The 72,089-nt window shown below is 39.8% G+C and overlaps 1 long non-coding RNA gene across 1 annotated transcript; it reads right to left on the reverse strand.

Moving 5' to 3' along the window:
• Nucleotides 1-4,539: 4,539 nt before the first annotated feature.
• Nucleotides 4,540-38,342, reverse strand: LOC121946459. Its single transcript, XR_006106022.1, has 3 exons — nt 38,193-38,342; nt 37,289-37,371; nt 4,540-4,642 (listed from the first exon to the last, which is right to left on the reverse strand). It is a non-coding gene; the product is annotated as an uncharacterized LOC121946459 (long non-coding RNA).
• Nucleotides 38,343-72,089: the final 33,747 nt, after the last annotated feature.

The following is a 72,089-nucleotide window of genomic DNA, read 5'->3' on the forward strand; positions in this document are numbered from 1 at the left end:
TAAATAAAAAATCAATAAAAACAAGGAATCAAAAATCAGAAAAAAATGAAGATAAGACTAAAAACTGAATTACCTTAAATTAAAGCCGAGCTAAAACAATTGCTGTTTTTGTTTGTGGTTGTTGTTTTTATCTTTATTCTAAGATTTTCAATTTAAGACAACTGGAACAACTCGACCCGAATATCCTGATAAATAGAACGTAGAGGGTTTACTGTTACACTGTTAATTCATTAAAACCCACCACTCTATGGTGCGGAACAAATTCTGTCCAAATGCTGACATATATGTAATTTTATTTTTAATAGACAACCTGAATCTTTCTATGTACAAGACATTCATCATCTCTTTAATCGACATAATCTACTTATGACTTCCACATAAGTAGATTATGTTTACTCGCCATAATTGTACCAAATGAAATAGACTGAGTTTCAGACTTGTCTTGTAACACACTCAAGGCATCTAGGACGGTGACGAGAGGGTTCAAGACCTGGTTCCTCTCAAAGCCTTTAAAGAAATATTAACATACACTCTTTCAATGATATTTTATAAGGTTTCCTCTTTAAAAAAAAGTCCACAGAAGTGGATGTGGAGTACACCGAATGATCAGGCAGACTTTTTCAGAGCGTAACGCAACAATTAAATCTTAATTACTTGTTAATTTTTGTATGAGGAAGGGGAAGAGAGAAAGAGGGGGCGACACGCAGCTGTGGGCCTCGTGTTGGAATCAAACCATTTACCCTGCAGTAAGAATACAGCCTTAGTACATGGGGAGTATGACCGGACTTTTTTTATTTCTTTTTTTTTTTTAATTTTAAACAACTTTTGGACACTTAAAGGTAGAAAGCTGTTTGACCTTACACATGATTTGTATACTTTTAAAAATTACCTAAGTCTCTGAAATTTGGAGCCTGTGATTTTGCAAAGTGTTGGCTCTTGAACATCTTGACATCCCTACACCAGGTAGCGACTTAAGCTAAAAGTGTTCAACCTTTGACCCCTCAGACTGCACTGCATTAAAAACCAACATGACTGTGTTGCTAAATACCGTTCATTACTGCATCTGCAAATGTAAGTTAATGCTCTGCTACGCAAAGTGAAAGTCATATATCAACAACATCCAGAAACACCATTAACATCTCTGGGCCTGAGCTCATCTGAGCTGGACTGATGCAAAGTTGAAAAGTGGGCTGTGGTCTCACTAGTCCATGTTTTATATTGTATTTGGAAATTATGGATGCTGTATCCTCTGGGCTGAAGAGGAAAAGGATCCATCAAATGGATACCAGTGCAAAGGTCAGCCAGCATCTGAGATGACATAAACATTAAATGAAAAAAAGTCTGCTGACTAGTCCATGTTTTTAAATTGTTTTTGGAAATCATGGACATCTTGTCCTCTGGGCTGAAGAGAAAAAGGATAGGATTGTTATCGGTGCAAAGTTCAAAAGTCAGCATCTGAGATGGACTGACATAAAATGGAAAAGTGTGCTGTGGTCTGACTAGTCCACAATCTGGATTGTTTTTTGGGAATCAGGGAGATTGTGTCATCTGGGTTTAAGAAGGACCATCCAGATTATTATGCGTGCAAGGCTCAAAAGCCAGCATCTGTGATGGAATGGGGTGTGTTCATACCAACAGCATCATGGGTAACTCGAACACTGAAATGCCTCCTCTCCATAGCTTTTTTATTTGTAGCAAAAGATATAGTATATGTGTAAGCCATGGTCATAAAGCTTTTTTGAGAGAGAAAGAAGTACTTCCACTGTTCAAGTTGCATCTTAACAGTCAAAAAGTTCTACTAGTTCTTAAACCATATTCCTGTTCACACAGTATCTTATTATAAATTGTGCAGGGAGAAAATAGCTTTCAAACTTCTTAGATAGGTTGTGTTCTTTGTCTCAGAAGCATTTTAGAGAAATAAGATTGCGTAACACGCCCCCGGTCCACAGGTTGAGGTATGATGCCTTGATGGATCACTTCTGCCCTTTTCTTGTTTTTCTTTCTTGTTTCTTGCTTTGAAACATCGAGAAGATGTAATGCCACTGACTTTTAATAATCCCACAGATTTAACGGGTTGTAAACACTCGGAGGTTTAATCAAAACCGCTGTCGGTTTGTTTGTTTATTTGCGAGTTTATTTGTAACGTGTATGTTCTGCTTGATTTCTCCATTTCTGCGGCGGCGCTCCCCGTCTTGACAAGCACTGTTTCATCCCAGTGTAATTGCATACACACCCCTCCCTTCCTATAATTACTCACTTGCTCATCACAACCGGGGACATGAAAAACAGAAAATGACCACATCTACCATTTCCAGCAGTGTGTGTCATCTTCATCGTGTCCCCCCCTCCTCCTTCCACCTCCTCAGCCTCTGAAATGCCTCCTCTCCCATTCGTTAGCATAGTGTCTCCTCTCCGCTCAGCCCTGGCCTCCCATCTATCACGGCGGACCAAGGCAAATGGAGCTTTCAGCTGAGTGGTGATAAGGAATCGCAGCCACATTAAAACATCTGTCACACCTCCAGAGCCACGCACAGCGGGCGATACAGCGGCTGGGGAGGAGGAGAAGGAGGAGGCGGCGGGGGATGAAGGGGTGAGGAAATGAAGGTAGCGGGATGTGAAGAGTGGAAAAAAGAAAGAAAACAACGATTGGGGAATGTTCAAACTTCTGATTCATCCTTTTATCCTTTGTAAATTCATTTGTAAATTTTATTTCTCCTTTTCTCCCACCCTCAACCATATTCCACCCTGCGCACTTCAAATCCTGTCACACTTTACACAACTATGTCTTCACTTAGTCCAGTACCCACTGCAGAGAAAACCACTGACGGGGGGGGTTGACCAAGTGGGTAACTTGGGCAATGGCTCTTGGTGTCAGATAACCTATGAAGCATCCAGTTACCCTTTAACGTCATTATGAAACGTCGTTATTGGACGCTTCAAGCAACTGGAGTTATATGAAGATCATGAGATGCCACATATGGCGGGAGAGAGGACAGGTGTTTGGGTCAAACAAACTCTGGACTTCCACTCATTAGACCTCTGTTTGTTATTAAATAATGCAATTAACTTTTGCTTTCACACAAGACAAAAAGTTATCAGAGCTTACTGATGGAGATGCAACAACTTCCACAAAACTTGTTTTAACAAATAAGTGGTACAAATGTTTAAAAAAAAACAAAAAAAAACATTTGTGAATAAAAAAAGTTATTAAAATGGCATTACATTTAGTGATCAGCGCATTACAACTTGTGAAGAACTCAAAGTTTGGGACTGTTGCGCTCGCATTAACTTGGATCTTGAATTAGGGGTTAATTACATAGACTTTAGACCAACTTGTGATTTGCAAAACATTGACCTGGTCCTGAATCTGGTGACAGATGTACTTATTTAAGCCAAACCATGATGTTTTTATCTTAACCTTACCATGTGCTTCTTTGCCTAAACCTAAGAAAGTAAATCTAAAAATGAAGTATGTATGCATTTAAAATGTACATTTTCTCTGAAATCAAAAGTTTATTTTAAAAAAAGGCACAATGTATGTGCCAACTATAAATTAATACACTGTCCTTGAACGTCTTAAACTGATAAAAGAGTACCACGTGTGTCATATTTTGATGAATATGGCCACTGACCAAGCATCGGTTTTTGACGAATTGGGAGTAAGAACCTGTTGGTTTTCTTTGCAGTTTTTATGCATTTGCAGTTTTATAACTCTATGTCAAAATAATAAGGATACTTTGGATGACTAACCCAATAGGAATAAACACACTAGAGTTGCAAGCACCTGACAGCTCAGCACCAAAGCACGCCACACTAACACTGTGACAAAAAAACCAAATGGTTCGGGGTAAAGCAACTGACCATATATTTTTAACCCTGTGATTTTCTCGCCCACTCGCCCAGTAAGACCACACCTCAAAGCAAAGACCACAGCAGCGTTTTGCATGAACTTCAGCATGATGCTTTATTGATCAGCCATGTGCATGAGGAGTCACATACATACATACACAAACACACACAAGAGCTTGTCTTACACAGCTTTGTCTTTTTACACTTGTTAACTCTTCAACTCACACACAAACACAAATGGCAATCCATGGCCCAAACACACAATTAAAAAAAAATCTACAAAGAACAATAAAAAGTCTCCAAAGGACAATGCAATTATAGCAGAACACAACAAAAATAAAATCCACCAAGATACAGTATCTATAATTACTTACCTGGCATGTTTTATTCAGATTTAGCAAATGACTTCAGTGTCTTTTGGGTAATCTCTGCGATAGAGATAAATCCACACAGTAAGTGGTGCATGCTGTGTATTTATCCATGGGTGAGCGTAAGTGTCTCTGTCCAATTGTTTCTGCGAGGAAGCTAATGTAGCTTCAGTTTTTCACATTTTCGTGCTGTTTTCCAGTGAATTAGCTTGAGTCTTTTCCCCGCTGCTCTGGCCGTTTGTTTGTCTCTCCACACGCTTGGAGTGATCAATGCACAGCTACAGCTGGTTGAAGGGGACCAAATCCATTGAACAGTTGATTTGGTTCCATTTTACCAGCTTTAGCAAAGCATTTTAGGGAGGGCGAGCCCGGTTCGAGAGGTGACAGGAGTGGAAGAAGAGGAAGTGAATAAACAAATCTGTGACCTGGAAGAGAAAGAGCAAAACGGAAGAAAAGATAAGAAAAGAGGGTTGTCCATACACAAGCAGCATCAAATAAGACCTCATTGGGCATGCGTGCACAAAACACACAAACATGCACATAGAAAGCAAACAGGCATTGATTATTGGAGGAGACATTGCCCTTGAAAGAAAAATATACAAAAAAGGAATTTAAGAAGGAAGAGAAGGGAAAGAAGAGTGTGTGAGGGAAAAGTAGAGATAACAGAGGAGAACAACCAATATGCATGATGAAAAAGAGATGAGAAAAACACGGAGCGGGGCCCTAAGAGATAAGAGAGGAGCGCATATAAACGATGGTTGCAGACAAACTTGAGAAAACAATGAATTCATCACCCAACTGCCAATACTGCTAATGAAGCCAGCGGATAGGACAGCAGCAAAATTAACTCTCATTGACCTCTAGCGCTATGTGCAACTTCTTTCTCTCTCTTTCTCATGCTCAGTCTGTCCTCTGTGTTGTCCCTCTTCTCGCTTGTATTTCAGATATTTTTTGGCCTGTGGTTGGGGCCGTTCAGCCCTGCTGCTCGCCTGAGCGCGGCGGCACAGAGATGATGTACTCAGCAGTCTTCCTGCTCACTGCTTGGCTCTGCTTGTCCTTGGTGGAACTCACTCATTTCCTGGTTCAATTAGCCTAGCTAATCATTTAATCATTAGGAAATAAACTGTTTAAGCAGAGTCCTGGCCCTGAAATCCAAGCTATTGATATTTTCTTTCTTTCTTTCTTTTTTTTTCTCACAACTGCCTTCAACAAACAGCATTTTTTTGCATATCTAACACAGTATCTTTGTCTATAGTAGACTGCAGTTTGCTCTTTAAAGTTTTACCTATTGAAACCTGAAGTGACGTCACTTGTCTCTGCTGTTTTCAGACGCTTATCAAAAGTATCTAAACCTCTGAACCCACAGCAAATTGGATTTCTGGGAGAAGAGGCAATAAGCAAACTGCAAGAAATTAGTAGATTTATATATATATATATATATATATATATATATATATATATATACACACACAATTATTATTATTATTCTTATTTTAATGATAATAATAGGATATTTTTATCTGTTAAAACACTGTTTACAATGTTCTGAAAATGTGTATTTGATTTTTTTTTTTTTTTTTTACTAATTTCCTGCTTTTTTTCTTGTCTTTTGTTACCCATTGCCTTTTTTTCATATTTTTGAAAGAAATCAAGCCAGTTTGATCAGGTCTCAAAGGGTAAAAGCTGCTTCCCACTGCAAACTGTTTAAACTGAGTCTTCACCCTGGAATCCAAGCAGTATTTTAATCTTGATTTTCTTCTTTCATAAGTGACTTCAACAAATTATCACTCAATTCTGGAGCTCTTCTCAGCTCTGCAGAGTTTTATAGCAACTGTCAGCTCATTGTTTTAGTTTTTACGGCCTGCAACTTTAGTCTTTTGATTTAGTCTCACCATTTTCATCATCAGTGTCACTTTTTGCAGCAGGCAGCTGTTTTTAGTGATAAAGTTGTGATGAAGCTGCTGTGCACTACCTGCAGCACCAAACAGCAGACAGACAGTTTGCAACTAGCTGGTGAACACAGTGCATGAAGTAAACAGCAGAAGAAGAGCTATTTATATATAGCTCTAGCTATATATATATATATATATATATATATATATATATATATATATATATATATATATATATTATATATATATATATATATATAGGAGTTGCTGAAGAACATTGACATTCTTGCTGTTGCTGATGCTGATGATGAGTAAAGCTGCAGGCCTTTCTCATTTCCTAAGCATCAAATATTGCAGCTTGGTCAGTGGCCGACAGTGTCTGATTCTGAGCACAAAGCGCTCTTTAGTATCTGTATGAGATGCACCAGGCTTTCAACTAACTCCAATGTAAAGTGTCTCCAACAATGGCATTTTATAAAAAGTGAAAAATCTGAGCTTTAGGTGGATGGGTCAAACAAAAACAGGACTTTCACACAGTAGACTGCTGTATGTTTCCCATGAGAACTAAGTTTGTTTTAATAATGTGGCATGGTTGACATAAAGTCACATATTCATTAACAAATGCATAAGTGAAGTAATGTACCAAACATACTACTTTTAACCCAAACTATAATCCTTTTTCTAAACTCTTTCAATTTAAGTACTTCTGTTGCTTAAACTTAAAGAAGTTTGATGAGTTGGGAACACAATGAAATGAAAAACTGTTATGGTTAAGATTCATCAAATCCAGCGAACAAGCAGATAATGTTACATTACAATTTCGAATTGTGTGGACATAACAGTATGATGTTCCACATACATTAAATCTTGTTCTCCATACTTTATAACTAAATGTGTCTATTCTACGTTGAGGGCATGAGACCGTTGGAAGATGTTTGGTTACTTAACCAAACAACTTAAAACCAACAAAATATTATAACTAAGTATCAATTATCTGTTGTCAGTATTCTACGTCAATGTCTGACTTCGAATTGGTCAGCTGACGAAACAACCTAAAATTAATCAAATATCAGTTGATATCCATCCCCTCTTCTCGAGAAGGGATGGATATCAACTTCAACAATGTTGGAGGTGAGCTGTTAAGTGTTTAAACGTTCAATGCAGCTTTAAAGGATTGGGCTGAGTTTATATTCAGATTTTCTGATTGAAAACAAATCTTATGAAAATAAAACGCCAGATATTCATCTTTGCTCCATTATTGTCCCAAAACTATTAAAAATACATTAATGAGTCTCACTAGTTATACTGGGAAACATACTTCTTCAACCCATTCACACTGTAGTTTATTTTGTCTCAATTCCACACACAGTCCTGCTGCTGGAAATTCTCACTAGAACACCCAATATGGATTAATCCGCTGCAGAAAATAGTCCGCAACAAATACCCTCCTGTTTGAAAAGTTATTGTTCAAAACTAAATATGATATCATCTCTAGAGCTATCATTTCTCTGTCATGACTGTGCGTACACGCTGCTTTCGCCAAAATGTAACGCTTTTGAAACTTCCTTCACGGATCTCACTTCCTAGTATTTAAAGCAGTATTAAACAGTCACAGCCGATAGCTCTGCTGGGTTTCAGCACTTAAAGAGAAGAGTGTGTGTGTGTATGAGAGAGAGATTACACTGTCAGTCCTGTATCAAAGCTGTCCACCCCTCTCTAGATAACAAATACATCAGCCTCACTGCACACAAATCACATTAAAAAAAGAAATGCTTAAATACTAGCAGTGCATGTAAGGAGCTAAGGAGCAAGACAGGGCCCATTCACTCTTTTTTCCCCTCTCTCTCTCCCTCTCTCCCTCCATCTCTCTCTCTCTCTTGTGTTTAATAAACTTGTCACCCAAGAGACCGGCAAATTGATGGAGGGGATGCTTCCTTGACTGAGAAAAAAAAGGAGGCTGAAAAAGAGAGGGGAGAATGGAGGGGTGGAAGAAAGTGGGAAGTAGCACACGGAGACGGAGAGGACGAGCTTGCATGGCCTGAATTTTCTACCTGTCCCAGAGCTGCTGTTGTTCTACCTCTGCAACATACAGCACCGCAGAGCGCGTGTGTATGTGTGTGTAGAGTTCATGTGTGTGTGTGTGTGTACGCTGCTGCACTTAAAAATATGACCAATTGATTTACTTTTATGTAATGTATGTAAATGTAAATGTAGTAAAGCGATTGCCTCGAAAATGTAAGTAAATATAACTATTAGATTGTAAATTTAGTTACATTTACTTTATTTTGTGAAGTTGTTACAACTTGAAAATGACAAGTTTAATTAAATCAATCTTTCTAAGTTTTAGCAACTTCAATGAACCAAGTATACTGTACTTAATACCTGCTGGTTGCAAACTAGACAGTCATATTTGTATTTTTGTAACCATTTTAACAAAACAGAACTTGCAGATCTCCTATTTATGTTAACATTATATCATCAGTAAAATCTTCTTTGTCATGATCAATAAAGAGAAAAAAAATACTGGTAACAAAAATTTGCTTTTTTAGTAAGAAAATGAAAACACCTTAAAAAAAAGTACTGTGACACACAAATGAATTAAATGTTCTCGACTCAAATTCAAGCAGCTGTTCTAAGTGAACTTGCACAAAAAGAATTCATTTATGTGTTATTGACCGATGTAATTGTTTTAAGTCAACAGTTAACAATTTTCTTTTTTCCAGTGAAATTAAGTTAGACTAACTTGTCTTACAAAAGTTACTAAAACCTAGAAATAACAAGCTAATTGTACTTGCCATTTTTAAGTTGCAACAACTTTATTTAAATAAATTAAGTAAATATGACAAAATTTTGAGTAAATTTATCAGATATAAAGTTAACTTGTTAATTAGACAATTAAAACAATTAAGATTAATAGTTATAATTACTTGCCTTTTTATGGTAATTGGTTTCCAAGATTATTTTATGTCAAATCAACTTGTCAGATTTTACAGTGTATATAAATTTCTATTTTTGATCTCCTAGGTGTGAATGTGACTGCCATTTCTGTGGACAGTGATCTATGAATGTCCGCGTAAAACGGACAAGCGTGCTAGTGAGTGTGTGTGCACTCTAGTGTGTGTTCAAGCACGGATATCAACTTCAGAAGGAGAAAGCGCTACACATGAAATCCTTTTCATAGCAGGATTTTCAGTAGATTAGGGAGAGAATCCCTTTGCCACGCTGTCTGCGCTTTATTCCAGCAATCTGTGGCCCACACACTCATCAAACAGGCAACCCTCCTTCACCTCGCGCACCTCCACTCAGATCCGACATCAAACAGAATCATTACACCCATAGCGTTTTATCATTAACCTCGCTTAGATGCCTGCTGAAAGCTTCACCGGTGAGTGCTCTTTCAACATTAAACTGTGAGGCAGCTCCGTCAAGATCAAAACTACAATAAGTAAAGGTGTTGTGCGTTCATATTTGAGCTCGGGGAAGTGGACTGTATGTGGGTCGGGGTGCTGCATGCGTGTGCACTCCTGCATGGCTGCTACTGTAGGTGCCCTCTATCAGGCTGACTGCATGGTTGGAGATAGGCTGGCTACTTGTCTATTCTGGGACTGTGCTGTCCGCTGCATTCCTGCCCTTATATTGGAGACAGAGGAGGAGGGGATGAGGGTTAGGGACAGCTGGACGCCAGCACAGAGGGAGAGACGTAGTGGTGAAGACAGTCAGGGAGTCATAGTGGGAAGGTCAGTGGGGGTGTGAGGCGTCCCCGGGGAGACTTCCACAAGCACAGGTGGTGTTACGGAGCAGCTGCAGGGCCCGACGCTATGTATGTACGACCCCGGCAGGAAGAGTGACACTTTGAAACCAGTCCCGCAGCGGACTCTGTCACTCTCGCTCACCGTGATATTTTCATTTCAGATGTATGGCCTGACAGCGGGGCTGCACTAACACAACCTGCTGTACGCGGCCACTCCCATCACTCACTCTCCACTCGCTGACCATGCTCTGTGTCTCCGCTCGCTCTCTCCTTATCAGGACAAGGGGCTCTCAGTGACTGACTGTCAGGCCACGGCTCTCCAGCAGGGGTGCCGTGGGTGGGCGAGGCCAGGAAGTCTCTGATGCCTCTTTTCCACCTAGTTAGCTCTAGTTCTTGAACCAGTTGTGTTCTGGATTTTTGGAACCTTGGTATTAATCTGGGCATACACTGTATGATTTTAGAGATGTTGTTATTAATTGCAGCTCAGCCAAAGCTCACAATTAATGTGCTCACACTTTACAGTCTGATCGTCAAGCCTCAACCTGAGAGCTTACACTGTAAAAATCTCATCAGCCTCGCAGATGGCCACAGCTATTGACAATTGTCAATAACGATTATTTTGAAAGCTCCGAGGCACATTTTAGCAACAGTGCTAGCAAGGCAGAAGCATGCTGCCTTGATAATCTGTGCAATCATGTGCCTGGTAAATATATTACCAGGCTGCTGAAGGACAGCGACTTTTTCCTGCCAGTGTTCTCTCGTTCGTATCGGTCGTGATAGGAGGAGGAGGAAACATCAAAGAGGCATGCATGTCATTACCACAGCTCAACCAACTTGACCTCGATATTTTCCGTCCAGCATCATGTTGCCATGACGTGTTCAGATACCGTGTTTGCCACACAGTGAGAAAAGAAGGCACAGAAGTTGGGGAATCTACTTGTTGCTCTGCTTCAACTGTGCAAGAGCCTGCATCAGCCGTCCAAAGTTTCCGACATGTTAAAAATTCATGCGACCGCCCGAAGGCCATTCGGCAGCGGATGATCACTACTCGCTCCCCTGCATGGCAAATAATGCCCAACGAAGCCGAAATTCAGCCTGATTTTTAAAAATGAGCTGTGAGGCTCAAAAATTGGGTCAAAAATGGGCTAAAATCCTTAAGTGTACGCTCAGCTATCTAGCAAACCAGCCTGGTTTCTGCAGATTTTGAGTAAAACCACTGCAATCAAGGACGTGAAGACATTGCACAATGCACAAAAGAAGCAGACAAAATTGTGGATTACAATGAGACACCTTGCAGCACAGTTGCAGCGGTGTTAACCAGCCAGTCTCTGCTCGTCTCACAGTTCATGCTATTACCTGCAAGTGGATGGGTCTAACAAACCCTGGACTGTCATGCGGGAGTCTTGTGTTCACTTCCTGTCTGAATGCAGTGTTTTTCTTCTACACCTTACCATGTGCTCTTTTTGCCTAAACTTAACCATCTGTGCCCTTGTTGTGTAATTCCACCATGTGCTTTCGTCGACATCCAGGTGTCCATAGTGGCATCCTGGAATGTCAACAGCAGATGCAAAAGGATACCTTGAGCACAATATGTAGATAAGGAAGTCCACTGACAAAGCCACAAATGTGACTTAGGATGAGAACATGTTGGGTTTGCACTTCAAGGCAAGAAAAACCTGCTATTTTTTTAAACTATCCAAGAACCAACTATTGAGGTTCTGAACCAATTTATTTCTGCTTGAAAAAATCAGAAAAGTTCAAAATTAGGTGTGGGAACCACGACAGAACCAGTTCCATGTTGGTGGAAATTGGGTATGAGAGCACAGGTATCACTTCCTGTCACGTCACGGCACTAAGACCAGTGACTGAAACCTGTTTGTGAGCCCACTCTTACAAAATAACCATTAAAATCCACTTAAAAGTGCAATAATCTCTCGTAATGCAGCTTTTAAATGAAGCAGACTTAGACAAACCGTCGTAATGAAGGCCTCTGTGCATGTCTGATGAAGATGTTTGCCGGTTGGTAATTAGCTTAATGCAAGGCACACTATAGTAATGAAACAAGTTGACCTGTGGTCAGGCTGTAAACTTTATCTTCTGTGGCTCGCCGTATTTATTCCTGCTAATTACCCACTGACTAGAGGCAGAGGGAAAAGTGGGATGTATACATCAAAGTGAGTGCAGACATTGAGTGTGGATCTAATATCTATGGGATTGTGATGAGCATTGCAGAACTGGCGTAAAATAAAAGTCCATCAGGAGAAATCAGACTTGGCTCTTGGTTTGGCCCTCTTGTCATGAGGTTAGTGGTGCTAATGCTGCTGCAGTCCACTGCAGACACCGGCTGGCTGGATCCTCTTCCACCGTCAACCTCCCCCTCCCTCCTCCCCCTGCATTCGGACGTGAGCAGCACCCAGCGGCTGACTCAGCACTATTCCCGCGCCTGATTGGTTGATCAGAGAAGGAGACAGGAGCGTAACGGGACCCTTTATCCTCTGCTCAGCCACTTCCTCGCTCCCTTACTCTCCCCCCGAAGATAAAACACCCCTGTCGGATAAAACGCTTCCTGACCTTGTGCGGCTGCTCGGCTCAGGTGTCGCACTGTGGCTACCGTACCGTACGGCGCTCAACTTTTACTTTATCAGCCCTCTCAGGGTTGCCTGCGACGATACTATCTTCTACGTAAGCAGTTCATAGTATGTAGAAACTCTGACATTATCTCCACACACATAAACAGCCAGGGCACCTGCTCGACCTTGCGTTCATATTTCATCCAAACTCTCTTTGCGGTGGATTTGTTTAAATTGCCAGGACCAATTTTGGCTCTGGTCTTTAAATGTATCTTGACAGGATCTTTAATGTCTGTATAGGACATCATTAGGCACGTCTGCAGCGCTCATACTTTGTGATTATTGCAGTGTTTATCTTCCGCCGCTCTTGATTTTACCTCACAATGATTTAATCCTCAAAGCGGTTTTATTCCTTAACCTTTTAATCTAACAGCAACACCCTTAAGACGATCAATACCTATTTAGATGATATATTTAATTATATCCTCTCCTCCTCCCTCACACTCTCTCCCCTCCCTGCCTCTCTTTGTGGACGTCTACAACATTTAAACACTGTAAAAAGAAATTATTTGTTTTAACTTCTAAAGAAGTGTCTGAGCTGTCTTAAATTTTTAAGTTGACTGAATTTTAGATGATAAGTTGAGGTAATTATGTGATCTCAACTTGTCTTTTTTTGACTCAGTCAATTTTAACTATTAAGTTAGAACAAATAGTTGCAACTATTTGTTTTAGCTTAAAAAAGTTGTTGTCTGGGCTGCCTTAAGTTTTTACACTGACTGAATTTGAGAGGACAGGACGTGGTTACATTGTGTCAACTTCAAAAAATTACGACAACCCAGACACTTACTTTTTTTAAGTCAAAACAATAGTTTTAAAAGGAAACTATTAGTAAGTTTTAAGGTGACTGAATGTGAGAAGACAAGTTGAGGTAATTTTGTGTTAACTTTGCATTTTCAAATTCAGTCAACTTAAAAATTTAAGGCAGCCCAGACACTTTTTTTAAAAAAAAGTTAAAACAGTTTCTTTTTACAGTAAACATCATTTGACCATCTCTTTTTTCATTTTTAGAAAAGGGACCAGGGTCTACATCCTCCATTAATATAACCCTACTGCATTTTAATAACCTTAATGGATTTTTAAGTTGACTGAATTTGAAAAGACAGGTTGAGGAAATTTTGTAATAACCTGAACTTGTCTTTTCAAAGTCAGCCAACTTTAAAATTTAAGGCAGCCAGGAAGCTATTTTTTTTAAAGTTAAGACAGAGTTTCTTTTTGCAGTGAACAGGTTTTAACTGTTTCTTAATTTAAAATGGACCAGGGTCTGTATCCTCCATTAATATAAACTAACTGGGTTTTTAAGTTGGCTGAATTTGAAAAGACAAGTTGAGGCAATTTTGTAATTACCTCAACTTCTCTTTTCAGATTCAGTCAACTTAAAATAAGGCAACCCAGACAGTAACTGTTTAAAGTTAAGTAGTAGTGACCAGGATTTGACTGTCTTTTATTTGCCTTTTTTTAATAAGGACCAGGGTCTGTATCCTCCCTTAATGCAGCCTCACTGGACTCTTGGGATCTTTTCTTAGACTTTGCGAGAGGTGAAATTCTTCACATTAATGTAAGAAGGATGACACCGTAAGTGTCCTTAATGAACCACTTTATTCAGTAATTTCACCAAATATATATCCAGAGAGTCTTCAAGCCAGAACTCAGCAAACAGACCTCCTCGAGGTTCATGCGTACGAGTCGACTAACCAGCTTTAACTGCCCTTTGGTCCCGTCTTCACCACAGTAACACACCATCAATAACTGTAATGAGATTAAAAAAAAAAAAAGGCAACAAGCGCCGGAAAGATCTTGTCCGAGCCAACGATGCTCCGTGTGATTTTATGTGTCGGAAAATGCTGAGGTGTGGCTTCAAAGTTAAATAGAAGTGGTGTGTAAAGAAGGCAGCCGATATTGGTAATTATCTGCTCATAAACTAACATAAGGATATAAAAGATGCCGGCCGCTAACTCCTGCACGCTGGCCTGTCACTGAACTTCTTGTCAAAGCAGAACAAAGGGAGATAAACGAGACAGCTCGGATAGAGAGAGATGATGGGAAAAGCTTCGGTTTTCTGAAGTGAAAGGAGATCGGATTAAGAGAATTGAAGGGCACAGAAGAAGTAAAATGAAAGAATTTAACATGTTTTTTTTTAAAGAACTCGTTTAAGACTTTCTTTCAGTCATATTAAAGAGGAAAGACGTCATCTCGTTTAGTCAGGGAATGATGTCATGATCCATGTGCAGCGGCTGCCAAACCGCAGCAGACCTGCCTTCTGTCTTCACCTTTCTTTCTCCCTCTCTCTCTAGCTACGCAGGCTGATTCTCACTCTGAGCACGCTCCCAACACCCCCCCCATCCTCCTCCACCTCTTACCCCGCTCCCTCCATCCTCCTCCTTTAACGAACCACCGCCACCACTTAGGTATTTTAGCCATGCATTCATTACAGGCCGCAGCAGGGCCACAAAGGCAACTTGATATACGCTCTGTCGTGAAACAAAAAATCCAATGCAGTTTAAGTCAGAAAGGAGCTCGGGCGTAAAGATAGCCCCGGCTGACATTGCTTTCCATTGTAAGGGAGTGGGACGCCCGCTTTTTTTTCTGAGGGCCTGAAAAGCGCACAGAGAGTGAAAGGCTTCATTACGACTGCTGTGTTTTAACTCGGGACAATGGGGATCGAAAGAGGCTCGAGCTAGTTAGAGCCATAGAGATTAGGATCTGTGGCAGATCAGCGTCTTGGCCGCTTGTGTAAAGACGTGTGTGTCGGGACAGAGAAGTGTGATTAAAGTGAGTCAACAAAGCTTTAAGCTTAAAGGTAAAATACACTTTACTCTAGCTAGAGACAAAGGAGCTGGAGCCTAACGTATGGTTTGGATTTATTGATTTTCTCATCAAATATTCGTCAAAGATTAAGATTATGGCTATCACTTACACAAAGATAACTATGTGCAAAGAGCCACTTGCAGTGAATAATGGATTAAATGACTGTGTAATGGGGAAAGAGCTGATTGTAGTGATGGTCTCACAGAGACTAACATTCCAATTACTAGAAAAATGTTGGCATTGTACATTTCTGCAAACCACGGATCTGTACATTATTGTGTAGTGGATACATTTACATTGCCTAAAATATCAGGTTAGGTTGCCACAATTCCCACAGAAAAGCAGATGATGTCTTATAAAAAACAATCACCTTCTCGGCAGGAAAGTCAGCAATGTCTCAGTCACGAAACAACTATTTTTCAAGGCTGTTTCTTGTAGAAAACCCAGCAAAGTCTCTGTTAAAAAACGAAAAAAAAAAAAACCTTTTGAGGCACTATCCCAGAGAATGCAGCAACATCTCAAAAAAGCAAACAACAGACACCTTTTGTGGACACTATTCTGGCAGGAAATGCAGCAATGCCTCCAGCAAACCACTTTTCATAGCACTATTTCTGCAGGAATTGTCCAGGAGACCCACCATCCACCATCCACCCCACCTCTCAATGATAAAGTTAGCTCATTTACTACGTCACCTTATAAATGTTAATATACATATGAAATGTGCAAATGTGCAAAACCTTTTTTCAGGAGACTGACCTTAGAATCATCAGTGCACTTTACTTCTCCTTAGCTCTGCAGTTACCATCAGCATAGGACTTACATCCATCAGGTGGACACAAACACTACTGCAAATGAATGTTAATGTTCCATATCAGCTAATAAGTTTGCCATGTCAACTTAAAACTGTGACGAGATTTCAATGTCATGTTGCCAATGAAATTATTGCAAGTTGAAGTGCCATTTTTTAAAAAAACTTTTGCATTTTCTTTTTTGGGATACTTTGTACTTCCATTACTTTTAAAACTACATTTATTTTACAGCAGTACTTTGCAGATTAAGACTTTATGCACAAAAGATATAATGAAGTGTTACAAGAAAATAACCAAAATAAAGAACTGAAATTAGCCCTGCTTGCTGCAAACAGTAAAATGCCAACAAATACTTGAAATGGACTAAAAGATCTAAATGCTCAATCCCCTCTATTGTTTCCAAACTTTCCAAGCAATTATACTTTTTTTATTTCATCTCTCCCTCTCCTTCTTTTGTCTCGTCTCGTCTACTCTACTTTATTCTACTGTACTCCTTCAGGGCCCTCGTGGCCGGACCAGCATGCCCTGCAGCTTTATTGCTCCCATAACAAACCACAGTCCAGGAGTCTCTCTTCCTCTTTCTTCCTCCCTCTTTATTTTTCCATCTCTGTGCGTTCCACCACAGACTGACCACTGGAGACACATGAGAGGAACTCAGATCCAACAAACTTTCAACCATAATGCAACACGGTAATGTATTATAGTATATAACACACAACTCTCTGGTTAAGCAAACAATTAGGGGCATTTTTACCACATATAACACAACATTAATCCATGCTATGCCTGTGTTGCATGCTGTCCCCTCCATCTGTTCTACTTCTCTCTATGTGAAGGTAAGGATATGTTCATATAGGATCTTATTTTTGTCATTATGCACATTGTTAAAATTACATTATGAACTTACTGTTCCAGCGTTGCTTGCAGCATGCTTGTGTATGTATCATAAAGAGAGGTGCACCATTACATTAATCTCAGTCCAACAAAGGTATAAATGACTGCACTGCACACGCAGCACTGAAACTACTACTGCTAATGTGAGTTATATTGCAGTTCTTATCATTATATGTACACAGTGCACAGCAGTGTACTATATGTGCTGCTTTGATGGGAGTAGATAGTATAGAAGAGAACAAAATGCAGCCTCCAGCCGATCATTCTACAAATATCAACTAATACAAACCAAGCAAATACTTTCAAAATAAAATAAGAAAAAAAAAATATTTTGCCAAACAGTGATGTGGCTTTATCATTTCCAGGGTTGTTTTTTTGTTTTATAACATAATTACTCATGTCAGCATACTGTAGAAAAAATAGTTTTGTACCCATAAATGATTCACTGTTTAAAGGACAAGACAAGACCAATGCCAACAATTAACTTACATATTTCATATGTATCCAAACTCTTATCCCCTTGTGCCATAGACCTCTGTAGTTTTCTAAAAACACATCAGTGAGCCACACTGATACACTGTACCATTTTCATTGATTACCATGAACTCACACACTTCAGGTTATTTTGACCCAATCCCACATTAAAGAAGTATTTCATTTTGTGGAACGATGGACTTATAATGAGACTAGGATGTCTGCACTAGAAAGACAAGAATACTTTTGAAACTAGTGCTACATAATCTGAGAGAACAGAGAAAAACGACGGTTTTGCTCAAGAGGTAGAAAACCTACAACTACCAGAATGCACTGCACCACACCAGACTAATAAACACTCATTATCTACACTGTTTTGACACAAAGCTGGTTGAAAGACCATTATACATGTAGTTTTGCAGAAATGCCCCAAAGTTCTTCCTATGGAGAGAGATAATGCGTAGATAAGGTGTATTTAATTTAATAGGTAGGCTGAACAGCAGTGCTGTACATTGCTGTAAAACTCAGATTATTTACTTTTTAGCTACACAAAATCTAGTCATTACAGTTAGGATTTTACAACACTTTCAAAATAAAAGGAGAGTAAGCATGAGCTTGGCAAATCCGTGGCAGGCCAAAACTAATGGATCGTGGGCCAAACATGGCCTGTGGACGCCAAATTGAGCGTTTTTATGCTAGTTTATCAAATGTGTATTCACCTGTGGCTAAAAACAAATGCAGGATTTGCTCCTGTTTGAAAAGTTAGCTGAAAACTTAAGCAACCAGATGTTATGGGCTTGATTTCTTTCAAAAACATGGGTAGAAGGCAATGAGCAATGGAATTAGCCCAAAAATTAGCAAGAAATTATTTAAAAAGTAAAACGAAATTACCTGAATATTTTAAAACAGGGAAATTACCTAAAAAAGTGGCCAAGATATAAAAATGCAGTAACATATTTTTATTTTTATATTTAAATTTCATATATTGTATATTACATTTTTATATTTTAAATTTTGATTATTTGAAAGATAGTTTTTTGGACATTTTTTCCTAGATTTTTTATCTAATTTCTGCTAATTTCTAGCAATTTGTGCAACACTTTATGCAGCTTGTTAATAGCTTATTTTCTCATGTTTTCACAAGAAAACACCATTTTGCCGTAGTTTCAAAATTTTAAATACTTGTGAAGGGGTCTGAACACAGTACAAGAAAAGTGACCCAGGCTTCAAAGCATTAAAAGCAAGTTAAAAAAAAAAAAAGGGGGAAAAGTAAAAATGGACACAGAATAACTGGCCTGACTCTCTGTACTCCTCAGCTCGACAATGAGATTTGATCCCATCAAGGTGATGTGCTGATGATGCTGGATCCGACGGGGGAAAATGTTTTCCCTCTGCCGGGTGGAATCCTCCGAAAGGAGACCATAACTACTACAATAGCCCGAGGGCGATGCACAAGCCACTCGTGCTGTTGACTAAACCTATAGTTTGTGGAGTAGCCATGCTGCTGATGCAGCACTACTGCTGCTGTGTAAAGCCCACTGTTACAGATGGTAATCCACCTATCATATACTGTAATAGTCTCTGTGCAACAAAATGGAAGCAATTATCTCAAAGCACACAACGATCGGTGGAACAGATCACAACGCATAACTCTTTATGGGTTTGGGAGATTTACTTTGGCCGACTGTCTCTCTCTTTCTCTCTCTGTGCGTAATTCATGTTCTTTACGATCACACTCCCTTTTCTTTCTCTTTTCTTTTGTCTACTGATCATCCCTTTTGTGACCCCCCCAAAACACATTTTGGAGCTCTAATGTAATCGAACGCGCCTCCACAGCTTGCTTCCTTCTCTCACTTCTTCGTCCTTTACCTCCTCTAACTCCAACCTCTTTTTTCCTCTTTAATAACACAAGTTGGGAGCAGTACGGGTGATGACAGGGAATGCTAACTAGCCTTGTCCTGACGCTGCACTCTCCTCCTCTTAGATATATATGTACACTTACAGGAGGGGTGGCAGGCGGGCGGTGAGCGGGGGGGAGGGGGTGATCACAGCCCGTCCCTGCCTGCGTCTCTGCTGCAGCTCCTGCGTTTGACTGACACTCTCTGACTGACTGACTCATTTTACCAGCCGACAGACCACAACTGACTGCTGCCTTGCTGGCTGCTGCACTCATCTTCCGCTCCTCTATCGTCCTGTATCAGTAGCTGGAGCACACTGGCTTGCTGACTCCCTGACACTCTGCAATCCTGCATGCTGCTCCCAATTACACTCCTCCTCTGGCAGAGCAAAGGGAGATGGATGCACGAGGCCCGGCGCACCGCGAAAGCGTGTTAGCATAAGGAGGTCGGGAGAGGCAAGCGCTTGCTTGTATGTACACAGAAATCCCACACGGCCACACGAAAGCTGGTGCTGCTGTAATCAAACACACCTGATGTACCATCATATACCAGGCTAACAGGCTGAGTCATGTGGTGTGAAATATTTCCGCTCAGAATTGGAACCTTATCCACACAACCAAACAGTCCTGGTGACGCAGATGAATTTAATTTTTGTCTTTTAGGCCAAATGTAAATCTCCGCATTCACAGATTCATGGGCTTTATTTTACTTTTTAAAAATATATATATTTTATTTGATTTTATTTAATTTTATTTTTACCAGGGTGTCCCATTGAGATAAAAATGTATTTATTTTTTTTTACAAACAAGACCTGGCCAACGTAACAGCCGTGCAAAATCACAGCATTAAAAAAATACAAAATGATATACAAAAATTCACAATAAAACAAAATAGCTATGTCACCCTTTCAAACATGGAGCAACATCGCTTTCCTTGTGCTGCCTTCAGTCACCTTACAAGTATTTCAACCTCTGAACTCTAAGCAAATTGATTTCTTTCTAAAACATGAAAAGAAAAACCACAGTGAGCAACTTGGTAAGAAATGTTCCACAAATTTCAAGAACTTAGTAGATTTAGAAAATCAAATGCAGAAAGAGAGAAAAGACAAAAAGCACTTTTTCCAGATCATTTCTTTCTTTTCTTTCTTTTTACCAATTTCCAGGTTATTTTCTTGTATTTTTTACTTTTGTCTTACTAATTTTTCAAAGCCTGGTTTAGACCAAAGACTTGGGACGAGATTAGTTGAGGCATGCAACTTTACACAAGTCTGAAAAGTTCTAAAAACCTGCCAGTTAGCAGCGATGCAACAAGACAAGATGCAAAAAAACATTTTGATTTTCACCTTTTTAGGCTTATTTTGTAGATGGATATAATTTGTGTAAAATTGTAAAAACGAAAACAAAACAACCTGAGCAATGTATATGTGAAAAATGCGCACAAACAGCAGCCCCCCCATTCAACACCACACAACACATGAGGACAGGGAGCGTTAACAGCGCTGGAATGTAAATGACACAGCACGCTAACATTTTGGCAAGATAGTGTATTTTGTGTTAAATCTTGGAATTTCCAGTTCAACTCCTACAATAACTCCAAAATACACTGTGTAAACAAAACTGTTACATTCATACTGTTAAGTGCAAAAATGTGCCATTGAGACCCATCCAAACTGCAATTTTTGAACCCACAGCCAGCAAAGCATAAAAAAACATGTTTTGTAAATTTTTCGGGGTGTCATTCTGGGCTTTTACCTTGGAATTTGTAATTTTAACTATTTTCCATTTGATGATGCCTTCTAAAAATACATACTATATCCAGCTGGTGACAGTCAGTGTTGCTGCACATCATTAACATATCCCAGGCTGTGATAATCAAAAAAATAACATTAAAATAAAAATAACAAAATTAACTATTTGTATGCAGTATATTAAAAACAATTCTCATTCTTTTTTTTTCATCTAAAAACATGTGGCACCATGATAATGGCATTTAAAGAGCCCTTCATGTCACGCCCTGGCCTGGTGGTTAACTTTTTGTCACTATTCCCTCCTGTTTCAAGTGTGTTTTTGGTACTCACATCTTGTCTCATTTCAGGTCTCTTGACTTCCTGTCCTCCTGTGTTTCCCACCTGTGTGATTACCTGCCCCGCCCTAATGTGCTGCACCTGTGTCTAGAGTATTGAGTCTGCGTTCTCTTCCTTTCCTTCAGTTTGTCTTGACCTTTGTGTCAGCATTCCAGCAATTCCTCCTGCTTTTCCAAGTGAACCTTCATAGTTTTGACCAGTTTTGAATTTTGACCTTGCCCTTTGTTTTGTGGCTTTTTGTACTTTGCCAGAGTTGACTGATTTATTGTGTACCAACCATTGCTTGATTAAAGTTTGTTTTGCTGATTTCATCTCTGAGTAACGCCAGAATTCTTGGGTCTCACCTGTATTTGCTACACTTTCTGCATACTGTCTGTAAGTCTGCATTTCTTTACACTTTGTCTGAGGGAATTACCCACAGTCTATAGTGTTGTGATGCTGAATAATTACTAGGGGAAGAAAAAAAAGAAACGTGAAATAAAAAGGCCCAAACCCACAATCATACCACACATAACATTTTTGCCCCTACCCTATTTAAGCCATCTCCTACCCTTGCAGCCTCTCACACTCAAACATTTAGCAGGTGATGTGAAGTCCCTGAGTTTAGCAATTAAAGGCCAATGTGTAGAATTTAGGGGCGTCTATTGGCAGAAATAAAATATAATATTCATAATTATGTTTTCATTGATTATGAATAGTCTGGAAATTAGAATTGCTATGTTTATGTTATCTAGCATGGAAAAACCAAACTCTGGCTCTAAAAAGTGACATCAGGGAATGTTCCCACAACATTAACGTTACCTGCAAGTTACCATAATGTTTAAAGAAAACATTTTAATGCTCAAAGAATGTTATAATGTTAATGTTTATAATTCCAAATAATGTCCCTTTAAGATTAAAATGCAGACTAAGATGGTATGTATGTAATGTACATATTTAACTTTTTTTTATGTTTATAGAAAATGTTACTTTAACTTTAAAAAGAACATTCTGGGAACTAAAAAAAAAACGTTACTAAAACATTGCATTGATTACATTGTACCATCCTGATAACGTTTTTAGAACCAAAAACTGCTGGCTGGGTTTACACTTTGGACACTGTGGTTCTCCTACATGTTTGTACTTGGTTGAAGCTTCATTTCTGCAACCTCACTACAAAATGCCACCAACTCTTCACACTGCTCCTTGAAGTCCTTGTGGGTGGCGACGTTTGGATCTAGGCTTTAAATCTAAGCATGTTTGTTTATGAAAGTGTATTTTTAATTGTTACTTGTTTAGTCATGAATATTTCACTTAAACTAGTTTTCGGGAGCTGTAACAGTTCCACCTGTTCTGCTTTACGAGATTACTTCCCAAAAAGGAGACCATGAAATCATTCTCTCACACAGTCTTCATTCACTATTCTCATAACAAGTAATGGAAATAACAATGTGCCCAGGACTGCATTATAGTCCGAGTTATACCTTATGAGATATATGACTGAAACTCTGCTTTATATTTTCCCTGAGATGCCTCTCCAGGCAGTATGGATTTGAAATACTGCAGGAGACGGACGCATACGCTGTGAGAGCTGCATTATGAAAGAGAACCAAGACAGATCCTGTATATTCTATGGCACAAATGTATTTTGAACTAATTAAAAAAATGTGTATTTATTCTAAGGGCGAGTGGTGGCGCACAATATGTGTTGTCATCAGAAGAAAACAATTAGGGCGGGAAATGCCTTTTTCTCATTTTTTGGTCAACTGACAACTACTGTGTCGTAAAATTGTAACATTATGACCTTATAAACACAGACAGACTGTAATTAGAATATTAGGATGACTGTAAACCCTGGCTGTAATTATGAGGGTGTCAATATAGGGGGAACCTGCGTGTGAAAATATGTGTGTGTGTGTGTGTGTGTAATCTCCAGCGAGCAGGGGGGAAACAGTAGCGGCGGGGACATAGAGGAGGGGGATGCGGCCCACCACCACCACCACAGTGCCCTTGTTCCTTTAATTACTTCCCTCTGCTTCACAGCTTCGCTGCATAACAATTATCCTGCGTGTTCATTTGAAGGGAGCAGACCCTCTCTGCTCATATCGTACAGTAATGGACAGGCTCTGGTGTCAGCAACATCACTTGATGTACACAGAACACTAGTGGGAGCCATTAAATTAGACTCTGGCTAATACAACTGTCTTTACCTTATTTTTTTTCCTCCTGCACCATAAACAATAAACAAGTTGCCTGTGGCGTTACTCCTTCCAGATGCCGACACTGTAAAAAATGTGTTTAACTTGAAATAGCTATTGCATGAGCTGCCTTAATTTTTTTCTTTAATTCTGTCAATTTCAAATTTTAAGGGAGCCTGGACACTCACTTTCTTTAAGTTGAAACAAAAAGTTATTTTTTTCCAGGAAAGTTTTTCCACTCTGCATCGATTCTTAGGAGTGAAATATGTTTGTCAAAAAGAGGAAATGAGGACATAAACTGCAAAATGATGTCATACTTTACAAATTCCAGCTCCTGCAACTGTTCTAATCAATTATTCTCTTCTCGATTCTACACCTGTTAGCTATTTGTTCACGACTTTGGTGTGTTTTTGTTTTGTGTCCTCACGGTAAAAGTTACAATTTGTTTTAACTTTAAAAAAAAGTTAGAGTCCAGACTGCTTTAAATTTTTAAGTTGACTGAATTTAAAACAAGTTGTTCCAGTGTCATTGGAAAATTACCTCAACTTGTCTTCTCAAATTCAGTAGACTTCAACATTTCAAGGTTTTAACGTCTTCAACCAAGTTTCTTTTCATTTAATGAAGTTAAAACCTTCAAATTCTAATTTGTTTAAACTTGAAAAAGTTAGTTTCCAGGCTGCCATTAATATTTTAGGTTGACTGAATTCGAGAACACAAGTTGATGTCATTCTAAAGTTACCTCAACTTGTCTTCTCAAATTCAGTCAAATTAAAATTTTAAGGTTTTCATTTTTTTTAAGTTAAAACAAATCATTTATTTTTTACAGTGCATGTAAAGGATACAGATGTGCACACACAGATATTCACACGCGGATGGGAAAGGGGTTTGGCCTTTTGCAGTCTATTGGAGTCTAATTCAAGCAGATGTCTGTTTAATTGATCGAAACAAATTACCTCAGCATTGATCCTTGTCCCGGTGTAGGGACTGATCGGCTTTTTGGAGGCGCACTGCTTCTGTGTGAGTGTGTGTGTGCGTGTGTGTCTGTGTGTGTGTAGGGCAGGGCAACGCTCTTCGGCTCACTCGCAGAGAATGCACGACTCAATCGCTAAATGATAAATCGTAATTTGGTTTCTCATTATGAAGCGTGTTGTCTTAATCGATTCTCAGTTTCCCTTTGAACTGATGCACCATCATTCTCACATTAAAAACGCTGGGCCAATTAACTAATTGACTTTTAAGGCTCATAATTATGAGTAATTCATTAGGTTTCTGAAGTCATTCATTATCGGGGACATATCTTTCTTTTTTTTCACTTTCTTTCATCTGTTGTCATCTGTCCTTTTTCTTTTTCCAGAGTGTAATTCGTCCGCCATAATGTCAGCGACATGTCGATTGTGCAGCACATGTTCCATCTCTAATAAGCTCTATGCATTTGCTCTGTAATGCATGAGCAGTTTGCAAAGTGTGAAATCACACATTTACCTCGGCTTAAGCTCATCACTGATGCTACAAATAAAAGCTGCTTCCACAGTCTGAGAAACAGTCAGAGAGCCACAGATACATTATATCTGTGTAACGCTACATATGAGAAAAAAAAACATAAATAACTGCATAAATCATTACTGTGAGTGGCATTGCTTGATAGTATATATACAAATATATATTGAGTGTGTGTCTGTTTAATTTACATGACATCCATACATGCAATGCTATACGTGCATGCATTTGATGATATTGTTTGAGGCATGACTTTGGGGAGTTCAGACGTACATTCCTCCTGAGATTCACTTTAGAGACATAAACACAGAAGAGGATATAATAGGCTGCGTCTGTGTCCTTGTATCAGGGCGAGACGACACATACATTACCACTCCGCCGCATCTGTTTCAACTTCCATTACTCTTTACCCCAGTTATATTCTGTGGATTGCTGCCGATGCACACTTACTATAAACATGATTAAAAGAGGAAAAAAAAATGCGGGCAATAAACTCTGACACTTAATATAAAACTGACTTTACTGTCTCGTCCCTCCTCCCTGCACATGCCTTCTCGCTTTTTTGCTATCATACAGTACAGGTGTACAGTGCATGGGATATACTAACAATAATTGGATTTATGTTTTGCGCATGCACACACAGACACACAGACACACAGACACACACACACACAAACACACACACACACACACACACACACACACACACACTCACACACACACAACCAAAGGCCATGAACAAGGCTGAAGGCCTCATTATCAGGCATTTCCAGCACTACACAACCAACAGCCTCAAAAACTTCTTATTAACATTCAGTTTACATACATATAACCATTTCCTCTGTTTGTACTACCATAAAAAATGACACCATAAATATTTCAAATAATCATTTAAAACTGTTTCTTTTTAGATTTTTAAATTGAACAAAACCTAAAACATAGCAAGACTGTTATTTTGTAATTTCATTTTGTCATCAATACCATCATGTTTCTACACTGAACCTCCCATTATATTTTTATTTTCTGCAAATTCAATGCAGATGCTTGTTTTATTTATTCATTTATTTTGTCTGTGCACTGTAGCCATATTAACTATTATTGTTCATAGCAAACGTCTCCCATTTTTTTCTTGTTTTGTTTTAAACTTCTGGAGGATTTTAAATAAATAGATCTCCTTATCTGTATAGGGGTGTACACACACTAAAACTATGAATTCACTATATCCTAATCACAAACTGGTGTTTATAAACAACAACAACAACAAAAGTTATTTCAGTCATTTTTAATTTCCCTGACTGAGTAATTCTTTCTGCAGCCTACGAGGCAATCTGCAAAATGCTCATCAAAGTACTATCTATCTATATTTATCCCCTGTGTTTATGATCTTTTCATTTTCCCTGTATTGCACTGTATGAGCACTGTTAACTAAATCATTAATCACCTTTCTAATGTTTTCATGGTGACTTAGATATCACTAGTAAAGTAACCTCTGATGACCTAATAATACAAGTGGTGTAAATTTGTACGGAAGGACAGCTGCTTTTGTGTGATAAGGAGCTGTAGAAATGATGACCTACAAAAAAAAAGACCAAGTAATCGTTACGACTGGCGTGGCTTTCTCTCTTTTTCAGTTGTATCAAAAAAAGCAGTAAACACATAAGTCAGAGGAGCCTTGAAGGAATGACATAGAAACACCTCTGACCTCTGTGATAATGAATAATTCTTTCTCCTTTCATACTCCTTTCACTTATCTACTCACTGTTCAAGCAAACAGGTGGCTGCATGATGCCATTTTTACACACTCCCAAGACACAGTTAGTTGAAGTCTGTTGTCAATGCAACACAGCTGGTGTAAATGCACTTCTTTTTCGCTGTTCTTTTCATTGGCAGTGCTAATGAGTGGTGGGGCAGGCAAAGTGTTGATATGCAAACAGAGGATTAAGGGCACATCCACGGAAGGCTGACCTGGGATTCAGGCTTTTCTGAATGTACCAGTGAGTGAAAATGATCCTGGAAGCCCAGACTGCTCAATGCATTTAAAGGCTTATCAGATGCAAAGCGTTGCACAATGATTTGTGAGACTCACAGACAAGATTTCTACGTCTGGATGATTGCAAGACTGTAGTAACTGACCAGGACTGTGCGCTCACATGTATGTGATAGGCCGACGCAGCACCTTTCAGGATGACGTTATGTTGCATTGCAGCAAAAGTCAAGGAAGGTTACATATTTGCTGATGACCCTGTAGTGTTTCTGTGCATTGTCACACAGCTCCCATTCAAATGAATTGACGCGCTAATATATCTTTCATTTGGGTTCAAGTCAGCCTGGATGCGATTTAACTGTGGGAGTGGACATGAGGCTTTTGCAGATGTTGCATTTCCTTAATGTTTTAAGGTTTTAATAAAAAAAGCATGTCTATATGTGTCTTGAAAAGAATGCATGCCAGGGTGTCCAACACATTCATTTATTTGTGGCAGCCTGTCACAAGTTAAAACATCTGCTGCCACAAATACATTTTCTGTTTCTGTAGCTGGACCATTCATTAGGAGCACTTTTGGAACATGCATACCATTTGAGTGTATGCATTGCAATACACTCTCAGTGAACTCTGGGCACAGATGGAACAGCAGAACGTCAGGCGAATTGAAAGTGAAACTTAATTGTTAACTCTGCTGGGTCTAGAAGTTTGCATTCACTCCCAGCGGATGCTTTATTCATTCATCAGTGTGATTTGATCAGCTTTGAATGGATCAACAGATCAATTATCTACCCCAGGGGTCACAAACTGCTGCTGAGGAAAAAAAGAACTCAAGTAGAGCTTCGCCTGTGCTGTGTTCATGGACTCACAAAAAAACTCAGAATTTAGAGGGAAGGATACAGACTGATATAAAGGGGCACACACACACTTAAAAGGAAAAACAGATAAAACAAAAGTTTGCTCCCTTCCCCCTGTTTGCTAAGCTCATTCTGTGGGAAACACTGCTAGGGAAGGGTGGCATCACAGTACAACAGGTTATTTAAAAATCACGAAGATATGTTTTTCAGTGGCGTTGTAAATACAGGCGCTCCTCTTTCTATGAAACCCACTGTCTGTAGTGCACAGCATGCACCCTCAGAGCTCAGTCTCTACTGGTGGTGCAGGCAGCTGATCTGAAAGAGACAGCGACACCTATTGATGGAGGGAGAAGTTACAGGAAAGTAACTCTATTACAGTGTGTCTCTATTAGTCTAAAAAGTTGTTGGGTTGTTAGCACTGCAGACTTACAGCATCATATATTATATACCCTGGTGGAATTTCAGGAAGGTATGAAAAAAGCCTGCTTAATTTAAGTTTTATGCATCTGGCCCCTGGTGTTGGGAACTGAGTATTCAAAAATGTTCAGATTGTAACGTTTAGTTGATTGACTATTTTGCTTTATCGGTAGTCAGCAGGGAGCGGAAAATCAATCATTTACACACACATTCAGTCAGGTTTACTGTAGATTTTGCATTAAATTCCACATTGACAAAGGCAGATTTTTTTGGGCATCAGTGTTCCACATGACTGATCTGTATGTAACTACTGCTAATCCCTCACTGGGCTCGTGGATTACTAGCTTTGCCTTTGCCCTTGTGTGGACTCCCAGATGGGGGAACCAGCCAGTCGGTGAGCCAGTAAGTCAGCCAGCTTTACCAGCCGGCTGCCCGGGTAGCTGAGGAGAGCACGGAGGGAGGGTCAGGGCAGCCCTGAGAAGAAGCCAGAGGTCTCGGAACATTGTGTGTGTGTGTGTGTGTGTGTGTGTGTGTGTGTTTGTGGATGGATGGCTGTCTAGCGCGGCGCGAGGCAAAGCGGTGCCGCTGGTTTACTTTTAGTGGGGCCCCCCAGTCGTCCGGCTTTGGCTGTCTCAGCACGGTGCCGCAGTCAGCATTGTTGCATATTTAATGTCCTGATGAGAGCTTCCACCTGCTGACACAGGCAAAGTGACAGAACAATACCCGCCCAGCCCCCCTCGCCGCCCCCCCCCTCAACACACACATACACACACACACCATCCCAGAACACCATCATCAATCCAGTCTCCCTCTCTCTCTTTCTGCCTCTTTCGCCTCGCCTCATCTCACACGCTCACTCGCCACAACTCCCTCTGCTCCGATCCCCACTTCAGTCTGCTCTCTCGTTTCCCTTTTGTCACCCCCCCCCCCCTCCTCTCACCCTCAGCACTGTGCCCTTCTATCTTTGAATTCTCCCACAGTACAACGACCTTTCCCTCTGGTTCTTACAAATCACTGCAATAAATCCCTCCAACATAAAAACACTCACATACACACACACACACACATTTGTACTTACTCACAAACATATTTTATGTTTTGGGAGGGGCTTTGTGAATATGTTCACGCTGAAGTCTGCATTTCTGGACCAGCTTTATCTCAATGGCCTCTTCATCTTTGGCTAATATTAGAACTGTCTCTTAAATTGACAGTTAATTAGCTCTGAAACACTGTCTGCCTGCATGTTTTGTAATGTTAAACAATTCTTTTTGGCACAGAACTCATTTATGATCCCTTGTTAACATTTTTTTTTCTTTCGTAAAAAGAGATTGGCAGGTAACCCAACTGCAGATCCTTGTCAGCCTCACCAGCTACCACACACGGCCCCGGGGTGCGCACCTGACCAGGGCCAAATTACCACACTGAAAATGGCCCAAATAACACCTAAACAGGGACAGGTAAACCCTAACTAGGTCACATACAGTATTTATATACAAAGTAGGCCAAAATACATACGATATAAACAGTGACACGATTGTTGTACCTGCTCCCAAACCACACCCGGATTAGTCATTGTTCCTGCTCATATATAACGTACGCACCATACATACTTAATCAGAGCTAAAGAATTATCACTCAGGAGCGATAAAAAAATAGGCACCTATGTGTTCTGCTGGCTCAGCAGGCAGAGACAGATATCACACAGCTTGACATTGTGGGTTTGAACAAGAACCGTTGCAATGAGTCATTTTTTTCTGCCATGCACCCCATTTTTCTCGTCACTTTTGCCTCTTTGAGCGATCAAATAAATGCCATTAACTTCCATCCTAATTGACACTATGTTTAAAAGTATTAAGAGAGGAATACACAATGCAATGAACCATGAAAATTAAAATATTTTTGACTTTCTAGAAACTGAGGACAGTGGGGACTTAGCCTTGACCTCTGGAGGGGCCCAATCCCTCCTAAGGACATTTCTTTGAAAGAAACAAGTATATTTTTGTTATTTTGTTTTTATGCACTCTGGTACATTTTTTCTTCTTAAAAACTTTTTTTTTCCACATTAATTATGAATTTTTATGTTAAAAATATTAATAGTAATTGTATACTGAGGCTATTTCCTTGCCACAATGGCCACGGGTTCGATTTGAACCTATAGCCCTTTTCTGCATGTCATCCCCTCTCTCTCCCCCTTTCACACTTTAGCTGTCCTAATAGAATATGTTTTAGTAATAAGTATTGTACAAAAACAGAATACACTGTAAAAATAAACTAATTATTTTAACTGGAAAAAAAGTGTCAAGGATGTTTTAAACTTTTTAGTTGACTGGATTTGAGAAGATAAGTTGTGGTTATTTGGAATTTATTCATCTTGTCTTTTTAAATTCAGTCAACTTAAAAATTTAAGGCAGCCTGCAAACTAAATTTTTAAAGTCACAATCAATAGTTTATTCTTACAGCGTACTTCACAACCGTTTTAAGTGGTGGAATAACTAAGCACCTAAGTATGAATGGATGAGAGGTTATTAAATTTGGGCCTTTTTTTATTATTAGCCCTATTCTTGGGTTAAAAACACGTACATATCACCTACATATTAAGATTCAGGGCTATAAATTAAACAATCAAGGCCAAAGCCTCAGATGCTGAGGCCTAACACAACAGTGTCAGAAAAAAAAAGACCAAAATCACCACACTGGATGTGAGGTGTTCACAACCAGGCCAACAACTTGAGCCCAGACAGTGTGACTGCACAGAGAGGCGTCTGAGCCTAGTAATCCGTTAGTCCTGCAGTCAGTCTCCGCTCCTTCCTCCTTCTGACCATCCTCTCGGACGATACCATCCATTAGCAAGCATTTAATCACTGCACCATTTACTGGAAACTGCTGTCTGTCTGTGGTATGTGTGTGCGTGTGTGTGTTCTTCTAGTAACCTCACACTACAAAATCCTGATAAATGACCAAAAAAACCCAAAAACTATTCCAAAGTAAACAGAAGGTGTTGATGGAATCATCGCCATTAGGAAATACATCTAAACTCATAAGAACAGAGTGAAAAAAGATATGTGAAAAATCTATTGCGGGGCGAGTGGAAACTGCTGACTGGAGTTGCAGCTGCATTTGCTACTGTATGCATCCCTCTGCAGCACCGAGCTGAGTGGACTCAACTGGGCCACATCAGCACACACCGCGCATGCACATGAGCCGCGCATATAGAATCCCCGGGACCCTTATATGTGGAAATAAAGCCGAACATCTTCTCCAATGAGTTTCCATATTCAGTCTCAAGTTTCGCATTTTGTTCAGACGTAATTTTTCCCGACCTGGGATACATACTTCTTTACATTCCATAGTTGCTCTTGTTCATATGGGCATATAAAGAAGTATGTCCCCCAAGCAGGCCACTGTCCTTGGTGGCGCATCAGGCCCCCCCCCCCCCCACACACTTCCACCCTCCATCCTCCTCCACACCCACTCAATGGGGAGGAAAAAATGTTGAATCAGGATCCACCAAGACCTCAGAGTGCACATAACCCCTTTGTAATACCTCAGGGTCGCCCCTGGACACCAGTGACTAAGATAGAAAAATGAGTGCACACATGCATACGATATAACACAAGCTCATACAAACAAAAATGGCAGTTACTGTGCTCAAACAACTTTTCTTATTGCTTTAAAAATTTCTCCTGAGCCATCACGCGGTCCAAAGCTATTTACACCACTAAGCAACAAACATTTAAAATGTTAAAAAGAATTTTTAAAAAATCACAAAAATATTGTCACATTATAATTTACACCTACAATTATCACCAAGATTAAAAGCCACTTGTAAAAAGTTGAATAAAATTATCTTTTTTTTCCCCACGCAAAAAAACCCGCATATTTTAAAATGCTGCAGCACAACTACAATGTCTGGCCACCATGTGTCCGCTCTGCTTTGACATACTGTACATTATGAAGCTCTGGCTCTCTCTCTCTCACACACACACACATACACACACACGGCACGCGATTCACCTTGAGTGTCACGCCTAGAGGTTCAGCTGCAGCAGTGGAGAGGAAGAGGTAAGGTGGGAGGGAGGAGGAGGGGAAGGGAAATGAGGGAGATGTTGCACTTACCTACAGGCAGATGTTGGATAGAACCGCCCCCCCTCTCCTCCTCTACCCCCACCTCCTTCCCCTCCTCCTCCTTCTCCTCCTCCTCCTCCTGCTTCAGCTGGGCCGATGCACCAAAGAGAGCAGCAATAAAGCGAGAGCAGAGAAGAAAAGGAGACTGGGAAAGAAGAAGTGCTTCGCTCTCTCTTCTCTCAGTCTGTGTCCCAGGTGCTGCCTCTGCAGTCTCTCTCTCTCTCTCTCTCTCTGTTTAGCCACACTCTCTCTCTCTCTCTCTTTCTCTAACATCCTCACTCTGATCCTCTCGCTCTCCCTCTCTACCTCTCTCCTCTCCTTAATCTCCCCCTCTTCCTCACACTGAAAACTTTTAGTCCGGTGCACAGCCGCTCGTCCCACCGGTCCTCCGCCTCTGAGAGCAATTCCTCTTTTTTCCCCCCTCTCTCTCTCCCTCTCTCTCTCTCTCACTGTGCCATTCATCTCCCTCACACACACACACACACACACACACACACACACACACACACACACACACACACACACACACACACTGTCCCATGCAGTCTATAGGCTACCATGCTATGCAGTCTCCCCTTGACTGCCCACTCCCCTCTATATACCATGTGCTCTCATTGTCTCTTTCTCTCCTGCACACACACACACTCACAAACTACAGTACAGTCCCACGCTGAGCAAACGGCGGCGATGTTGAGGTTGAGCAGCATATATGGCGTGGCACGTGGACCGGTTCGAGGAGGCAGAGCAGACTAACGGAATGTCAATATGTGTGTGTGTGTGACCTACTGTGCATATCTGACAATCTGTAAATGTGTGTCAGCATCCATAGTGTTTGTTCGTGTGTGTTTGTGTGTGTGTGTGTGTGTGTGTGTGTGTGTGTGTGTGTGTGTCTTCAATTGCCCTTGTTGCTTGAGTGAACCCCATTCACCTGAGACCCCCTGCCCCCTCCCATTAGCCTCAGTCCCTGATCCACAAGAAACTAACACACACACACACACACACACTAACACACACCTCCCCACCTTCCTCTGCTGTCTCCCCTCCACCCTGTCCTCTTGGAGATCAATACCAATTTATAGGCAAATGCACAAAGGCTGAGTCGCGCTTTTAATGAATTGAACCATTGCTAACGTCAGGCATCTAATGAAGGCTCTGAGAGAGGCGTAAAGAAAACCTGTGGTGGGCGCAGCAGGAAGCACATAAAGGTTTATTTGGAGCGTGTGCTCGCCTTTTGTGCTGCTATGTGTGTGTTTGAATGAACAGCTGTTAGTGTGTCGCAATTTTTCCACATGGTCCTTTCTTTAAAATATTTCACACCATTGATGTGAGGTAGATTAACCCTTTGAAACTTGAGAAAACCGTCTTGATTTGTTTCAAAAACATGGAAAGAGTGTAACGAGCAACTTAACAAGAACTGACCCCAAAATTAGCAAGAAATCAGACAAAAAAAAATACAAAAAGCAATGGTCCTTCCTTTAAAATATTTGACACCACTAATATGGGGCCAGTTAACCCTTTCAAACCTGAGCAAATTGGCTTGATTTCTTTAAAAAAAAAAAGTGAGAACATGGCAATGAGCAACTTTACAAAAAACGACTCCCTAATTAGCAAGAAATCATTAAAGAATTTACAAAAAAAGAGAACAGAAACGGGAAGTAACTTGAAAATGTGCTAAAATAAAATAAAAATAATGCATATCTCATTAATTATCCTATTTTTTCTGTAACCTAATTTTAGATATAAATTATGATAATTATAAATTATTTTTGTTATTTTGCCCCAATTTTTACTTCCTTTTTTTTTTGCTTGTTTGTTTGTTTGTTTGTTTTTTGTTTTAGCTAAACAGATCACCTTACACTATTTTTTTTTTTTTTTGCACATTTCTTGCCAAGTTTCCTTTTATGCTTTTGAAAGGAATTAAACCATTTTGCTCATGTATCAAAGGTTTAAATGCTTGTGAAAGGTGTGTGAATGCAGCACAAGAAAACTGATATTGAACCGGATTTTAATGGGTTAAGATACAGAAAAAAAGATGGCAACAGACATCCCATCATGCACTGCTCCTGCCAAACTGCAATATCAGGAAGTCTTTCTCATGTCTTTGGCTGTCAACCTTTCACCTTGAATGACAATTTTGCAGCTAATCAAATCTATCAGAAGCCCACGTTGAGGCTGGACTGTTGACACAGCACAATATTCTATTTTCTTACATGCAAAGGACAAAAGATACATTTTTCTATATGCCTCCACAGTGAAGTGGAAAATGGATATTTTCTAAAGTGATTTCCACTTGTGTTTGTGCACTTAACTGCACAGGTACTGTATATTGCTTTCCTGTGCTACATAATTTAACTCCTGCACTTTGAACGCACAAATTGCCCGTGTATCAACTGCATCCGCATATGAATATGTCATCCTCTGTAGCCCCCCAATAGCCCCATTGTGTGTTCCCACCACTGTGTAACCAGTGCCATGGGGGCTGTGCACATCAGCCCTGCCCGCCCAGTAATTAAACTAAAAGTCTCTTCCATAAATCACACTCCTCTCTCTTCCTCTCCTCTCATTCCTCCCCTCTTTTCTCTCCCAGCAATGGAAGGGAAAAGGTTTTGTAAATCACCGGCCGGGGCTGGTAAACGAGGGGGCTTTTCTGACGTGCACCCACGTGAACACACACTCCAGCCAGCTAGACACAGACACATTACAAAGAATTAAGCTGCCTATCCACTCCGGCCTGAACGCCACCACCGTGCCAATATTTCAGGCAGGAATTACAATTCTCCAGGGAGAAATAGCCAACTGCTGTAGATTGCAAGATATGGGGCGGTGTGTAATATGCACCTGCATTGCACTGTGATGCACAGCGCGGCAGGAAGTGGATGGAATTTGCCAACATCTGGTGTGGATAATCCGTACAATAGGGTGCAGTATCGAAAAGGCCTTTCTTATCCCAATAAACCAGTAGGAAACAGATAACAATATAAATCCACACACGTATCCTCTCAACATTCATAGTTGCAGTTAAGCTAGCGCCATATAAAGCTTCACACCCTGTGGGAGATCGCTTGCTAGACAGAAAGACAGATTCCCTTCAAACAGCTGCCTGTCTACTATAACCACTATCTCCTATAGGGCCAGGCCCGGCCACGCCGGGACACCCGACACCTCACCGCCGCCAGCAGCCCACAGTGAAGCCTGTCAAGGCTGTGGATGTTTGACAGACAGCTGATCACCGCTGATCTCCCTGGTATCTGCTAACTGGGTAAAACTAGCCAGAGAGGGAGAGGTGAAGAGGCAGAGGGATGGGAGCATATGCAGGACACTTTTAGAACCTTGCTCCTCCTTTAAACCTCGCTGTCGGCCTCTCAGGAGAGTGACACATGTGTGTGTGTCCCGTCTATAGATAGAGCTGAGGTCCCGGTGAGCTTAACACCGGTGCACATTAGAACATGCTCATGCTGTGTTGGTGCTGATAAATCTCACCTGTCCTGCAGCAAATATAGTACACTGAGCAGGTTCAGCACCGGGAATTTCTACACCATAGATTTCTGTGGCCTGTGTGCTGGCTCAAGTATTTACAAAAAGTATAGAGCTACCGTTCAAAAAATGATGTAGTGTAGAATGCGAATGAAAAAATATATTTCAACTTAAAATATGATGAATAAATGTGGGCGTCGTGTACACGTTCATGCATTAATAAATTCAGATAAATTTAGCCCGCACACAAAAAATTGGCGCCAACTTAAGTTTCCTGTAATTATTTAACAACGTATCTACTTAGTTTTACTGTAAAATTCGTAGGTGCATGTGTAACCTTTAACAGTGAAATGCTGTGTGAATTTATACGTGGACTTCTACAGTAAAGTGCTGTAAATGCATATACCTTTAACCGTAAAATGCATATACAACATTCTACAGTAAAGTGCTGTGTAAATGTATATATATAAATAACTGTTTACAGTATTGTGCTGAAAATGCATTTATAACCTTTTACAGCACAATGTTGTGTAAATGCATGTAACGTTGTACAGCAAAGTGCTGTACATGCACATATGACGTTTTGCAGTTCAGTGATGTAAATGCATTTATTAACTTTAACAGTAAAATGCTGTGTAAATGCATGTACAACATTTTGCAGTAAAATGCTGCGTAATTGCATGCTTAGCATTTTACATGAAAATGCTGTAAATACAAGTCTAACCTTTTACAGTAAAGTACTACAAACGCATATATAACCTTTTGCAGTAAAATGCTGTGTAAATGAATATTTAATGTTTTACATTAAATTGCTGTACAGGCATTTATAACCATTATTTAATCATATGGTCTCATTTTCAGTCAAAACGAGAGATATTGTGTTGTTCACCGTAAGCTGTTTAACATTATTATTCTATATGGTCTCCACTATATCTCAATAGAGACGAACCAGCCGATGAGAAAACACCTCAGAGATAACCCTTGACCTTTTAACCCCATGCCAACATGCCGAGACAGTTCTTGCCAACGTGTGAATCACAAGCTCTGCTGCAACAATTCTAACAAGAAGCTAAGTGATAATAATGATTCTTTCCAGCTCTCTAACTCACAATCTGTTTCTCCAAAAAAGAGCAGCTGATGAGAAAAAAAAAAACAACTGTGTACTGTGTGTAAAGGTGGCTGGGACAAAGCACACTGACACACAGAGACACACAAATACACACACAGATTCACAAATATATGCAATGAGTAAGCACACTCATTTTTTACAGCTATCTAAACACACACAGAGCAACTTCCACACCTACTGTAGTAAAGGTGATCCAGATAGAGATGGTGGCCCATGCGGAGTGAAGCAGTCGCTGCAGGCGGAGTCTCTCCTCCCTGGGAGCTGAATCAGCGATGGAGAGTTTAAGGTTGCGGAGAGGAGAAGAGGAGGAGGAGGAGGAGAGGAGGAGTGAAAAGAGAGGAGAGGAGAGAAAAGAAGAGGGTCACGGGACTTGCTTTGCCTCTCTCTCTCTCTATTACTGGATGGGGTGGGAAAAGGAGGAGGGGTAAAAAAGCAGGCAGGAAAAAAAAATCACAGGAGCCCCGTGCAGGTAGAAAAGAGAGCAAAAAATAGTGGCTAGTGTTAAAAAGCACAGAGCTTTGTGTAAGAGGATTCGATTTGAAGTGATGACTGGGCAGTGAAATGCGTCAGCCAGCAGCTGCCCGTCCCTCCGCACCACACCAGGCCATGTAAAGTTAGAAGGAAGACAGCTGATCAGACTGCCAGAGAAGGAGATGGAGCGAGATAGTGAGTGCTGACAGAGCTGAAGGACAAATCGGGAAGAGGGACGGAGAGAGTGAGGGAGGGGTGGAGAGAGTGAAAGAGTGAGTAAAGAGAGACAGTGGGTGAGGAAAACGGTGGAAAAATAATGTAGAATAAAGACTGAAATCAAAAAGAGGGAATAAAGTAAAAGTGGGAAGGAAGCAAGAGAATTTAAAATTGGACAAAGGAAGATATGAAAGAAGATGTGAGGAAGAATGTAAAGAAGGAAAGAAGAAAAATAAAGAAGGTAGGGTAAGCAAGGAAGGAAAGAGGGAAAGGTAAGAGTTTAAGAAACAAGGTGCAAAGTCTGGACTGATAAAGGCGGGGAAAGGCAAAAAAAAATGGAAGAAAAGAACAGCAAAATTGGGGAGCTTTTAAGAGTTAACTCAATTATCTCTTACTCTTTTTTGTCTTTCTTGTCCTTTTGCCCCCATATTCCACTCTCCTGATATGCCGTCCAGTTGTTGGTAAAAAGCAATTCCTCCACATTTAAAAGACAGACTACAAAAAACTCGAGAGTTGTAAGCAAAAAAAAAAAAAAGGTTCTGGGATAAAAGGTCAACTGATACTGCTCACAGGCAGTTTTTGTGCAAAGAAAAAAATAGACAAAAGCAAATCAGAATGAGAACAACGTAAAGGGGGAGCAAGCAAGAGATTGAGCGTGATCGGAGGAAACCTCCTCCGTCCCAGGGTTTTTATACCAAGGTAAGAACCAGAGACGTGCACCCCTCCACCAGCCCGCCCGTGCAGCCATGCTCCACGGCCTTATTTAGTGAAGCGTGGCAAAAAATAGCCTCCCAAGTGCTGCTGGGGGTAAAAGTGGGTGGGTGGGAGAGTGGGAGGGACAGGGCGGGGAGGAGAGGAGAGGTGAGGCAAGGGAGGGTGTCAAGAAAGGTTGGGGATGGTGGTGTTGGTGTGGATGCAGTCACTTCTAATCAGTCTCTCTGCCAGTTGACTGCTCTGGTCTGAGCTTGATTTACTTTCTCTTGTATCTATTTTTTTTCTGTTGCCACCCTTTGGTGTGTCACGTTACTGTCCTATATCCTGCTCTGCTCAGGATACGAAATCTACTGTACTTACAGTCTATCTGCACTACTCTCAACTACTTTGCTTTTACTGAGCTCAGCTGCTAAACAGTCCTAGATTAGTCTTTTTGATGCTTACTTCAGGTTTGTAAAGACCCTTTCCCACCAACACCAACTAACATCTTAATTTGACTATTGTAAGAGAGATGTACTTCGCGATTTCTGAGTGACACACTATACTATGTGATTAAATAGACTTTAGAACGACATACTATATTATGACGTTTTTGATCATTTTTGGATGACATACTTTAGAATTTATTAATTTTAAGCGACAAACTATACTATGACGTTTTCAATGATTTTTTGAGGTGCATACAGTACTACATCGTCTTTGCTGAATTTGTCGCAACATGATGTTTTTGATGACTTTTGGACGGCATAAAATACTAGGATATCTGATGGACATACTATACTATGAAATTATTTGATTATTTGTAAGCATAATACTACACTATGAAGCTTTTTATGATTTTTGAGCGCATACTAGGCCATGATGTTTTGATGATTTTTGAATGCCAAACTATAGTATGACATTTTTGATCATTTTTGGACAACATACTATACTATGACGTTTTCAATTATTTTTTAGCGACATACTATACTATGACTTTTTTGATCATTTTTGCAACAACATATTATACCAGATGTTTTTAATTATTTTTGAGCAAAATACCAGAATATGCCTTTTGATTATTTTTGAGTTTTTGATGATTTTAGCGACATACCATACCATGACTTTTTTGATTAATTTTAAGGGACAAACTATACAACGATGCTTTCAATGATTTTTTGAGGTGCATACTGTACTATGTTGTCTTTGCTGAATTTTTAGCAACATAATGTTTTTGATGATTTTTGGACGGCATACAATACTATGACATGTTTTATGATTTACATACTTTACTTTTGTTTTGATAATTTTTGAGCATAATACTATACTATTAATTTTTTTATTATTATTGAAAACATACTAGACCATGATGTTTTTGTTTATTTTTTGACAACATACTAAACTATGACTTTTGATGGTTTTTGGCCGACATACTACACTATGACGTTTTTGATCATTTTTGAACGACATACTATACTATGATATATTTGATGATTTTTGGACGATATGCTTTACTATACTACTATGACATTTCTAATGATTTTTTAGTGACATACTGTACTATGGTTTTTTTTATGGTTCTTGAGTGACATGCTATACTGCAATGTTTTTTATATGATTTTTTGGCAACAAACGATTTTATGATGTTTTTAATGATTTTTGAGCGACATACAATACTATGACATTTTTGATGAATTTTGGAAGTCAAACTATACTATGACTTTTTTGAACATTTTTCAGCGACATATTATAGTATGAAGTTTTTGATTATTTTAGAATTATATACTATACTATAACGTTTTTTTTGATAATTTTTGGATGACATACTTCACTAGGATATATTTGATGATTTTTGGGCGTCATACTTTACTGTGACGTTTTTGAAAATGTAGTGAATGTCACTGATGTTGTTTTGGACAACATATCATGACTATGATATGACTTTTTTATGCCATTTTGTACGATGGTTTCAGGCCCTTTTGGACAACAAGCTCTTCTATGATGCTTTTTCTGGATGACATACTACACTATGATCTTTTATTCTCTTTTGGAAGACATACTATAGCATGATGCATTTATGCCATTTTGGCGACATATATACTATGTTTTTTTATTGGTATTTTGGAGGAAATACTGTACTATGACCTTTTTACTGCATTCTGGAAGACATACTAAACGATGACTTTCTTATGCCATTGTCAACAAAATTCTAAAGTATGATGTTTTCCTGCCATTTTGGACAGTATGCCATAGTACGATGTTTTTAATCTAACAAAATGCTATACTTTGATTTTCTTTTGGATGACATGATATAGTATCACATTTTTATGCCATTTTAGAGGTCATACTATTTTGTGACTTGATGTGCTGTTTTGGATTAAATACTATACATCTGTTTTATTTTTTGTTTGTTTTTTCATGCTTTCATGCTTTTTTGGATGAGATAATATAATATGACTTTTTTAATTAAATTTTGTGCGACATACTATGGTAGCAAGTTTTTATACTGTTTTGGATATACTATATCCTCAGGAGCGTAAACATATACTTTAGTATACTATACTATGATATTTTTATGCTCCTTTGATGACACACTTTTTTTTCCTTAATTTTGGAGAGATTTTTTTTTAATTCTATTTTGTGCGAGGTACTATAGTATGAAGTTTTATGCTGTTTTGCATGACATACCATACTAGACTTTTTTAATGTTTTTTTGGACAAAATACTATAGTATACTATACTTTTTTTGATATTATAGACAACAAACTATAGTATAACTTTTTCATGCTACTTTGGACGACTTATCATACTATTTGTTTTTTCAGTGTTATTCATGGTGACTATTTTTATGCTATTTTGGAGGACATACTTTACCATGACTTTTAAATATTAATTCCCACAACATACTATACTATGATGACTGACATTCTATTTTATGACATTTTGGAAATAATCCTATGGTATGAATTTTTTCATGCATACTATACTATGATTATGATTTAATTTATATGTTATTTTTGAAGACATACTATTGTATGACTTGCTCGTGCTGTTTTGGATGACACTCTATATTCTGACTTTTTTATGCTATTGTGGACAGTATTCAAAACATACATACATTGTGGACAGTATATACACACAACACATACACACACATATATATATATAGATATATAGATATATATATATATAGATATATATATATATACATCTCCGAGGACAGTTTTATTGACCTTGGCCTCACAGGCAATGGACAAAATCAGAACTGAGTGTGAGAAGTGCGCTTTGGTCAGACAATTCCCCCACCACATTAAACAGCTCAGGGAGGAGATGAATTAATGGCTCTCAGAACACACTTCTTGTCATTCAACACAATGTACCCGTCAGATAATGCTTTTGGTGCTCTGGCACAAAGGCATGCAACAAACTGAACAATGCCTTTCATTTGGCTGTCACAAAAATCCCACCTGTCTTCCCATCACTGGTCTAGTGTTTTCATCATTTTAGAGAATACACTACCCTGTGGAGAATTTGATAAAAATACTGATACCACCATGTCTGTCTCCTTTCAATATGAAGCTGAAACCAGTAGACACTTGGCATAAAGACTTGAAAACTACTCTGCTCTGTCCAAAAATATTAAAAAAATAAGCCTAAACACACCAACATGTTCTCATCCGAAGTCATCACATATTATTGCTTTGCAGTGGACTCCATGTTTACATACTGCGCTTTAGGTAACATTCTGTGTCTGCTGTTGACATTCTGGGATGCTGCTACGGTGATGTCAACACAAGCACATGGTGGCATTGCGTTGCAGGTAGTGTAGGAAACAACAACACCGATGGGTAGGTTTAGGCAAAAACAGTACATGGTAAGGTGTGAAAATAAAAACATCACATTCAGTCCACCTGCCGATAGAGACTGTCTTGCTCCTTATATCACATTGTGACTGGCAGTATTTCAACCTGATGCTGTCCAGTGGCGTATCATGCAGACGCGACACTTGGGTAAATCCACGTGTGGTTAATTTGCATTGGGCCATTATGGAACCCATGCGCAATCCCATATGGGGCCCATTTTTCAGCTCATTTCTTACCCAAATGGGCCCCACATACAAAAGTTGACTGGGTTTTATGATATTTTGGCTTTGATTAAACATGCTTCTTTTTCATATGGAGTTCACATTTTTAATGCATTTAATTGAATGACTTGCATATCTCCACCTTCTCCAAAGTCTTGTCCTTCAAAGCTGACACGTTTTAAAATCCCCACGGTTGTTAAAGCCTCCTTAAGCCTGGGCAGCCCCGTGTTTCTCCCTTGTTGGAGCCCCCCTGCTGAATCTCCCTGCAGAATTTTTGGCCCTGCCAAATAAAGAGGTGCAAGCCCCTTTCACAGCCAAACAGCTGCCCAAACTTCCACACAGACCCTCCCCACACTGACTCTCCAGCATCATGCTGATACTGTGTAAGTATGATAACATGATGAGGGAGAGAAAGGACCCTCATACAGACAGCAGGGCGAGAGGTGTTCACTTTGTGTCTCAGAGCTGATGAAGAGTCTCAGGTGAGGCGAATGTATCTGCGGAGGAAGCGACCGAGAGACACAGAGAGATGGAGAGAGAAAGGACCCAGGAATTGAGAGGACAGGAGGAAGGGAGGAGAGATGGGGAAAGAAAGGATATTGATTTCCACCTTAAAGAGGCAATCTCCGCTTCTCGGGAGCTCCGGGGACTATAGGCGTGTGTCTGCGCTTGTGTGTGTGTGTTGTGTGTGTGTGTATGATCTGTCCTGGGATCACAGCAGAGACTGGAGACACCCGTGCAGACATCAAACACACAGTTTTGGAATGTTAATGGTGTTCACGAAAGTAAAAAAGGGAGCAGAGCAAAAGACACAAAAACACCATTAAAGTCTTTACTTTTCTGCTTTGTCTCCTTTGTAAGCATCACACTGCTCCAATTAGTCCTATTAACCCTAATCTTTCTTTTTTTTTCACACTTTTTTTTACTTCCACTCTTGTTTGCTTACACCAAAGATTTACATTTATCTGCCTGGTGAGTCACAAGCATTTCATTGACAGATGCTTAAGTTACAAAAACTCATTATAGTATGGATGAAAACATAAAGAATATGGAGTGGAATTGGTATCAATAGTAGTGACACATGTGCCTTTCATGATCTACAATTAAAAATCAATACAATTATCTCACACCTTTTTAAAATGTAGACTATGTAAATACAATATTCCAATACAAATACAACATTTATAATAAACGCCAGGCTTATTAACTTCCTTTTCCTGTAATAATGCTAGTTTAAATCATAAACCATGGGTCTCTTCTTTTCACATTACATTACAGGTATGTAGTTTCCCAGAATTAATACAGTTTGTCATTTTGACAGAACTTCTTCAATGAGTAACCAATAAAAATATGAGCCAGCTAGCTACACTTGTTGGCCTTGTTTTGAGTGTCCTGTACCCAATCCAAAAAATGTGAACACAGATTTGACAACCTGCAAATAAATGCATGGACAAAAGTATAATCTTGTTTAAAAATTTGGTTGCAGATTTCTTAAAATGTGTGTGAGTACTTCTCATTTTCCAAGACAATCCATCCACCTGACAGGTGTAGCTGATTAAATAGCAGCATTTCTACACAGGTGTGCCTTGGGATGGTCACAATAAAAGGTCACTCAAAAATGTTCAGTTTTATCATTCAACACAATGCCATAAGTGTTTCCTGCAGTCAGCATGTCAGTAGGCAAGCCATATTTAGCAAAACTGCAATGGAATCACTTTTTTGGCTTTTTTAGGTCACATGATGTTGTGGCTATGTGCTAACCGGCAGGAACCGGCTTCGTCTGGCATGATGCAGCAGGCGCTACAAGAGGTGTTATTGCATCAAATAACTCTTCAAAAGTTGAGCAGATCATCTGGTAGTTTTGAATCCACAATTCCTCTGTGAAATTGTTGACTATCACCCTCCAGAAATCCCTCATATGTGGCCGCTCCCACTTGTAAGGGGTTTGTCTTTCCGTTATCAATTGCATAACACGCCTTGGGTTGTAAATAATGGCCGCAATAGAAATAAACCTGCTGATGTTTTGAACCTCCATCGCCATGCTTCTTTAAATGTTGTCACAAGAGGAAAAGGAACATAACATCACTCAGTGGAATCGCAGCCATTTCAAAATTGTGTATTACCGACATTTCAAAAATATAACTTAAGTTTTGCACAAATTTCTAATGGAAAACTCCCTCAAAACTTGAATGTCCATCAGAGCTGTTGCTCATGAACTGGATGTTCATTTCACTTCCATAAGCCATTTTCAATGTTGTTTTTGAGAATTTAGCAGTACATCCAACTAGCCTCTCAACTGCAGACCATGTGTAACATGCCAACCAAGGACCAAGAGCAAGATCATCTAATACCTGCCAACTGGACAGCTGATGCAACAGTTGGTTTGCACAACTGAAGATTTTCTGCACAAACTGTTAGAAACCTTCTCAAGGAAGCTCATCTGCTAGGTCGGCAACCTTAGCAACGTCTTGACCTGAAAGTAGGTAGCAGCTTGAGGGGCATCTCTGATGTTGTCTGGCACTTTGAAGAAGTGTTCTTTTCACAGATGAATCCCAGTTTACACTGTACCCAGCATAGCTATGGCAGTGCTGTTGTGAGAGTGAGTGCTTTGCTAATGCCAACACTAATACCCATGGCAGTGGGGTTATGGTATGAGCTGGCATGAGCTACGGACATTGAACACAGGTGCGCTTGCAGTTTGAATGCATAAAAATACCGAGACGAAATCCTGAAACCCATTGTCATGCCATTCATGCACCATCATGACCTCATGTTGCACAGCCCCAGGTTACAAAGATCTATACACAATTCCTGAAAGCTGAAAACATCCCAACTCTTGCACGGCCTGCACCACACATATCAGCCAATGAGCATGTTTAGGATGATCTAGATCACTTTGTACAACAGTGTGTTAAAATTCCTGCCAATGTCCAGCAACTTCATGTAGTCACTGAGGATGAGTGGGCCAACACTGCACAGACCACAATCAAAAACCTCAACTCTAGTTACCCCTTTTCCACCCAATGAATGTGTATACGCAGGTTTTCATGATAGACTCATTTCCCATTGCCAGTAGAGCAGACCTGTGTACACACCTCTGCAGCAGACGAGTATGCCCTTTCCCATGTGTGTGGGTTTTTGTTACGTGCCACGTTCGATCTCATGGTTAGGCCAGAGCACAGGTTTGTAAATAGTAGACAGCAGCATGGATGGAGGCCTGTGAAAACGTAATGGTAGTTATTTCTTTTTATTCAGTCTCTCTCTCAAACTTGGTGCAGACTAAGTTAGAACAATGTCTGAGCACTGCTTGGGCGAAGACAGATGGTATATTGTGGAGGCAACTCATTGCACATCACGGGCTAACGGCTAAAATTAGCGCATTAACCCAAATGTTGAGTTTCCATCAATGCCAATTGGAGCCAGAGTCACGGTGGAAAAGTGACTTACTGGGTGAAGGAGATGTGCTGCATTGCATGAGGCAAATGATGGTCACATCAGATACCGACTGAGTCTTTGGGTTGTATGTGACAAAAACAAAATGTATTTTGTTGCATTGGTCATTTGAAATCCTAAAATGTCTTTATTTTTCAAGATAAAACTGAACTTTTTACTGTGCCCTTCAGAGTGCAGCACAGCTGTGTAGCTGTGACGCTGTTTAGTAAGCATCTTGATTTGCCATACCGTCAGAGCAAAATTAGAAAAAGACTTTTTTTTTTGACATTTTGTTTATTTGGTTTCACTTATTAGCAACTGTCATACAGTCACCTTTTATAAAATGCTTTGATGGAGTAAACCTTTTTTGTCCTTTTTTTTACACTGTAGAATGAAACAAAACAAATGTAGAACATAATGAATTTAAATGAATATAAATAAAAATACAGAGTTGAATAAACAGAAATAGACGTTTTCAGTGGGTTTTGATTCTTTGATTTTAATCCATTAAAAAATTAGGAAAGCACATAGCATTTATATGTTTGTTGGTTGTGTTTATGTGTTGTGTGTGTAACCATGAAACCATGTCATTGGTTGACACTAATTTCTCTCCATAGATACACAGTTCAATACAGACGTGAAAAAAAAAAGAACAAAACATGGACGGACATCTCTTATTTTGTAGGGGCATTTCCTGTAATCTGAGGTGAAGTGCTTTGCCATAGTGGAGTATTTGTCTTTGTGATTGGGTCAGTGTTGAGTCAGATTACATCTTTAATTTCTGAATACACACGCTCAGTGAGTGAAGTGTTTGCCTACAGTGTGTGTTTTTAATTTATGCTTGAGTGTGCGTGTGTGTATGTAAGCATTCCTTCTCCGAGCCTGCTTCTTCCCAGTCCTACCTGCAGTGCTGCATATGTGTGTGTGTGTGTGTGTGTGTGTATGTGTGCCGATCTGTGCATCTCTGAGTCCCACAGTGTTGTCATTGGGCACTTTAGAGTCTGTACACTCATCTGATTCAGCTTGGCGAACAGACAGAATAATAAGGTTGTGTTGTAGGACAAAAAAACAATAAGCTCCTTCAAACTCCCTCTTTCTATGACGGGGCAGTCCCATTGGAGATAAACTGCAACCACCAAGAGCAAATACCAAAATATTTCCTTGTTTTTTTTCTTCTCCCTACTGCCCCCCCTCACCCCCCTCCCCCGCTCCCTATGATGCAGTTAAAGTTCCCGGGGGACCATTACTTTAGCTGGCGTGTGAAATGGCCTCGGAGATGAATGCTTTTTCTGCATTACCTGGTGGCAGGGGAGAAGCAATGGATACAGTGTACAGATCCTGCAGACACTTTTTAATCTGGGAGAGAGAGCTCTCTGATCCAAGCCAGCGGCGGGATTGAAAAAAGGAAATGTGAAAAGAGAGGAGAGGGGCCAGAAGGCAGACGAGAAGGCAACAAAATGACAGAAAAGAGGGGGAGTGACAGCAAGAGGGAAAATGTGTGATTATGTTTTTAATTAATACCGCTGGAGAGGAAAGTGAAATATATGACTTTGGATAATACTTAACAACAATGGAGGATTTCAATCTAATGAAAAGATTTTTGATTTGGCTCCATCACTTATTGTGCTGGACCGCCTGGACCAGCCACCTGTCCCTGAGCACATCATGAACAAGGGGACTAAACTTTGGATAAAGGGCCACTACACATAATCAACAATAAGCTCTCAGTCCGTGTCCTCTCTGAGGAGCGGGAGCCGGAGGAAGCAGATGCTCTCGGAGGTCAATTACCAACTCAATTGGTTAAGTAGCAAAATGCTGATAAAATACCAACCAGCACCATGGATCCAGCTTATATTGTCCATCGTGGCTATTGTTGAGCAGCTAGTGACCTTGTGCATTTAAAGTTTGGGCTAAATTAAAATCTTTTGTTTGTTGAAGAAAAAATCTCCCAGAGGGGAGTTCAGACACGACGTTCGCATCCCAAGTCGTCACATGTTGACGCTTTGCAGTTGACTGATCTATATATAACGCTCTGGGATGCCGCTACCGCAAGGTCAACAAATGCACATTAGGGGATTATGCTGCACATGGTTGTGTTTAGGCAACACAAGCACATGGCGACCAACGCTGGGATGTAAACAAATGCACTTGCTGGCACAGATGGTTAGGATTAGGCAAAAGAGACACATGGTAAGGTGTAAAATAAAACATAACATACAGCCAGGAAGTGAACACCAGACTCCCTAATGAAAGTCTAGGGTTTGTTCCATCAATCCACTGCCCCACCCACGTACTCCATAGGGACTTTTATGCTCCTGATATTACGTTGTTACTGACAGCAATTCAGCCTGATGCCATCCAGTGGCATGCAACAAGTTCTTTCCAGCCGTGTTCTCAACTGACGCCAAAGGTCTGCATATCATGCTGCCGTGGCAGGTGCAGTCCAGCCTTCAGCTGTCATATCATCATACTATAAATGGTTCTGTCCGACCACATTCTCAGCGACCCCTGTCCTTGGGTCACTTCTGAAACACGCTGCGCCAGGTCTGCTTGAATCATAAGAAATGTTTACAATGGCCACGATCAGCTTTGACGGCCGCTTGGCCACCTAGTGGAGATCTGCACCCTACTGAGTGCTTTTTTTAGTTATAATTTGTACTATATAGAAATATTTGTAGTTGCAGTCTATTAAAGATTGGATATTGGGTTGAATATCCAAAGCTGAAAGTGCACGTTGATTTATTGTCTCTTCTCTGTAATCAAAAGAAAAAAGAATCCAATCTGAAGAACTCCCTGTAGTCTATTCCATATGCTTCTGTAGGTTTGGACTGTGTAGTACCACCACTTTTGTGATCCAGAGGTTTATGTCTGATTGTATGGAATGCCATCCATCTGTTCCCATATCAGTTTTATGTTTATGGGTCTCTTTGATGAACCTGCTATAAAAGTTCAGTGAATCTACCATTAGGTTGAGGGCTCGGTGTGAATGGACAGTACAGACTGTTACTGCTGTCCAGTTAAATGCTAATAACTAGTAAGTCTTATGTGCTATTTAGAGGGGACTGGAACTGCAACTGGACCTTATTTTGGCCTTGTGTCTGTCATTTAGGGGTATAAAATGCACCTGAATCAGATGTGCATAAATTATTTTTTGTAAAAAAGGAATATGGAAAGGCAGGTCCAGTGCAAAATACAACAAAGATAATTAGACCAGATCGTAAATGTAATTTATATATCACCAAAATACTCTCTTTACTATTTTACAACACTTACATTTATGTATATATTAGAAAAGACAGAAACATACAGATTTCATTCTGTTGTGGTACTGGTTAATAGTGATTTATGCAGTGCAGTGTCAGGAACTGTTTTAAAGATTTAGTTCACTTGTTTTGACAGACTTGTTTTACAAGTTAATACTAACTTTAAAAACTTTAAAAAGCATCCACAGTTTTTGTAGATATTGAATATGCAGACACTTTCCAACTTATTTTGGCCCATGCCGATACCGATACTGATATTGATGCCAACACCGATTTATGCACATATGTTTTTCCCCCAAATTGCAGAGAGTACAAGTATCTCCTGTAGTGGAGCTAACATATTATCCCTACTCTTATTGTGATGGCCCACTAGCAGAAGCAGATATAAAATACAGTACTTTCCAAAATGTACACCTTCACTGAGCAAAACAAGAAAGCTACTTTAACCAATGTTACATTTAACATTAACATATTTATTTGTGTTTAACACATTTAAAAAAATAAAATAAATTCAGCCCACTTTAACCTGCATGGATGATGCCATGACATAATTCTAACAAGAGCCCAAAACAGGGCGAGTTTAACCTATTTTAACTCATTAAAGAAGCACAATTAAGGCATCATCTTGTTGGCCTGTCATATCAGCAGAAATGTTCATTGAAGAACAATGCTGATATTTCATTTTAAAGCCTTCATCTGCCGATAATGATGATGTTCCAATATTATCCTGCAACCCTACTTGATACTCAAAGTTTAAGGCTTGGGACTTGACTTGGTACTTTGGTACTTGAGTGCAAAGAGTTGAGACTGACTTGTGACTTGCATTACAATTACTTGGTCCCACCTCTGCTTTATACCGTCATGTCACCCACTGTAGGTTCTGTCTTGTCTAGTCTCAGCTGTCATGTCTTTCTTCACTAAAAGGGAAAATATCTGAGAATGTACAACAAGCAGCAGAATTAAACCATTCAGAGAGAGTCATTCATAAGTCTGTTTCTGTCCTCTTGCACTGCCCCTGCAGTTGTATGATTTAGTGGCTGCAGAATTTGGCCAATCTCTGTGGCACAGGCTGAGTTATGGGCCGCAGACAGCCCCAGTGTAGTGTGTCAGCTGCAAATCGATGAACACATCTAAATATAAACTTGTCTCATGTAACGCTGACAAAATCATCTCCATTTTATTTTTCAATAAAAATCCAGCCATCGGATGGTAGCATCTGCGTGTGAGAGCAACTGTGTGTGTGTGGGAGAGAGAGAGACTGTTGAGGAGACAATGAGTGTTCATGATGTTACTGCACTGCTGGGTTTTGACTGAGCCATCACTCAGAGGTGGCGATAAAGGGAATCTCCCTCACTCCACACACACACACACACACACACACACACACACAATCGACCAGTGATACTCAACTTACAGCCTGCAGGCCAGCTCTGGCTCCTGATAGGGTGCCGAGTAGCCCCTTAACCATTTTCTAATCCAAAATAAAAACATAATGATTCACACTGGGAATATTTTTTTGTACTTTTACATAAGGTGCCAGAGTGCATAAAACAGCATCTAAATAGGGCTTGTTTACTAAGAAAAGTGCCAGTGGAGGACCCCTGCATCCTACAGACGTCCTAGCTAAGCCCCCAATGTAAAATCCTAGAAAAATCTTAAAATCCTAGAAATGTTCTAAAATCCTGTAAATGTACCAAAGTCCTAGAAATGCTCAAAAAAAATCACAGAAAGGTCCTAAAATCTGAGAAATATCCTAAAATCCTGCAAACGTCCTAAAATCCCTGAAATGTCTCCAAATCCTAGAAATTCTTACCCCAGAAAAGTACAAAACGGTTCCAAAAATCCTAAAATTTCCTTAAAGCCTTGTCACATCCTAAAATCCTAGAAATGTCCTGAAATTTGAGAAACATCAAGGAAGTTCTGGAATTGTTCCAAAATCCTAGAAATGTCCCTAGAAACATCCTGAAAATGGGAGCATTATTCTAAAATCCCAGAAACATCCTTAAATCCTAGAAACATCTTAAAATCCTAGAAATGTCCTACAATCCTAGAAATGTTCTAAAATCTCATAAACATTCTAAAATCATAGGAATGTGTATTGGGTACCCGGGCCTTAATCCCCTGTCAAGCAAAAGTGACCCCCGATCAAAGCAAGTTGTGTATCCCTGTATTAGTCACATGGTTTTTCCAGCTGAGGGTGTCATCAGGTGAGAGTAAATTCTCGCAGAAGACAGAGGACTAAAGGCAGGAGGTCCATGGCTTTGGGCCAGACTGATTTTTTTGTGTCTACATGGACTTCTTCCTCAGGCTGAGAATAGCATTGACTTGCCCTTTGTTTCACCCAGATATATAACTGTCTCAATGGCAAGGTCATGTGACAGATTTACACTCTTCGTGTTTCGGTGTGACCCATCCTCACTTGATCTCAGATATGGCGCCGCACAACAACGAGACAACAACCAATAAGAACAATGTTAAATCACGGCAAGTTTCAATTATCCTTATTGTCAGCCAACACGTGCCTTGTCTCGCCAGCGTTCTCCGCCATGCTAATGCACCAGCGGTCAGTGGGCCGGAGGAGGGTGACAAAGGGGGGGGGGGGCCCTCAGAGGGGACTTGGGGAACAAGCTGGTGACACATTGATGGATCTCAGTCCTGCTTCGCATAATCATTCTCCTGGCCACTCGAGGACGGAGAGGGAGGGAGGAAGAGAGACGGAGGAGACGAGGTAGAGACAAAGAGACAGACGGAGAAAATAGAAAGACAGAGTGGGAAAATAGAGAAGGAGGAAAGGGAGGGATTAGAGAAGGAAAAGTGGAAGAAGGGAGAAGCAGAACGCCAAGCAGTGCATTATTGGAAAGGAAGGGGGAAAAGAGCAGAGAGCTGAGCGATGCAAAGCAAATGAAGGAATAGGGAGAGGGTTGAGGGGGAGGCAGTGAAGGAGGTGAGAGAGGATGGAGTCAGAGGGTGAGAGAGGGGGAAAAGAGGCGTTGTAAAGGAGGGCCGAGGGAGCTGAGCATGTCGAGGGCTGGGAGAGATCAGAGCTGCAGCTGTGGCTCGCGATAGCAGTGTGTGTGTTAACACGCTACCTCGCTCCCCTCGTACATCTGTTCATTCATTCCCCTTCGCTTGGAGCCGGGCGCCGCCAGGTGATCATTTTCTCTGTGAATTAGGACTCCCGGCAGAGTACAGTCCATTAGGGCGGATCGCTGTGTATCAGTGTCTCTCACAACCAATTGAGCATGAGAGAGCAAGCACACACAAGCAGCGGCTGTCGCCAAGAGCCGGCGCAGCATTGTACAAATGTGACACTTGTTTTATCATGTCTTGTTGCTTCAGGACTATTGCAACAGCTGCATTTTTACACTGATTTAAAATGGCATGAACTAAAGTGTTTGTACATTTTGTTTATTGTGTACTTTTTGCTTTACTTTGTGTTTTTGCTCTAATCTCCCTATACTGCGAATTGCACTGTGAAATAAATGGACACAAAGAGATAAACTAAGAACACTAAACCCTGATTTTTCTCATATCCACCAGTGTCAGCTCTAACTGTCCAGCATTTCTGCACCATCAAGACATTTTTATCTCGTCTTCAATTGGTAATAGACATTGCATGGGCTTTTAATAAGGAAGAAAAACCTCAGGATTTTTCCTCAGAGATGAATTTACAGGTCCAATTTGTAGGATTCAGCAGGATCTATTAGCAGAAATGGTATATAATATTCATATCTATGTTATCATTAGTTTATAATCACCTTGAAATAATAATCATTGTGTTTTTATGCCTTCACCAACTGCCGAGGCCAGAGGCGTTATGTTTGTGGTTTGTCTGTCCGTCAGCCCATTCTTATAAGCGTGATATCTCATGAAAGCCGTAAGGGAATTTCTTCAAATTAAGCACAAACATTCACTTGGACTAAAAGATAAGAAGAGATTTTGGTGGTCATAGGTCAAAGGTCAAGGTCACTGTGACTTTGTCTGTCTTCTTCTTGTTAACATGATATCTCAAGAACACCTCAAGGGATTTTTTTTTAAAAAAATTTGGCACTAACATTCCCTTGAACTTAAGATGAACTGATTAGATTTTGGTAGTCATAGGTCAAAGGTCAAGTTTACTGTGACCTTGCATCCATCTCATTCTTGTAAGTGCATTATCTCACAAACACTTTCAAGGAATTTCTTTAAATTTGGCACAAGCATTTGAGTGCAAGGATGATCTGATTAGATTTTGGTGGTCAAAGGTCGAGGTCATGGTGACCGTGCATTAATTACATTTTTGTGATCACAAAATCTAAAGAGCACCTTGAGGGAATTTTGTCAAATTTGACACAAACATTCACTTGGACTCAACAATGAGCTGTTTAGATTTTGGTGTTCAAAGGTTAAGATCACTGTGACCTTGCACCCGTCTAATTGTTGTGAATGTGATATCTGAAGATGACCTTGAGGGATTTTCTGCAAATTTGGCACAAATGTCCTCTTGGACTAAAGAATGAAGTGATTAGTGGTCAAATGTCAAAGGTCAAGTCATGGTGACCTCTTATAACATGTCTTTGGCTATAACTCAAGAATTCATGTGCTCAAATTTTATAGCATTGTCTAATAGGTTATAATGATGTAATCGAAGAGGTCAAAGGTCAACTGTGACATCATCATTTTCTGCAATAACACTTTTCTGATCATTACTCACCAAAATAAGTGCATTTTGGATTGACCTCTGAGGCAGAGTTTCTGTCTGTCCTGTGACGGGCTGCACAAATTTAATATATTACTATAGTCCAACAATTTTAAGATTTTTGATATTTTAGCTGTGTGTGTATCTTGTTGGTGTGTACATTTTTTCATATTTATCAAAATTTAGCATAACACAATAGTTCAAAGTTGTTTTAAGTTGTAAGTGCTGTGTTAATACTGAGTTGATTTGACTAAATTAATTGAGGAAACTTTTGAAAGGACAAAAACCGAACCTTTAAAGGATCATTTAATTATTTTTAACCTGGGCTCTAATTTCCTCGTTTTTGCCGTCATGATGATTGATTGTGTTCACTTGCTTCTCAGTAAAGCTTGACATACCTCCAGTTTGTCTGCAGTGCTACTCTCCTCACAGCCAGAGGGCAAACACATTCTCCAAACGCCGAACCCAAAATGCAATTAAAGGACTTTCAACAAAATGACAGCCACACGGCAACAGGTCCTGTTTTCACATCCAGTCTCTGGTGATTATCCCACATCTTATTATGGGCAGGATTAGCTAAGATTGTTTTGTTATCTCAAGTGGCATCATGATCTGTCCACTGTCAAAGGCAGTCCTGGGAAATACAAATCACCAATTATATTGCATTCACACTAATACAGACTACAAACTGAAGATATCTGCTGTCATATTAAAGTTTGGTACACTTATGTCAAACATACTATTAATAATTTCAGACTAAAGAAAAGAAAGACCATTTCTCCAGTACCTTTTATGTAAATGTTAAATGGACAAAAAATTGGAATGTTGTAAATATTGCTCAACTGAAGTTACTGAACACATGGACTGCACGTACGTATGCACGCACAACCAACATGTTATCTCGTCACTTATTACTGCTTTGCAGTGGACTTCTGCATCTACATATTATGCTCTAGGTGTCTACTGCTGATGTTCCGGGATGCCAAAACCGTCATGTCAACACAAGCACATGGTGGAATGACACTGCACGTGATTATATTTAGGCAACAAAAGCACATGGCAACCAATGCCAGGACGTCAACAAATGCACATTCTAGCATGGATGGTTGGGATTATGCAAAGGCATGGTAACGTGTAGAAAAAAAATAAAAAAAAAGTCAGTATGAAAGGCCGGACTTCGTTTGATCCATCCACCTGCCCTCCTGCCCGTCCTGTGGGGACCTTTTGCTCCTTATATTACATTACCACTGGCAGTGATTTCAACATGACTGTCCAGTGGCGTGTCATGTGGACATTTAATTTTATTTAGACAGGGGGGCCCTTGTGAGCAAGCTGTTCTTTGCAAGGACGCTCTGTTAACAAGATAAACTCATTGCAAAATCATTCCAAACTTAAATAAACATGCTTACATGTGTATATACATACAAACTTACTAACATATTTACATACGCACATGCAGCTTATAATTAGGGCTGGGGTGACGCGTTGACGTAATCGATTATGTGAATATGTCACACCATTTCACACAGCGCGTGTAACAGGAGTGTGAGCAGCGCCGGGCGTGTTGTTTTTTGTTTCATGTATCAAGTTCGAGCGCGCACACTGCTCCTTTTTAACAGCGCTTGTGAGGTGCGTCTGAGCTGTGTGTCAGCTGCAGTACATCTAGAGAAACGGTGGCTCGCTGTTTTTTTTACATGTGACACTCACATTTGTTGACTATACGACTTTATACTGCAGTTTAATGTCTCTCTCTGTCACAGAGATGAGGAAATGCAAAGATGGTTGTTTTACCTCAACTTCCTTGCTTCCCTTTCAAAACAAAAGCTATCTGACTGTGTCAGAATACCATCAGTTGCTGATACAATGCATTTTATTTTGAAACATTTACAGGATGGGGTGTCCGCTGTGCAGGAGCTTGTATAACTTCATAAATGAGTGGAATATGTGCTTATAAATATGAAAATACAGCACTCATATCAGCAGGCAGGGATATGTCTTAAGGCTCAGTTAAGACTGGACTATTTTGATGCAGAAAGAATAGACTAGTCATAATTATTTCTGTTAGAGAAAAGTTATAGTGTTTTGTTGGATTGCAAGATTTGAGGATTGTTACTATAACAAAGAGTAACTGTTTTGTTAAGTGACTTGAATTTTGGATTGTTTTAGTTATTTTGCTGTTTTGCTAAAGCTGGATTGATAAAGCTTGTTCCACTCAAGTAAAAGTAATGTAGATTGCACTACATTACTTTTACTTGAGTGGAATAAGTTCTTGCATTAATTTTATTTTGGAGAGACTTTATATCAGACTGTAAAACACAGATTACCAGTTAAGACTCGGCTATTTTTTGTTGGGCAATAATGCCCTGCAGTGTATGACAAGTTTTAAAATGTTATTTTCAGTAAATTTGTTTTTACATTTATTAAACAATAAAAAAAGTTAGATCAATTAAAAAAACAATCGATAGATTAACCGATTAATCAAAAAAGTAATTGATAGATTAATTGATAAAAATATAATCGTAAAGTGCAGCTCTACTTATGATAACACTGCAAACTGTCCAACTGTGTTCTCAGCTGACACCATCCAGCAGTGTATCATGTGGACACAAAAGGTAGCTTTTGGCATCAGGATCTTACACCAAAATCACAGCAAAAGCTGCCGTATTCAACAACTTTGGGATGAGAACAGCCAAAAGCGCCAGACCAGTGAAGCTATTTTAGCGCTGCATGTCGTGAATGTTTTGCATCATCTGATTGGCCCTTCTGATTGACCTTCAAACTAAACTATAAGATTAAACATCTGTCAATAACAGTTGCTGGCTGATCGATCGTAGCACCTTTACTTGCAGGTTTTATATATAATCCTTGCTTGTCCCAAATGGCTGGTAAGATAAGATAAGATAAGATAAGATAAGATAAGATAAGATAAGATAAGATACGATAAGATACGATAAGATACGATAAGATAAGATAATCCTTTATTAGTCCCAGAATGGAAAAAAAGCATTGTTAAGCAGAAAAAGCAGCAGGTATGTACAAGATAAATTAAGCAAAAGAACAATATTAATAGTGTAAAAAGACCCAGAACTCAACAGTTAAAAACCTCTTTATAGGCATATGGCCTGGCACATAGCCTCTGTGTAGGCAGCCCATGCTTGCTGATCCAGTGGTGGGTCAGGGCATTCCGGGATCACAGCCCCCGCCTGTCCCTCAGGGTATGCACTCGCTAAATTTAAGTTGCTACATCCGTAGTCCATGAGCTGCCACTTGCTTTCCTCCTGCCGCATGCCAAAACAGCCACCCCTACTATTATACTGAAGGGGGACCTTACATCCTTAAAACCAGCCTCAGATCAGCACCATGGACAGCAGCTGAAGTTCTGAGTTTATCAACGCTCATCCAAGATATCATTAAATCCCATTGTTCAGATATAAACATAGACTAGTGTTGACAAATTCTTCATTTCACACTGCTCTGCTTTCCTTTAATGCACTCCTCCATGTGTCCCCACATGCACTTAAATCAATGTAATACTGTACTTTAAGTAGTCTACGGGGTCTATAATTACAGTTACTACATGCATTCTTGATATGATTTGTAGGTATTGAGCAGTGCAGACTAGTTCACATTCTGGCCTGAATTTCAGCTCCTTCAGTGGTAACACAATGAAAGGCAAACCTCAGTTCGGCAAAAGCGTGTCCTTTAATTCAGTTGTGGTTAGTAAAACAGACAGTGGGAGAGGCAGTATGAGAATAATGACATACATGTGCCTGTGTGTGTTTGTGCCGGAAAGAGAGCGAAAGACAGCGAGAGACAAAGACGGAGAAAGAGAGATGAATAAAAGTAGAGCGCTAATCCGGTGATGAATCTGTGTGTATTTTGGTGCTGGCAGCTCTGATTTATCACCAACACTTTATTCAAGGTCCTGAAATTAGGAAGTCGCTCCACAAGATGGAAACCCCAGACTTCAGAGATGGTGACAAACTGGGTGTCTGCAGCTATGTTAAGGTAAACGTGCCTAGCTTTACGTGCATGCATTTAATGTGTTCATCCGCCCGGGTTGCTCAAGACTGCATGCTAATTTGTGGGTTTGCGTCTGTGTTTTTATGTGTGTGTGCGCATGTGTGATACACTGCCGTTAGACATATGAGCTGCCAGATTAAGAGTGCAGTCAAACTACCTGTGCCAGTCATGAACAGACCTAATAGAAACACTTTTATCTCCAGAACAAAAGTTTCTTTAAGGTGCACATCCACTTCCCGAAAAATGAACAAAATATTAGCAGAATGATAGAGCGGAGCAGACTGAGGCTATTATAAAGGAGAAAGGTGGGAAAGCCGGGGTTGGGGGTGCTCCTGAGGACATTATGAGAAGCCATATGCTGGCTGATGATGAAAAGGCTGCAGGGCCTGGCTGGGAGAGTTTGTTGAGATATAGGTGCGATACAGCAGGCCTTGGGCACAGCCAGGGCTGAGCCTCTGAGATAATACAAAGTGCCTTTCTCTAACCTTAACTCACTCTTGCTCTCTCTGCTTCCTCACTCTCTCTGTATGTCTCTCTATCTCACCTGTTGGACAATTAAGCTTATATTACAGTGCTCCTCCCTCATCTCATTCCCTTTACATTTCTTTAGTAGTCTTTTGTCCAGTTCTAATGAGATCTTCTTTTCACAAAAACTGCAAATCAGTTGTTGAACAAACAAGACTTCACAAAGAGCACAGCCATAGTTCTGCATGGATGAGTCTGTTTCATTATAAAGCATGTACATCACATCTAAGTGCCAACCTCCAGGGCTAAACAATGAAACCAGCGCAAAAGTGCCAAAAACTGCAGCTCCCCTGCTGGCCACTAAAGGCTGGCTCCAAGAGCGAGTCAATCACCATAGACTCCCATGTTAAAATATCTTTACAACAGAACTGAATATGTTTACAGCATGGTACAAAAAAAGGAGAAAAAATGGTTTTGGTCTCCAATGTTAATTTAAACATCCGTGACCATTGTACAGGGGGTGAATTTAAACATAACTCTGTTTTATTAAAGCCCAGATTTATGCATATTTAATGCTGTCCTAGGATTCACAAATTTGCCTCATCTGGCGCCACCATGTGTTTTTTCACCACACATTTGTTAGTGCACTGACATCATTAGGAGTGTACAACAGGATGAAACAGAAGCCTTAGATTTCTGCAGGAAAACAAAATGAATGTTTTTGCTGTTATGGTATTACTTTTAGATTGGTATGTACAGTTTTATGTAAATAATGATCCCCCGTGACCATTATGGGGAAAATTCCCAGGGATATTTCAGCACAGTCACTGCAAAACACTGCGTTTGCACCTCACATGATGTAAAGTAATGTCATACACTGGCCCAGTGAATGTGACAAGGAGGGAGTCTACACAATTATAATCGATTAAATTAAGACATACGGAAATTAATAAACCAAACTAACCACACCAAAACCAACAATGCAGGGTGGATGTCTGCTGAAAGAAGGGACACCTTGCCCGCTTACATAGCTGGGAAGGCCCAGGTGAGCGTAGTCAAGCTAACGACCTTCCCATGTCAGCCAGCTGCCTGATAAAACTGCCCAGTCCGCCTCCAAGACACAGGGACCCTTACTTTATCATATGAATGGGGATGTTTTTAAAAATGCAAAGGAGAGACTTTTGGCTAAATGTGGCCTTACTCAAGTCAAGTCATGTGACTTGAGTCCCCCTCCTCTGTTAGTTTAGGTGATTTCACTCTTTTTGGAGCACCTATTAATTTGAATGTGATCTTTGGTGTTTTCTGTTTCTGAGCAGATTGGTGCTCTGGCTGGAGATGGATGTGTGCCGGACAGACAAGGAATGTCTACTATCTCTGCTTGACTGTAAAGGGATGGCAAGAACAGAGGGTGCAGGGGAGGAGATTAATGGATAATGGAAGAGGGAAGTGGAGAGCAGCAGTAGAAGGATGGGGGCAGAGCTGAGGTATGGTGATGGAGGGCGGGGAGGACGACTGGTGCAGGTAAGCGAAGGAGCGGACGGGGGAGGCGAGGGGTAAATCCGGATATCAGAGATTGCAGGTCTGTGTTGAGATGGATTGGTGCTTGGCTGGGCTGGTTTGTACCTGCTATCAGTTGTGCAAGGGAGGGAGAGGAGAAAAAACGGCAAAAGGAAGTGGACGGCTTGAGAGACAATGAGAGTGGAGAGAGGAAGAGTAGAGGAGGGTTAGAGGACAAGGAGTGGAATGGGAGGGAATAATCCAGGATGATGAAAGGTAGGGTGAAAATGGATAGGAAAAGACGTGGAAAAAGGCAGACAGGGGAGGGTGAAAGGGAAAAAGGATTGTAGGAAGAGAAAAGTGGAATATGGGGGAGGTTTGAAATACTAAAAACCAGCTAGCCAAGTGAGTTTCGCATATCCTCCACTGGTCTCTCTCTCGCTCTCCCTTTCTTGTTCAGTATGATTTATGAGCACAAAGCTCCAAAACACTCTCAGACACTGTCTTCCACAGCTCTGTTGATGATGTGGGTATTTATACACACACCCAGGCATTTCCTGCTTCCCTATGAGTGTGTGTGCATGTGTGTGTGTGTGTGTGTGTGTGTTGTTTGTGTACTTGTGCATCAGATTTCTCCTGACTTAACCCAGTTTATTTGTCCTCAAAATGCTGCCCAGTGACTTTGACAACACCGGCCCCTTGTGCGAGGTTCTGCAGGAGCAGCAAAAGCATGCATGCACACACACACACACACACACACACACACACGTAGGATTACTGTGAATGTTCAGTATTTATCCCAAGGCCGTAATGGTTTTGGCTTGCCACTTGACAGCTTTAAACACAAGGGCTCAGCAATAGGACAGTATCAGCGGAGGAGGAAAACAACATTCATTAACAACCTTTGACCCATTCATAGACTCTCAGTATCTACCGAGGGGCACACAAAGTCCTCTTCTCCACACACTCTGTCTTGTGAGCAGCGCGCCCTGGAGACACACAGAATGGAAGAATGAATGGATGGAGAGAAGAAAAGGGAGAAAACATTCTCCTGTTTGCTGCTACTTTGAGCCAGGATTTCCCATCATCTTCTTTCACAGCACTATCCCAGCTAGCAGGGAATATTGTATATGTATTATTGTGTGTTCCCACAATAGTGGCTAATGTTCCCTACTAGTTGCACTAATGTTTGAAAGAAAACATTTTAATCTAATGTTTAAAGAACATTTTAAGGATGTTCATCATTTCAAATAATGTCCCTGTAAGGTTAAATGTTGCTAAGATGTTTTAAATGCAACATTCTGAGGATGTTTTGGTGATGTTGAGAGGTGACAAATCACAGAATGTTCTTTCTATAAAACATTCTCACAACATTAAATGAGAACAAAGGAAGTTATTTGTCATTTTTGAAATGTAGTTTAAAAAAATGAAATAAAAATGTGTCCCTAAATCCTGCTACATTTGCTGCAACCACTGAATGTTTCAATAATGTTTTTCTAAAACTTTGGACAAGAATCTCTGTAAACATAAATATATATATATATATATATATATATATATATATTTATGTTTACAGAGATTCTTGTCCAAAGTTTTAGAAAAACATTATTGAAACATTCAGTGGTTGCAGCAAATGTAGCAGGATTTAGGGACACATTTTTATTTCATTTTTTTAAACTACATTTCAAAAATGACAAATAAATCTACCTTATAGCTTGTCCCTTATATCTTGGTTGCATTTTATTGTTCACAGAACATTTCTAGAACCAAATATTACTAGATGGGATTTCATGCAATGTCTACATAACAGTTGAGCGCCTTCATGAATAAAGAAACAGGTAAACAGTATTTACAGACGATGCTGCTGTTTACATCTAATATTTAATTAGTTTTAATTTAGCTTTTATTTATTCACGATGCCAAATTTCAGGTCATTTTAAGATTTCTTCAGTGGCCGTAGTTTTCTTGGCTGCACAGTCTCTTTTCTTTACCCTCCACATATGGAAGGTAAAGCTTTATTAATATGTGCGGTGTCTCTCCCACACATCTCATTCATTATAGATAACCTTACACAGGACTGGTTGAATGGGAGAGGATACAGTACTCGTGGAAGGGAAGAGACGATGACTTGGGTGTTAACTGAGCAGGTCTGAGTGCAGCTCTTTGAAAGGGAGAGATCAATCTCTGGTGGTACTGTAGGTGAAGCTCTTTTTAAATTTCATCATATGCACTCTGAGCTCCATGGACAGTGTTTGGTCAGATTTTCCCCCTCATGTTTTTCTCACCAATGCTTCTTGCATCTACAAGACAGTCCTGAAAAGACATAAATTTCTATTTTCACTGCTCTTACTGTAATCTCCATTGAAGATTTAGCTGTTAGGTTTTTGGTAATTTAATAGTTGCACATGTAAAATTAAAAGTAAATTTTTAATTTAGCTTTCCATAAAGGAGCCCTACAAGATATTCGAAGTGCATATGTGATTCAGAGGTTATCTGCAAAGGGCTCTAAACATAAAGGTGGTTAAGCCGATACCTAGCAAGCAATTTTTGGTTCTAAAAACATTTTGAGGATGGTACAGTGCAATGTAAAAAAAAGCTTTTTTGTTGTTTTTTTCCCACATTGTGTTTTTTCTACATGTGTAATCTCGGGCTTCAGGAGCATCCTGAATAACATTATCCGAATGTTGCTTTGAAAATGTTGTTTCTTTGTTCTCATGAAACACTGTGGAAACATTTTATGAAAGCATATTGTATGGTCTGTCACCTCTCAACATCAACAAAACATCCTCAGAATGTTGCAATTAAAAAGTCACGTCTTAGTCAGCATTTAGCCTCATAGAAACATTAATTGAAATTTTAAACATCATTAAAAGACTCTTTAAACATTAGATTGAAATGATTGTAGGTTGTAGGTATATTAGCCAATGTTTTGTGAATGTTCCCTGCTAGCTGGGTAGCTCGCAGCTAAAGGTGCTAACAGCACAAACAGTGCTTACAATGGCAACAGTGCTGACAGAACTAACATTTTTAACCATGGGGAACTGGAGGATGGGTGTTACCTTTATGTTATAATGCTGGACCATCTACCACAACAAAGAACAGAGAAGCTAAAAATACAGCACAAATTATCTACTCAGGAAGCCAAATATTGCATTGGTTGTGTTGTACCATTCTCAGAATGTTTTAAGAACCACAAGTTGCTAGCTGGGATGGCAGAAAATGTTTTTCTTGGACAAAAGTCAAAATCCAGTGAAGTTATCCTACCAGGATAAAAGAATGTGAATGTGAATGCTGTGGTGGTTAAAAGAGTTCTGTGGGAGCATAAGTCAGTGTCAGGTCCACAGGTCTGCAGAGGAGACACTGCTGAGCTTTTTAAAGGAGAGCCATGGAACATTTGAGACGGTAAAGTTAGAATCAGCAGCATTTGGTGGCTTGAAGGATCTGGATATATGGGAGTAATAAAGACTGTACGAGTTACAGAGTGCACCTGCTCTGGACAAAATTCCCAAGAGATGCAACGTAGCTTTAAGGGATCCAGTTTGGGAGAGGGCTCAGAGGAGGCTTTAAAGGTCGGAGGGGAGATGCTGCGGACGCTGTGGGTGACCAGCTTCCTTTTATATCTTGTTCTCTGCATTTAAGCCATTTCAGTGCTGTTTGATTTTTTTCTTTTTTAATATATTTTTTTAAAAACCACTAGCCAAAAGATGAAATGACAAACTGTTTCTTTGTATAGTAACATGTTCTATGAAGCCCATGTCTGGACAGCAGATTCATGCCTCTGCATCAGTTATTCATTCTTATTAATGGAGCCCTCATCTGGGATGTTGCATAAATATCCAAATTACAAAGTGGAAGCTCGTAAGGGTAACACTCTCGATGAAGCTCATGACTATAATGCATCATAACACATTATGAAAATACTTATAATGTATTTTAACAATGCCTCTAGTGCTGCATAATAACAGTTATAAACACTCATGGTTATTTCTAATGCCTTATGGAAATAATCATTACTCATTATGACGCCAGTGTCTACAATGAACTGTGAACATTCTTATAATGTATTATATGTGTGCATAATTATAAGCATTTATAAATATTCAGAATGCTTTGTAACATTCCCCACAGAGGGAATCGGACAGCAAAGCTGTTAAAAGTGTTAAAAAGTAGGTCAGGTACGGGTTAAAAAGAAACCACATAAGACATAAGAAAGTACAACATACATGAGTGTCATTGATATATAGTAATAAGCATATAAATACATGCTTTTAACAATGTGCACACTATAACACATTATGTGTATGTTCATAATTCATTATCGACATTGGCATTATCATGTGTTATGATTATTTTAAAAGGCATTAAAAATAACCATGAGTACTTATAACTATGATTATACCACACAATAGAGGCATTATAATACATTCTAAGTATGTACAAAATGTATTATAATGCATTATAGGCATGGGCTTCATAGAGAGTGTTACCCTTACCAGCTTCTACTATGTAACATGGGTTTATATGCAACATCCCAGGCCAGGGGTCCATTAATAAGAATTAATGACTGATGCAGAGGCGTGAACCTGTTGCCTCCACGGAGACCATTAATTTTCAATTTCCCCCTAGCTAAAATTTCAGGTCATTTTTTGTCACCTTTACACTATGATTGCACAATATTCTTGCCAAGGTGCCCATATTTGTATTTGAAGGAAATCAAACCAATTTTATAAGGTTTCAGAAATTCTTATGAAAGACATTGGAAAACAGCACAAGAAAACTGATGCCGTTAAAGGGTTAACAGACTGTTGAGTAATGCTTAATAGATACCCATAAATTCAACCAACTTTTGGGTTGCAAGGCTGTGGAAATATCCATTTGATTGATGTGCCACAGGGGATCCAAACAAAATCTATTAATTAACAACTTATCTATTAATGGTATATAAACAACTGCTTATTATCAAAGAGAAACAACATCAAAGGGGATTTACTGCCTTAATAGCTTATTACTGAGTCATAAAAAATGCATTAATAAATGATTTAGTAGCCATTATTAAAGCCATTAGATACAAGCTTTTGTAAGGGGTGCCCTATTAGAAGACGGTACCCTCCATTTTTCCTGTATTACTGCTTTTCCAGATGCCCTTTGCATGAATTTATATTTTTCCTGGCATTCGGCTCACAGCAGGTTTGGTCCAGTGCATTATGATTGAATCAGCCAATATACTTATCGTACTGTATTTCTACTGTAAATAGATCTATTGTGTTTGTGTTTACAGCAGTATTTTTGTGAAGAAAAAAAACAACATTAATGTGTATTTTACAGCACTGTTTAAAAGTTCTAAGAGCCACCAAAAGTCTTCCGTAATATTCTTTGTGGGAAGTTTAACCATGCGCTCTTATTTTCTGCTGTCAACAATAGCTGCAGCTCTGAAATATGTGTTCTGGTTTCTTTGGCCAGCATTTTGTGTTTAGCAAGAGAGAGCCTATATGCTTTTATTTGGCCAACATTGTTCTCAGGACATGCACAACATGCGTGGTAAACAGTGCAGCATCAAGCAGACGTTTACTTTAACTAACCAAAGTATGACTGCTCATTTACAGCGTCACTGTTATGGCCTGGTCAAAGATCACTACTTTAAACATCTGAACTGACAATTTTCTCTTCCTGCGCCTCCCTCTCTCTCCTAGGCTCCCTCCTCTCCTCTCTCCCCTCTGTGTCTTTGGCCGGTGTTGAAATGTGATGCTGTCAGACGCTGTAAGCAGAGCTCTGTCACCGGGGCTTGTAACAGCCGTATGGTGGCTATTTTAGCGTGGAATCTGACGGTTGTGGCTGTCACATCTGATGGCGAGGGCGGCGCTGATCTGTGGTGGCAGGCGGATGAGGAGGAGGATCGCTGCTCGAGCCTCCCATCCGACTGCACACTCACTGCTGCTAGTTAATAGCTTTAAACACACACGCACACACACACACACACACACACACACACTGAATACATGCCTGCGGCTGACCACATGTACACACATGCACACACAAGCATGAAAAGGCGCCCATACAGGTTACACACAACAACAACAACGCCTTTATCCACATACATATAAAAATGCACAAATGCATTTAGTGAATAAAAAAAAACACACTTACAAATGTACACACACACACACACACACACACAGTACTTGAAATAAAGTTGCTAACAAAAACCATTTGGGGTTCTAGTGTAAGGCTTGTCCCCACAGGAGAACCCTTTCAGCTCTTGGTAGAACATCTGTAAAGGTTCCACATAGAAGTATCTTAGAGGGTTCTACCGAGAACCCAACATAGAGGGTGATACCTTGACTCATCTCTGAAAGGTCCCATCTCGACCCCCCTCTGAGAGGTTCTACAGGGAATCCTTTTACCCAGAGCCATTTCACCTTCTAGGGTGGAAAGTTGGTTTCTTAGGGATCGTTTACGCAGCAACTGTTCTCATTTTCTTGTCATTTCAATCTCTTGCAATTTCTGGGACATTTCTTGGCAAGTTCGTCATTGCCTTTATCACATTTCCACAATTAAGCAAACTGATTTCCTTGGGTTTCACAGGTTTAAATGCTTGTGAAAGGCGTCTTAGCGCAACACAAAAGAACTGCAGTTGATCAGGTTTTAGAGGGTTAAAGAACCCTTTCTTTTAAAACAAAAAAAAAAAACCAAACAAATAGTTTAGGGTAGAGCTTCAGCTCTTCATGCTTTTGGAACCGTTACTTCTCAGAGTGCACAGACACAGTGCGGAGCAGCACCGCAGTAAGGTCGCTGTGCTGCCATTACTTTGAACGCTGAGCGCTCACTTCTCCTTGCTCACCTCCTCCTTCCTTCTTAGTGTGTCTTATTGCCTTTTTTTTTCTTTTTAACTGACAGACTTTCTTTTCTTGACACACTCTGTTCTCTCTCACCTTCTCATCTTTCATTTACTCCCTTGTTCATTTAGCTCTCTGATTTATTCTTTATGACTTTTGATTCTCCCTCTCTCTTCCTGCTTGTTCTCATTATGTGCTCTCTCTCTCTCTCTTTCCCATTCTCTTGTTCCCCTCATGCTCACTGACTCGCCTTTCCTTTCTCAGTCGCTCACATTCACACCAGAGTGGCTCTTTTGTGTTGAGAGGTTGGTTATAACCCTTACACAGTATTTGAAGTGTTACAGCCTTCCCTGCTCGCCTCCTGTTGGGTTCAGTCCAGCTTTTCTCACCCACGGAGAGTGACTGGGTCTCAAAGCTACAGCGGTGAGCCCTCTACTCATGTCTCTAACCCCGAGGCTTCAGTGGATCAGAGGAGAGATAGACCTGCAGCCCTGCTCACTTACAGCCAACTGCCTCAGCTGTTCACCTGAATACTGAGAAGTTAACAGCACTGACTCACACACGCAGCCGAGAACACACACACACTCACCTGGAAGCCAGCCTTTAATATAATTAGCTTTGGCGTTATACTGTTTGCATTTAAAAGAAATATGTAAGAGTACATCTCTGTGATCACGGTCCAATTATTGTACATATTCCTTCATTATTCCATGCATTACACCACGCACATCTTGTATACATTCCCATGTGTAAAATTCTGCCTTGAAAACAATCCCAAAGCAAAATGCTTCAAGGGTCTGATTTTAAAGACCACTCTGGCACTGTGGTGTGCAATGCCGCCCACGCATATGACCAATAAGTTCTGCAACCCAACTAAGCGACACAAGATCCACAGCGCAACCCAAAGCCGCAAATCAGAAAGTAACCATGCACTCTTCAAATAATTTGGTTAGGCAGCATGTTTTAAATGAACATGTTTCGAACATTTCATACATGTGAAACTAAGACAATATATTTTAAAATAAAGGTAAGTCAGGAAACACTATTGCAATGAATGTTTTCTGCTTATTTTTATAATACTGATCATCTCCATACTTAGTCTGCCTGTTCAACATATTGTCTTCCCAACTTGTCACATTGCGCCGCTTTGTCAGTGAACATTTATTTTTATTTATTTATTTTTTTTTTTTCTATTTTTGACGTTTTTGGTATTCCTCTGCATCAGCTGTTTGCGCTCCAGGATGGTGCTGGTTACGTTTACTGTGATGTCAACTAATGCACATGCTGTGATGATGCTGCACATCGTTATGTTTACTCAACATGAACACATTGCAACCAGCTCAGACGTCATGATGGTTGGGATTAGGCAACAAAGTCACTGATGGGTAGAACAGGGGCACATATATGGTGTAGAAAAACACTCACATCTGCATGAAAATCAGGCGGTTAAGGGGTAGGGGTAGCATCAGAAGGAGAGTTGGGGGATAATGCTGCCTTCACATGCTCCTTGGAAATATTGTATGTACCATATTTATGAGTTACGAGCACATGAGCAGCCCTCCAGAGTTGTAATTACGAGTAGGAAATTGAAAATTTCGATGATACCTGAGTTGCCGAGTTGTGATGTTTGCACGACATTACACCTAGTAGTTATCATTACTACATTTTAGTATATGCATCTGTTAGCTGCAGCGAGCAATCAAACTTTAAACTATAAAGCATGTCAGGCGAGTATATTAACACTGATAATAAAGTTATTTTATAACACACTTGACGTCATAAATGCATAAACGTGGCAGTAAAAGTCAGTGTTTGGTCGATGCTACAAAATTTTTCTATTAATTTGTGTATTAAAAATCAATTTTGATTACATGTAAAGTGTAATAATGTATTAATGTTAACTGCTGTCCATGCAGAGTGACCTAGATTAAATATGAAAAAATATAAAAATATGATATATAAGATATATAGAAAATAAAAAAAACATATTAAAAAATATGAATAAACTGAAAACAGCCAGACTATCAACCTCTTGTTTAAACTTTCTTAGCATTAAAATGCAACCCATCCTCTTTGTAGCTTCCATGTTGCTTCCAACTCACAGCCTCTGAAAAAAACTCATGAACACAACAAAGTCGGAAGAAAAACTTTCTAACCAGGAAACTACCTTCAGACATCACATGAATGCAACATTATGCCACTGCCATAGTAGGAAGGTAAAGATGGTCACATAAAAATTCTACAAATATTAATTAAATGCAATCAGAGAGTGTTTATTAGCCCTTTGTTAAATGTATTGTTAAATGTATGGTCTGCTCCATGAAAGTGTTGCTGGTTCAGGTTATCAAGTTTAAACTTGAAAGGCAATCATCATAGCAAACACTCTCACATGCTTTCACACAGTACAGTTTGTACATACTATCAGTATCTGTGTGTGATGAAGAGAGAGAATAGAAGCACACACACAGAAGAACAAGCACCCTGTTAAAATCATGTGCAGAAAAAAAAAATCACTCACACGCAGCCACACAATCACACACAAGGTTAGCATGTCAGTCGACGGAAAAGCCAAACAAAGGTCTTGAAATGACTTAGCTGCAGTAGTAACCTTTGAGACTCTTCAAACCCAACAGGGCCATTAAAGGGGAGAGCTATCTGTGTGTCTTCACCTTGTCTGCACCTTTGTTTGACAAAGAATGCAAATTATGCCTATGGGTGTGTTTGTGTGTGTGTGTGTGTGTGCGCGTGACTGTGTGTTTGGGGTCTGATTACCCCCCCATACACACACGCACTCCAATAGTGCCACTCAGCCATCTGTGTTACACCCCTGTCCATGACCTAGTCCCTGCACATGATTAATTCTGCTTTATTCCACTTTATGCATTAAAGTCCATTTCAGAAAGGTCAGCAAAGGGGTGGTTCAGGCAGGAATTGAGCAGCCCCCGCCCCTCCTCTTAAGATCGTTTTGTGGACTCAAGGCCAGTTTCCTCTTAGTAAGCTCACATTAAATTCACACATCTTTCTTTTTACCCCCGCCCCCCCGTCTTTTCATAAGAAAAATTATGCAGAATAGGGCTACCCATTCAATTACCGTTAAGCCCTACTTACCCAGCAAAGAGAAAAGGGGGATTCTAATTCATTAGGTGGGATTAAATGACGGTTTAAAAGGCATTTTGGTGTCTGGGAGAGCGGCGACTGTGCTAAGGAGTGGTAGCTAGCGAAGCGATGAGGGGTGTAATTTGAGTCCTCTGCATTTCCTGTCCTCGAATGTCTTCCTCTCACATTTCACGCCTGTTGGGCTGCCTCAGATAGACTTTTTATATGTCTGTTAAAAATGAAGGTGTCGACCTAAAAGGCATCATCAGGCCCGACTCCTTAATGGCTGCATGTCAGCAAAGGAACCAGATTTTTAATAGATATCATAGACAACCCTGGAAAACCCTGAATCATCAAAAAGGCAACTTTTCAGGACTTTGGAGTAGTCTTGGATTCAGATTGGCAACACCTTCTTGGTCAATATTTTTGTTTTGAATATATCTTTTTTCCCAACATCAATGCTGTCCTAATCTAATCTAATCTTGATACAAAGGCTCAAATGATTAAGTGTAATGAGAAGTAAGAAACCACCAGAGGATAATCTGTATTTCCCCTCAGCCCTATGGAGCATTCGAGTGTCCTTTAACTAACGCAATCATTTTACAGTCAGTGCTATTAAAATTTACAGATCTTGTGGAATTTTAAATGATGTTTAGGGCTAGAAAATAACCTGCTTTCAGAAAATATTTAAAAATCATTTAGTGTTCGAGAGGAAAGTTACAATTTAAGGGGAAATTTTAATTTCAAATCGTTTCATTTTTGTACCACCAGAAAAAGTTTTTGTTTATCAGTCTGAGGAGTTAAACTACTGAACAGTTCCAATGATGAAAAATGTTAACTAAGACCGAATTCAGACAAAAAAAAAAAGGACAGATCTCTTTGTACAGAGTGGTGCAGGCATAAGTCCTAAAACCTGCACTCCAGATTCCCTCAACTCATTTCTTTGAAAAAAAAAGTGAGTAAAAAAGTACAAGAAAATTACCTGAAAATCTTTATTAAGGTACTTTTTTTAAAATGGAAGAAGAGAATTAGATATTAGATTCTGTAACATAATTTTATAAATGTAATCAAGATAAATAGCTATTTTTTTTAGCTAATGCTAAAAATGAGTTAGCATTTTCGCACTCCAGGTTCCCTCATCAATGCTTTCTTTGAATGGGTTTTTGGTTAAATGCCTTAAACAAGGTCTGTGGTTAACAGTACCGTAAAAGATTTTCACGTTTTCTCCTTCAACATAAAATGAATTAGTAAATACTCCACTGGTGGAAAGTTGTCTTACAAAAGGCTGTTGCTAACGAGTGGCTAAATGAGACTACAGAACATGATTAAGGTAAACACAGCTTTACAGCCTTGTTATGGTTGGGATGTTAAGTTGCGGTGTAGTTTGCTTATAGCCTAATGTTAGCTTTCTGGATCATATTGCATCGTCTGACCAGTCTTTGCAGCAACACATGCACACATATGCAGTCTCTTGTATGTGTTTAACCCCAAGTTATTATCGGACTGAAGAACCACTGACACTTTCATCATATCATCGTCATGTGATGATAATGAGCCAGTTTTGCACAGCTTGTTGTGTTGCCCCCTAGTGGCCAAAGGGGCACTTCATGGTTAAGTATAAAGAAGCCTGTTAATCAAGCAAAACCAACCAAAGAAAACTGCCTTAATTGGATTAATATTGATATGTTGTTATGGTAGTAAATGCTTTGAGGATGTGCTTTCATTCAGGTGGGTTATTTTGTCCTCAGATTCTAAGATTCTATTTTCAGTCACGGCAAAGTGCATCAATCATAGATAAAGAATACGGCGCAGCACTCCAATTTAAGTTTTTATTGCTGTGTAGATGATTCGGGCAAGATGCCATCTTTCAGCATGCATTTCAGGCAATAATAGTGTCAAACCTCAATTAATATTCATAAATCGACAATACAACCATGCACACAGCTGTGTCAAGAATACCATCCCTCATGGGCTGATTCACTCCCACTCCCTGAGACAGTGGCTTGAAGAAGAGCTAGAGGCTCTGCACAAACTGCTTTCTGGGTAATAATTTCTTTTTAGGGCTGGGAAGAAAAAAGAAAACGTAGATTCATAATAATTTTATGACCCGCTCAAATGGGGAAAAAGTTACTCCTCCAGCTACAAAATATTTTGGAGACTCACTAAGAAATTCATTTGATGCTGTCTACAGTATATTCAAGATGATGGTAGAGAAAAGGTTAAGGGCA

This window comes from Plectropomus leopardus, chromosome 8, assembly GCF_008729295.1.
Source record: "Plectropomus leopardus isolate mb chromosome 8, YSFRI_Pleo_2.0, whole genome shotgun sequence".
Classification (NCBI taxonomy): Eukaryota; Metazoa; Chordata; class Actinopteri; order Perciformes; family Serranidae; genus Plectropomus; species Plectropomus leopardus.